A 71324-nucleotide genomic window follows, 5' to 3' on the forward strand; every position below is an offset into this window, starting at 1 on the left:
AACACATGAAGCTAAAGTGGCACCGCTTGAGGACATGTTGAAGGAGTAAACTTAAAGTGAATGTTTGTTGGAGGCTCTTAGCACTAATTCTGCTTCTGATTGGATGAGACACAGACAAATGTCACAAATGTACAATGTACAAAACACTACAGACCCTAACTATAAAAACAAAGCAGGTTTTCATCAAAAATACTACATTTTCATGTCATGTCTGCGTGAACCAGAAAACGATTAATCGATTATTAAAATAGTTGTCGACTATTTCAATAATCGATTAGTCGGCAATTAATCGATAGTAGTTTCAGACTGTCATGAAAAGATCAGGTCGCATGGGGTCAAAATAACTGGATTTGCCTTTATATATACTATTATAAGATTATAAATACTTCATGTAGTCTGTTTGACCTAACATGAACTATTCCGTTTGCTCTGAACACATCTCTTTGCAGCTCTCGGATCGCCACAGCCCACTCACAAACTTTATACCCGCCTCCAATGAAGCGCAGTGGGCCTCTTCCTCTTCCTGCAAAGCGTTTGAACTCCGTATGGAAGAGCCCCGGGGCACAGCAAACATAAAAGTCCTGGATTGCACACACTGGACAGGAGCATATCATCAGCACAAAAAAAAAAGATACATCCCAATAAAACACAGCCATGAAATGCAACGCACAACACCTGGATGTGAGCAGAAGTACAGGGAGCTGAGGAGGACGCAGAGTGATTTAGGACGAAGAGGAAGGTGATACCGGAGACTTCCTGCAGAGGCGCCCAGCGGAACGTGCCTAATAAAACATCAATCACTGAGAATAGAGAGACGTGCCCCGGACAGCTGTGGCTCGCCCACAACTCAAACAACATCCAACATGGCAACACAATCCTGTTCAGGGCAACAGAAACAAGACACTGCAGGTGAATAGAAGAGCTAGAAAACTTTTCTCTGGATTACTGCCACATTTTCTAAGAATAAAAAGCATTGCATTCTTTTTTTCTGAAACTGTGTCAGTGCTCCATGGATATCACTTTGTATTTCATGTGTAAAAGTACATTAACTCAGGAAAACTACAGCCACTCGAAATGATAAAAACGTCAGACTTGGCGCAAACTTAATATTGCCAGAGACGTGTTCCCACCATTTTACAGCCCGGGAGATAAGTTACACGTTTGAACATACAACACGGATACAGACATGCAGACATAAATCAGTCAGACGGATGGAAGAACAGAGGACCGAGCGGACATCCCTGTGGTGATCCCTAGAGGTGTAACGTTACCAGGAGCCACTCTGGGCTGAGGAGGTGCAGAGGTCAACCTGTCTCGCCTTACGTTTTCTCACGAGACCCACCGCACCTGTCACCTTCTGAAGGCAGCAGGACTCAAATAAACACGGATGAGAGAGGCAAGTGTTAATGTGCTGAGGACTTTGGAGACAGCACAGGGCTGTCCAAACAGTGACCCCGGGGGAAAAATGTGGCCTTGGGACCAATTTTTGTTCGGTCTTTGCTGAATTGATTCAAGTTTTCAGATCTATTTACAACAACAAAGAATAATATATATGTGTGGTGGAAGAACAAGCCAAGACTAATTGAAATGACTTGCTTTGGCTGTGCGCTTAATCAAAATCTAATCAAATTGTGATTTTGGTGTCAGCAGTCAGAGGAAGCGAAGCTGAGGAAGCCATGACCACCATTCTCTTCCTACAGCTCTGAATACCTCGTTTTTTGTTTTGTTTTTTGTTTTGTTTTAAGCCTTATGGCTGTATGTACATCGCTATCACCAGAAATATCATACCTATACTAAAATATTTGTCATCTAGAACCAGAAAACAGAACAATAATGTGCAGAACATCCTCAAATTTACAATATCAGGTTAATCTCCAATGAGATGAAAAAATAAATGGGGAAAATTAGGAGAAATTGTTGCAAAAAATGAGGCAAAAATAGGAAAAATTGGGGGAAATAGGAAAAATATTAGTAATAAAAAATGAGCAAAAGTTAGGGGTGAAAAAAATTGGGGGGCAAATAAGAAAAAATAGTATTAAAAAAATATGGAAAAAGGGGGAAAACGTGGCACAAATTGAGAAAAAAATCATTTATTTGAAACAACCGAGTCACTTCCTTTAATGTTGTCCCTGGACCAACAGCATCAAAACTTGGATCTAAAGATTTTTTATTTTTATTTTCAGTACCTGCACATTTTTAAGTCATTATGCATTTTTGTTTTAAGTCAAGATACGGCAATTTTTCTCTAGTTTCCTCCCTCAACATCTTAACGGCCTATTTTTTCAGTAAATCACGGCGGTAAATCACGGCGCTCCCATGCAGGGTTTCCGTTTGAAAAGCAAATGGCCGGTAAAAATAATTACATCGGCCAAAATGGCCGACAGTAGAAAATATGGAGAGAACATAGAAAAATATATTAAATACAACAAGTGACCTAAGTCAAACTATCACTGTTTTTGAGAAAGCTCTAAAAATTAAAAAAGGTTCGAAAGTCCTATCAAAAAACATTTACGCCCTGAGCCCATTTTACAAAGCACAGTTGAAGAGCCATCATCACGCTCGAAATAAAAGGCTTTTCTCTTCGTGCTTCGTCACACACAGACGCCTCGGCTTAGTTTCCGGTGTCTGCGCAGACGCCTCGGCTTAGTTTCCGGTGTCTGCGCAGATGCCTCGGCTTAGTCACCGGCGCTGGAGCCGCATCCTGCAGCCCAACCCGGTAATGGCCGGTAATTCTTGTTAATGGCCGACATACACGTATTCATTCATTCACGTATCCACGTGCCACACAAAAGGCAATTGGGACGACTCTGTGTAATCCAAATAAACATACATACATACATACAGTACATACATGCACAGATGTTTCCAAACTTCAGGTCCTGTTTCCACAAAATGAGGTTTTCCTTTCACTCTTGCAACAACTCTCCACTTCAGTAGCTTCTCCAGACTCCAAGCTTTGCTAAATAAAAAAGTGTAAATCTTGAAAACTATGATTTATAGATTGTGTGCATAGATTGTGAAGCCCGTAAGAACAAGAAATAAATAGTTTCCATCATATTATTTGGTACAGATATCTATCGTTTTTCTATACATACTCATCATGCTCATCATTAAAAACAGGAAACCCAATAACTAACCTTCAAAACACCAAATGTTGTTTATCTCATCAGCTAAACATCTCACCTCTCCCTGTCAGTCAAAGAACATGCTTTAGCCCGGTCCTTTGACCCTTAAGCACCACATTAATCATAACAGGATTATCACAAGTGTGAAATAACACGGAAAAACCTCCCTCTCACCAGCTCCCTTGTCCATCTGCCACAGTTACACAAGAACTGCTCCCTGAATCCAGTCCAAATCAGATGAAAATAACAAAAAACATCACAAAAATGTTCAAATTGTCTAAAAATACGCCCCCAGACACCATCAGTCTTTCCCTTTATGGTAAAACGATGCCCCGCTTATGCAACTTTTGGGGTCAGTGTCAAGGTCTATCAGCGGGTTTTGTCAGGGAGACATAACTCTATTGAGAGCAGGCCCTCATGTTCTTCATGTTCAGGCTGACAGCGTTTTCAGCCATGAATTATGTGTCAGCATTATGCAATTGAAAAGAGGGGCCAGTTTTGTTGTGTCATCTCTGTCTATTCACAGGCCTCGAGCTGACTAAAGTATTCTGAACAGAACAGAAAATATTTGACTTTCCGCGTTCATCTTAAAGGGGATGTATCTGGCAAAATCAAAACATCGGCTTTTTAAGGCAACATAATGCAGTTGGTTTGATTGAATGGACACATTCTGAGCAGTTTTGTGTTCTCAGAGGGGGTAAATTACAAAGCGTATGTGCTAAACGAGTGCACGTGCAAAAGTGGATCAGCAGCAGAGTCATTTGAGCATTATTTACCCCAGGGTTTCCGTTAGCCGGTCAAGCAAATGGCCGGTAAAAATAATTTCCATCGGCCAAATTGGCCGACAGTAAAAAATATGGAGAGAATATATAAAAATATATGTTAAATACAACATGTCACCTGGGTCAGTGACTAACATAACAAAGTGTTTTTGAGAAAGCCCCAATATTAAAGAAAGGTTCAATGTTTTTATCAAAAAAGTCGTCACGCTGGAAATGAAAGGATTTTCTCTTCGTGCTTTGTCACATTTTCCAAGAAAACAGTGAACTACAGGTACATTTACTTTTATAAAAGTGTGTTAGGAACTCAGCAATACTTTTGATTTGGATATTCTTTAAACAAGCGTGTGGTCAGTCAGACTGACGCGCTGTCCTGCACTGGCTCTTCCTGGGAGAGTAGCCGGGTTTAGAGGCGCTTCCCTCGGTCGGTCTGCGCAGACGCCTCGGCTTAGTTACCGGTGTTGGAGCCGCTCAGAGAGTGGCCGGGTTTAGAGGCGCTTCCCTCGGTCGGTCTGCGCAGACGCCTCGGCTTAGTTACCGGTGTTGGAGCCGCTCTAGAGCGCGGCAGAGCTGGGTCCATGTTCAGTCGATTTGCCCCTCCGTAATATTTCAGCAGTGACAGACCTAATCATTATTTTACACCTGATGTCACGTTAAAGCCCTCCCTGAGCAGCTGATGCGGTCAGACCTGGATAAGGAGGGTCATAGATATCGGCTGCTTTCTGTCTGAGTTAAAGTGCAGATGAGTAGGCTTCGTCCGCGTGACACCTGCCGCTCTCAATCGTCTCCACGCGCACAACTTTATATTTGGATTTCAGCTGCATTTTCTCACGTCATTTTTTCATTAGCAATAGCCGTCTTTTGGACCCACTAAAGCACTTGTGTAGCGCTCTGTCTAAATGTAGATTGTTATTTACAATAATCCACGTTCATTATGTATATATTTTTTAATGGCCGGTAATTCTTGTGAATGGCCGACATTTTACGACCCAGCCGGCCAAAGTGGCCGACAAAAAAAAAGTCTAGCGGAACCTCTGATTTACCCCACAGTGTTCTCTCATCACATCTGTGATACAGTAACATGCGCAATTTCAAATTGTACATTAGGAGCAATATGTCCACAAATTTGCAATTTTCCAGCTTGCAGTAGTGATTTAGTCAGCGTTGATAAATGACCCTTAAAGTGTGTTGATCACAGCACCGTTGTTTTGCTTACATGCCACTAGCTTATAGGCTCAGTTTACACAGCAACACAACGGCCACAAAACGGCCACAACTACTACTTTAGAGAGCACCAGAGTCATATTCATCCCATGAAGTATAAACAGGTAAGTTGTCCTCCTCTCACAGCGCCATTAGCTGAACAAAGGCGTGCCCTGCATTTACAGGTTTTGTTGACACATCCTCATTCTTGCGCTACACGGTGTAGGGATGAATCTGTTCATGTTCCGCAGAGCTCCTCGTCTTATTTACCTTGGAAAAAGGCACAATGTAGCGGAGGCAGACACAGCAGGTCCATGAGCAGCTGCGCATGACAGTACACTTTCGCTTTCGATTTCGTTCTTCGTGCTTTAGTAGAGCTGCAGACAGAGGACAGGCGTCAGATTCGAGTATAAGCTATTCAACTGTAGAACCAGGCTGCTCTCCACTACGCTGCCCTGTGCTGGGCCCCGGGCAGCACAGAGCGGGACAAGAACAGACTGAACAAGCTGGTCAGGAGGGCCAGCTCCGTCCTGGGCTGCCCCTTGGACTCTGTGGAGGAGGTGAGGGACAGGAGGGTGTTAGCCAAGCTCACCTCCATCATGGACAACACCTCCCACCCACTGCACGGGACTGTAGAGGAGCTGTGCAGCTCTCTCAGTGGCAGACTGAGACACCCTCAGTGCAGGACGGAGCGCTACTGCAAAGCCTTCATCCCCACTGCTGTCAGACTGTATAATAAGACTGTGAAGTAACGCCGACTGTAACAAGTGAATTTCTCCTTTGTGAGATCAATAAAGGTTTATCTTATCTTATCTTATCTTGAGGTTTGAACAACTGTAGAAGTCTGGCCTGTTGAAGGCAACATCTCGCCAAGACACAGAGCCTCTGATCTCAAGGCGAGGCACTGTCCTGTCCTCATTTCTCTCCTCTAAGTTTTTTTTTTTAGCAAAAGCATTTCACACAAACAACGTCACTATGTCTGTAAAACTGTTTTTACAATGAAATATTTGCCCAAGGCAAAAGATAGACCTGCCACAGATCTTGTGTTGTGAAAAGCGTCGACCAATAGTCGACTAAACGACCAAAGTTGGCAGCCCTAGTGCAGAGAAAAAAACCTGACCAGCCCTCCTTACTCCTCACTGTCTTATCCAACAAATGTTTTTATGCATCAATTATACAGGATATGATCACTTTAAAGGGACTATATGGAGTTTAAAAATGTAAAGAAAATATGTATTTTCCTCCCCCTACATCTTCCAGCCATGTCCTAATGTGTAGAATGAGCTCAGACCTGTTCACCACAACTGCTAAAATCCTGCACTGTCACTCCAAAAGCTGTTACTTCAGGTCCAAATTGTCATCATGCACAAGTTTAATTTGGAAGGTGCAGTTACACGTATGACCTGAGGTGGCAGTAGTGAGAATAAAATGGCGAACTTGCCTAAACTAAACAGGAACTGGCGCAGTTTGAGCACTGAAATAGAGCTACTACAGGTAACCAGCTATCTCACAAAAGGACAAACCATCATTACGCACATAGGCTGCGTCTGAAACCATCAAATTGTAGCCTCTAAGCACTAACACTAGCAACTAACTCCTTAACCTTTCATGGGGTCAACTGTTAGATCTCTATGCAGTTAGTGAACTAGAGCTTCAGCAGCATTTTGAACAATCCGTCCGACCTTAAACAGGGGAAAGGGAAGTGACATCATCAACAGCTGTTTTTCTTCTTCTTTAAAGTTATTGGTGGAGTGCAGGCCAAACAAAAGTGCATGTCGCCCCCTACTGTATAGTGTCCAACAACAACATAGTGTGGAGGAGAAAAAAAATCCAAATGATCCATACGTTTCCCTACAGAAGCATAGCCATGTGGCTTAAGTTTCTACTAAATGAAAACAAAAGCATTTAATCAGTTTACTGAGTTTACTCTTTAACACACTGATATGTGACTGAGCTGTGGTGACGACAACATGGATTTTGTCACTTTTATAAAGTTTGGCTTGTGCAGAATCTTATTTTTTTTATTATTATTATTAAATGTGCTCCTGTCAATCAACAGTGGTTGGCATATTGCTCCTAATCACCGGTTAGTTAGCACCAGAGGTCCCTATGCTAAAGTGGCCATGATAGTTAGCAGGCTCCTTTTCCTAACCCCTTCCTAACTGACAGACCAATAAGACGAATGCCCATCTCGGGTCGCCCGTTGCATTATGGGTAATGGAATTTATTTTGGCTACCAAACAGTATTGATAGTTAGCGTAAAGCAACGAAGAAAGCTCTGATATGGACCGTTTTAACCGCTGGAAAGTTGATGATATAAAGTGCTTTTGTCGTCACCGTGGAGCTTGTTACGATATTAGCATAAAGTCTATTTTTACAACCAGGGCTGCGTACGGAGATAGACAGAAAATGAAAGAACCGAACAGCCATTCATATGTAGAGCTGCTGTCAAAGTGACGACCAGTCCTTGTTCACGTAGTTGGAATAACTATGTGAGAAAAACATTTCTGACCCTCGAAAGCGACTGTTGGACAAAGTGCAGGGTCTGAAACTGTGGCCTCATGTTGCCGATATTTAGAACATTTAAATTGGAGTGAGAAATAAACACGTAGAGTTGTTGTTTTTTTTGTCAATAAGGAGGTGGACAGGAAACTAAATCTTTTTTTATTATTATTATGACCAGAGAGATCCACGTACACATATAGGCTAGGCCATATAAATTGACTTTATTTGTATTTTTTACGGGTGATCTGATGGTGAACAACATGGCTAATCGATCGCTAATTTGACAGACGGAAATGTACCCACTATATTTAACATCAACACCGTTTTGAAACTTTTCCCTGCAATTTCAAGACGAATTTAAATTATTTAAAAAGTGGCGGAGTCTGTGTCAGGCTGATCCCAGGTCCTGTCCGATATTGACAACATAAATATTTGCAAGAAATGTCACTTGAGACTTATAGTCTTTAAACAAATGCCCGTAAGCCTTATAATTCACGGTTATGGCTCAATACACTTCAATGTTCACGCTCCGCTACCTGATCTCGCTCACACATTTCAATGGCGAAGTGGTTTGGTAGCCGAAATTAGGGCCGTTTCTCAATCCCCAGTATGCGTACTCGGTACTCGTGAACTCCGGGGTACGGACTTGCGGGTGCAGACTCGGAGAACGGACTTGAGGAGTTCACGAGTGTGGACTCGGCTTTTTCAGCGTTTGGAACGAGTGAACTCGATGACATCACAGGAAGTAGCTCCTGAACACAGGGCTGTGAGCTTTTAGAACATTAAATCACCTCATATGAAATTAAAAGGGTGACACTGCAGTCGAAGAGGAAATATGTTTTTAAAGACATAAATTATACACTTTTGCAATTAAAAAAAAAAAATGTTTACATTTTAGACAATTTCACATTATTTTTTTTTACAATTATAGCCTATAAATAAGGCGCTATGTGGAAAGTAATTAAAAAATCTGATGTGCAAACTGAAACAATAATAAAAAACAAATAGGTCAAATTTGAACTTGTTTGGGGGGTTTGCAAATTATTCTGAAAAAACAAACAAACAATTTAGACTTTAAAATATGTAACTGTTTTTGAAGTTCCCATATAAAGATGTGTCTGCAGCACCCCCTATATAAAACAATGTACAAGTAAAATGCATTTGTCCTCAATGACCTGTTCATGAAGTTAAGATTTTAAATGAAACTGTTGCTGATGTTGTGAGAAAATGAAAGCATGTTCAAAGTTGTTTCCACACTTCTGCTCAGAAAACCATCTTAAACAGGAGACACGTCTCTGAGGATAAAAGACTCTTTAACCGGGAACATCTCCGCGTTTATTTACATGCGCGCGATCAGCTGTAGTTCAGCTGGAGGCTCGGTGCTGAGAAGGAGGGGGGGCTCGCGGTGAAGCGCGTGCTCAAAACGAAACGGATTGTGGGAAATATAGCTGGCGGAGAACGCACAAGTCTCCTCTGATGCATCCTCGGTAAAACGGGCGGAGCAAGTTCTCATCCGGGGATTTACAGCGAACTTGCTGAGAAGCGAACTTTGAATTGGAACAGGACTTGGGCCGCGCGTGATGACGTTTCACGAGTCCACAAGCACAGAAGTCCGCACAAGTACGCAGGCTGGTTCCGAAACGGGCAGATTGCTAAGAGCTCTTACGCCAAACCGGATGTGCGTCAGCGTCCGCCATGGCAAGTTGCTTCCGAATTGGTTAGTCAGTTAGGAAGTAGTTAGGAAAAGGAGCCTTGATGCTAACTATCATGGCCACTTTAGCATAGGGACCTCTGATGCTAACTAACCAGTGGCTGTTTCCCAATTGCCAGGATCCTCGGCGTCTCGACCACTTCGGACGTCATTCGCGTCATCACGGCGCCGCCAAGTGGTGTTCCAATTCACCTGGACCACTCGCCCCCTCGCAGCTCGACTCCTCCGTTTGGCTCATTTACGAAGGATACAGCAGTGGATCCTCCGCTGCCTCGGAGAGCTGAAATTACCCATGATGCACTGCAGCATAGTTTCTTTTTTCTTTTCTCGCAAAACTTTATTAGTTTGAACTCACTTTAAAAAAAGTTTTGTTCCACATAAACAGTTTCCTGGCCTCTGTTATTCATAAAACAGTTGTTTTAATGAGCATAGATTGACACGTGAGGAGGCCGTTCCATTTGAGCTCAAAGGCGGCGGGGAGAGGACACTCCGCTCCGTTTTGGAGGAGCCGCCACCGAGGACGTCAACGAAGTGGCCAAACGGAGGACGGATCCTTGCAATTGAGAAACAGCCACAGATTAGGAGCTATGTGCCATCCCACAAGCCACTGCGCCAAATCCCCCCACCCCCCTCGCCCCCACCCTGGAGTGATTCATGCGCAACCACTGTTGATTGACAGGAGCACATTTAATAATAAAAATAATAATAATTAAAAATTAAGATTCTGCACAAGCCAAACTTTATAGAAGTGATAAATCCATGTTGTCGTCCCCACAGCTCAGTCACATGTCAGTGTTAAAGAGGAAACTCAGGAAACGGATTAAATGCTTTTGTTTTCATTTAGTAGAAACTTAAGCCACATGGATCATTTGCATAATGTAGCTTTATGAAACAGCTGTTGAAATAAAATAACACTAAAGGGAAATGTTTGGATCATTTGGATTTATTTTTTTCCTTAAATGTCTTTGTTTGGACACTATGTTGTTGTTGGACACTAGGGGGCGACATGCACTTTTGTTTGGCTTGCACTCCACCAATAACTTTAAAGAAGAAGAAAAGCAGCTGTTGGTGATGTCACTTCCCCTTCCCCTGTTTAAGGATGGACGGATTGTTCAAATGCTGCTGAAGGTCTAGTTCCCTAACTGCATAGAGGTCTAACAGTTGACCCCATGAAAGGTTAAGGAGTTAGTTGCTAGTGTTAGTGCTTAGAGGCTACAATTTGATGGTTTCGGATTGAGCCTCAGATTGAGAAACGGCCTAGGAGCCTGATTGACCCACGCATGCGCAGTCGAGATGGGCATTCGGCTTATTCGGAAGCATCTTGCCATGGCGGACGCTGACGCACATCCGGTTTGGCGTAAGAGCTCTTACCAATCTGCTCGTTTCGGACGCAGCCATACTCTGAGGCGTGTGGTCTTCGGCCAGGGCATGGCGCAGGTGCAGACGCAGACGCAAGCTCCGTGTGGCTACAGCAGGGCGTCGCGTCGGTGAGAAGGCCCAGTCGCTCTTCATCAATCAGCAGAAAAAGTTTGCTAATGCTTGTTAGCTCGTAGATTAGCTAGTTATCCTCGTTCTCGATGACAACACTGGGAAACGCGAGGCTCGTGCAAAATGCGTTAGCTAATGCTGCATGAAAGTGCAGCGACAACAACACGAGCGCCATGATGAGAGTGACGACATCAGACACAGTGAGGTCACCGGGGCTTTTTTGCGGTGAGTTTATTTATTTTATCTTTTAACTTTTAACTTTTCAAATCAAAGTGTGCTTCTGTTGACGATTTAAATGCTTAAATAAGAAAATAAAATAAAACTGGTAAAAAACCTTGATGAAGGGATCCTAAAAAGGCAGCCTTAAACAGAGGCTATTTTTTGTTATTCTAAATATGAAATTACATACACATAGTAGGGCGACAGGGTATCAGAAAAAGAAATGTGACTGAGAACTGTCTGAAATACTACTGCCACAGATGCATTTCAACACAGGCTACAAATGCAGTACAATGCAGTAATCTCAGTCAGACTTAGATTTTGTAACAAGACAACAATATTTTGGAAATTCATCGCGGAGCCCTACACTTTACTTTGCATTGTAGAAATGAAAAAGATGAAATGATTAAAATTACTGTTCTGTTTCCAACCTTCTTTTTCCTTTTTTGGCCTTATTTTCTGCATAAACTCCCCTTCCTCTGGTGATTTGGTCACTTACAGCTACATTTATTAATTTATTAGTTTATTACACCATAAAATTCACACACACAAAAAAGTTTGACCCCATGATATAAAAGCCACACAATATACATGCAAAATCCATTGCCCATTTGGCATATTTCACCATAGAGCAGGGGTCCTCAAACTTTTTTCTCTGGGGACCACATTATCGTACCTGGCTGTGATGGGGGCCGGGCCGGGCTGGCTATAACGTAGGATTGTATGACCCAGACCAAAATGCAGCAGGCCTCATTGTGAAGTAGCGATTACTCGCCTGGCACAGTCGTCCCCACTACTATATCCACAAGATCAACACTTGATTCCAGGCACATATTTGTTTTACATAATGTGACCAAAGTAACTGCTTACACTTGTATTGTGCTTTACAAGCCTGTGTCACAAATTTCTCAAAGTACACCATTATTCATTCACTCCACACTCTGTGGTGGTGAGCTTCATTTACCACATGGCTATAATGTGTTGTTTTTGTCCTGATCTCTTCTGTCAGCTCCCTCTGCTGGACACGTATGGAACTTTTTTATTTATTTAAGTTACCCCCAAGTGGCTGGAAAGAGTATACTGGTTGTTTAGTTTTTAAGAAATCGCCGTAGTTTGAGGAACCCTGCCATAGAGTAACATGTCCGTATCTCAATACGCTCTGCTCTGACCAAGATCTTCTTCTTATTATGTCTTCAGTTATCTCCTGGACATCTGCAGTGCATTGTTCCTTTGCTGTGCGTGGCAGAATGGGCTGACATTTCGAAGGTAAGCGATTCCCGCTGTAACCTTTGGGGAAACCTTACACCCGCCCGGTCTTCTGCTGTAGTATTAATAGCCATCATTAGCGCACAAAACACAGTGTAAAGCCCCGGGAAGGAGGGGGAAAGTGGGCCACAGCAAACTGCCTTTTGGTTCATTATAGGGTTGGGGGAAAAATGCATTGTTGGCGAGTTTTGACCTTGCTGTTGTCCAGGTAAAATTGATTTAAGCTTAATTTTTCAAAGGAGGGTATAAAACATACTTAGAGTTGTGTTCAAATATGCCATTTTAGATCAACAAAGCATTTTCTAACCACATAGTGATCAAGATGTATTTTGAATCGTAGGCATTAGCCACTCTCCCACCAGATCATTTGACCCGATCTTGTGTTTCGCTGAGACGGCTGAACTCTTTCCTTAAAAGTACCACTACACTTCGTCTGCCAAATAATGAGTAACAATACCACGGACAAAAAGACTCTGCCACTCGATACCTCCCTTCCCACAGCCGCATGACTTCATTGTCAAGTGAAACCTTTCAAAAGTGTCACGACTTTTGGCCCCAGGGAAGAGCTGGCGAAGACACAAACAAAGCCAGAGGTGCACGCCAGACATGTCCCTGATCCCTAATAACTGTTTTCTGCACACGTGTAAGGGCTTGTTTACCAGCAGTCGTGTCTCATAGTCCGCATAGTTCGGAGTTCAAGATGTCAGCAGTCACAAATCACACGAGAAAATGATTTAGACATGTTGTTCTTTAAAATGACAATCAAAATTCAAAATTCATTGAAACAATGGAGGGTGTCATTTTTCTCACAACTGGATAAACTTTATTGGTTGACAAAGGAAATTGCTTAGTTGCAGTTGTTCAGCTGTACAATGAACGGTGCCAAAAAAGGAATTAAGTAGCTTTGAGAGGGCTTTCATTTGGTTTTCAGCTTTTAACCATGATGCAATGTTGTTTTCTCAACATACACTTAAAGCCAGGAGTTAGACTAATCCTGCATCTCCTTCTGCTTTTTCTCAAAGTAATATGAGTACTTTCATTTTAGCACTCACCGATGCCAAGTACCGATATTGGTGATGTTGTTCATAGCAGTAACATTTAGTTGAGTGCAGGGCTGGATACCACCCAGGGGGTCTGCAGAAGGAAATTAGCCTCAGGCTATAATCTGGCATTTGTTAAATGTTAACAGGTCTGAGGAGAGATCACAGCAAACACACAACTTTGGTTATTTTTTAGCAATTTTTCAAAGATATATATCAGTAATAAAATAAATGTGAGTATTTTACTCTATTTATTGGGTGAAATTGGCTTTAAACTCCAACTTATCTGATTGTCTCTTGTCCTGGTCTTGTGTCTTCCCTAACAGTGAGTCAAAGATACATCTCTACCTTTGTAGGCCTTATGCCTATTCTATCCTGAAAGTTCCTGAGTGTTTCAGGCGCTGTGACTTGTGGTGGCCTGTACATTAGATGGAAGAGGAGCTTGTGGGGAACCACTCTGTCAGTGGGAATAGCTCCTGTCACATCGGCTGCTAACAACAGAGAAACATCCAGAGTTCAGCCACAACAACTACTGCGAGCATCCATAAAACCTTTGCAGATTATTGCCACCATCGACTTTTCACAAGATGCTTTTCCCCATAGGCCTAACATACAGACAGAGATTCCCCTCATTATATATGCACACCACACTTCAGAGAAATAGAGAGATCTTTTGTCATGTGGTGCTCTAGGCCGCGAGGAGAGAGTGGGGCTCTCATGGGGCAGGCTGTAGAGGACTCCGGAAATGCCTCCAGGGGCGTGTCATACCCTCACATACTCGCATAAACCGTCCCTGACCATTTAGTAAGTAAGTAAGTGTTTTATTTGTCATTGTGCATCCATACAACTAAATTGTATTCAGGTGTTTGTCCTAAGCCGCTGCAACTGAGCTGCCACTGTGGGCCAACCTGACCAGCATGTTTCTGTAGCACCCGGAGGAAACCTGGCTGCCTTCTGTCTCCTCTGATCCTCTGAAACGGTGCAGTGCCTCCTGGGTTTGTCCCTGTTTCAGAGCGTGGTGTCCTGCACTGGTCAGGTCTTCCACCTCCTCCTTCCTTCTCCTCCTGCGCAGCTCCCTCCGCTCCACAACAGTCTTTCACAATCTTCTGGGAAGAGCTTACTTTTAAAAAGCTGCTCTTTTCAGGACTCTCTGCAGTAAAAAAAAATCCATCAAGCCTCACAAAGACACGGCAAAGACGTACAAAAGCATCTCAGTAAAAGAATGTGGAACACAGAAACCACAAATGCAGTTCACAGAAAAAGGAAATTAGTGACGAAAGGTAAATGTTTGCCTTAGATATGATACAGGATCAGTTTGGTAATCCATAGATGTGACCTTTGTCACCAGATACGAGCGTGGATGTGGAGAACAATTAAGAACAACCTACACTGGTAAATCTGTTTTCTTAGTTTTTTTTTACAGAGAGATCAATTCATTTAGTAATGCATTTAGCTGTTAGTGCTGTTAGTGTCTACACCGAGTTTAGAGCTCACTCAGAGCATTGGTTCTCAACTGGTAGCCTATTGCGCTGGGGCCATAGATGAACATACAAGAGATCTATTGTTAGCCATTCAGCCTCATTCATCATGGTAATGATGCCGTGTTGTTTGTGAAATTAACATGGCTGCTCAATCTCCTCCTACAGAGCTTGTTCCTACGAGCCTCCACAGTGCTCCAGAGCCTGTCAATAATATATTTAGGCTTCAACTTTTTATTTCTGCAAATAAACTGTTTGGAGCCAGGCTTTTAACCAGTGCTTGGGAGTTCCAGGTTCTCCATTGGAATCCTGTTTACAAAGTGTGTTTTGGAGTCGCCCCTGGCGACCAGGGGGTGGTATTACAGCGATGTCAGCTCCATGAGGACCAAAGAAAGGAGCTTTTTCCTCCCCCATTGGCTGGGGCCCACCATCAATCTATAAGCATGAGATTTGTTTTATAGATAATGTAAAATAGTGTATTTTCCTATAGATTATTGTGATGAAATACTCCAACAAAGATGAAATTGTGATCCAGAGACCCGTTTGAATACAGTCAGGGAGGTTTTTGTGCTTTTTCAGCAGGGAAATGTGGAACTTAGTGTGAAAGGTTTAGGAACTCCTAATCTTCCATATCTCGCATACCCCTTGAGTCGCTCATTCCATCTTTATGAAAAGTAGATTTTGTTCCTGCCTGTGGTCATAAATAATGATGATCATGCTCCTGTGATGTTCAAGAAGGAGTACAGGTCTTGTCTATCTTTTATGACAAAATGGGATTAGTTTCTGTTTTTGTTTTGCTGCTATTTCCGTCACTTTTGTTCTCTGCCCAGTATCGAGTGTCCATAGCCTCGCTGATGTCATCTGGCTGAGGTCCCTTACAGTTGGTCTACGGTTTCCTTATTTCATCACAGCAGCCAGGATTATCTCTCCCAACAGTAGTCTCGTTTTACAGCGTCTCACTTGGCAGCCATTTGTCATCCTGTCTGGACTCTGAATTCAGGATGACTTGATATGTTCGCTGTGCATTTTATACGACAGGCTCCTCCAACGCTTTCACCAAGGAGCTGCTTTCCCATGACTGATACGTCAACACAACAAGGGGGTTAGACAGAGTATCTTAAAGCCACTCTAGGGAACTTGGTATTGGTATTTTACATTCCAATACAAATGTTAAATGATACGGGAACAACATTTTGGAGGAGCCAAGTCTTACTCTATATCTTTAATTTTACCTTGTGAGTAATTTTATCACACTGTACTTTTCACATACTTTACTTACTTGAATACTATTATTGTAAAGAGAGGCTCTTTTGCAAGTAATGATCATAAACACTTCTGTACACTTCTATCTTTCACAATAACGTTATATTGATCTCAAACATCCATCCATCCATCCATCCATCCATCCATCCATGACTAGAGTTGCTTCTCGGATTCAACATGTTCAGAAGAAATAGGAAAAAAAGCAGCTAAAATGTGACTCATCAAACCTTCCCTGTACTGTAGAGTAAGTCCCCGATCCACTTCCCGATCAGCAGTAGCAGAGCAGAAGGGGAGAAGGCGGGGCCTGGGGGGTTTGATGGTGAAGCCTGATCTGTTTTCCACATCATTTGAGTCAGGGGGAGAAGTCTGGGCCACGGAACCCCAGAAGACCCACTCACCTCAGGCAAACTCTGCTGTCTCCACTTCATATCCCTGCATGCTTTTAAAATAGTGAAGGCAAAATATTCACTGATGACTTTTTAGGGAATATGCTCGTGCCATCAGGGAGGACTTAAAACCTGATCACTCAGGATCTTCAGCTGATCTCATTCTTTGGCCACACTGCAGCCGCCCCAGAGCAGAACAGTTAGTTACATTCAGGTAAAGGACAGTGTGTATATCAAACACAATCTAATGCATGGGATTCTCAGACAAATGTTCATCCCCTGGACCTGTTTGAGATGTGCACAGTGAAGTTTCTGAATCGTAATGCTATTCTTGCATTCAGCGAAAAATCTAAAAATTATGGTCTGAAGATTTTTCAACTGCATCCACAATGGCTACACATGTTTAAGCTAAAAACAGGGACCTTTTGCATTTGTGGCATTAAAAATGTTGTCTTAGTTTGCTCTATCACTTATTTAAATCACTATTTATCATATCAAATAAATAGGCTAAGATGACATAAGATAAGCCTTTATTGATGAAGACATTCAGTCCGGTCCTTGTTGGAGCTTCAGTTCTTGTTGTCCAGTCCCTGTAGGCGGGGTTCCTCTGTGGAAGGGCAAGCATTCACAGTAACTTATATAATCACTAAAGACATCATTATTGCAAAGAAAAAATGAGTCAGAACTCTCCAACAGCTGTAATCGGCGCTAAAGAACATCCTTTTGTTTATGCACGTTAAGTAGCCATGTGCTCGGGTGAATCAGGCCTTCAAAGTAATACACAAATAGAATAGCATGCGTCTGTCACAGTGAGGGTTATAATACTGCGTCTGCTTTTCTCATTTTACTTAAGTTAGTCCAAACCCTTTCTAAGCCATTTGTCTTATTTACAGTGCCTCTCGAAAGTATTCATACACCTTGGACTTTTGCACATTTTGTCATGTTTACAATCCTAAACATAAAGATTTTATTTTGATTTTTTTACTGAACGTTCACACACAAGTAACAGACAACTGTGAAGTGAAAGCAAAATGATACATGATTCTGTTATTTTTCAAAAAATAGAAAAGTGAAAAGTGGTGTGTGCATAAGTATTCATACAGCATTTTCTGAGTGCATTAAATTGCCTTTATAACATTCCTAATGACGGCAGAATGTTCACACCTTGGCTTAACCATTAAATAGAGGCCACCTGTGTGTAATCTACTCTCAGTTTAATTTCAGCTGTTCTTTTAGGCCCTCAGAGCTGTGGTCAGAGTGTATCGGTCACTAAAAAACATCATGAAGGCCAAGGAGCACCAGAGAGATCAGGGATAAAGCTGTGGAGAAGTTTAAAGCAGCATTAAGTTATACAAAGATTTCCAAGGATTTAAACATCTCCCGGAGCACTGTTCAATCCATCATTCAGAAATGGAAAGAGTAAAGCACCACTGCCAACTTACCAAGACACGGTCGTTCACCTAAACTAAGCGACCGAACAAGGAGGACACTGGTAAGAAATGCAACCAAGTGCCCCAAGATAACTCTGGAGGAGCTGTGAAATCCTGCCGCTGAGCTGGGGGAATCTGTACATGGGACAACTATAAGTCGTATCTACACAAATCTGGCCTTCATGGACGAGTGGAAGAAGAAAGTCATTATTGAAAGGAGGCCATAAGAAATCCCGTTTGAAGTTTGCTAGAAGTCATATGGAGGACACAGCTCCATGTGGAAGAAGGAGCTTTGGTCAGATGAGACAAAAATTGAACTTTTTGGCCCAGATGCAAAACGTTATGTATGGAGCAAATCTAACACTGCTCATCGTCCTGAGTGCACCATCCCCAGTGTCAAATATGGGGGGGGGAGCATCATGCTGTGGGGCTGCTTTTCCTCAGCGGGGACATAGATGGAGCCAAATATGGGGAAATTTTGGAGGAAAACCTGCTGCAGTCAGCAAGAGAACTGAGGCTGGGGCGGAGATTCACCTTCCAGCAGGACAATGACCCTAAACACAAAGATAAATCTACAATGGAATGGTTCAATAAAAACATATTAATGTGTTAGAATGGCCCAGTCAAAGTCCTGACCTAAATCCTATTGAAAATATGTGGAAAGGTCTGAAAACTGCTGTTCACAAACGCTCTCCTTCTAATGTGACAGAGCTTGAGTTGTTCTGTAAAGAGGAATGGGCTAAAATGTCAGTCTCTACATGTCCAAATCTTGTAGAGTCAAACCCCAAAAGACTTTCTGCTGTTATTGCAGTGAAAGGGGGTTCCACAAAGTATTCATTCATGCTGTATGAATACTTATGCACGCCCCACTTTTCACTTTTCTATTTTTTGAAAAATAAAGGAATCATGTATCATTTTGCTTTCACTTCACAGTTGTCTGTTACTTGTGTGTGAACGTTCAGTAAAAAAATAAAAATAAAATCTTTATGTTTAGGGTTGTAAATATGACAAAATGGGCAAAAGTTCAAGGTGTATGAATACTTTCGAGAGGCACTGTAAATCACTGCAAAACTCATAGCCTCCTCAGCCTCTCCATCCCCTCTTCAGCCAGACATGTGGAGAGTCTCGTCGAGCTCTAGTGAACCAGTTGCACATTTGCAAACACTCAGAACTTTCTGGAACATTCAGGTCCAGAAATCCTTCCTCGGCTCAGAGCAGGCGTTTGGAAGTAGGCTGCTCTCTCTAAACTTAGACATGCAATTAGTCCACACGGTAATGAGCTGAGGGGGGGCACAGAGGATCCCAGTCCCCGCGGGGCCCCTGACACCCTTCTCCAGCCTCCAACACTAAATGAGGTCTGGTGAAGATGAGAGGAAAACCTACCAGAGGTTATGCAAGCCTTTCTTTGCCTTCACTTTGACCAGAGATGTCTGAAAATAACGACCTTTAAAGGAGACATATCTGCAAATGTAACTCATTTGAGCTTTCAGCCAGGTTTGTCCAAAACAGACTGAGACTATTTCACTTCATTAATCTGATTAATCCTCTTTTTGTTGAACGGTTCTTCTTGGTTTCATCTTCATCTACTGATGAAGCTCTGATCTGTACTTCCTGGTTTTAAAGCATAACAGAAAAAGCTTAAAACTGTATTCTACATTTTTAAAGCCCATAGTCAACAGTGGATTGTTTTGAGCAGTTCTGTGCACAAACTCTGTTCACTGCAGCACCAACCACACTGTTTGATCAAGGTGAAAGTTTGTTTTAACACAGCTGCCTGTGGGGGGAGCTCCAGGCAAACTCCTCATACCTTTGTGTTTTAGAGCGCTGTACCAAATATGGCCGATCAGGCTCCCAATAAAAAAGTTTTAAGGCCTGTTTTTAAGCCCTTCCTGATAGCCCACAGGCTATCAGGAAGGATAGCCTGTGGATAAAACTGTTCTTTAGTCAACTGGACCTGGTCTCCTCCCTGAAGGCATTACCTTGAAGAGACTGTAATGGGTGCATACTGCGTAGGGTTCCCTTTGTGGGTGAGACAGGTGGAGCACATGTCCTTAATGGAGGAGAGCGGGGCGCTGCAGATCTTCTCCGCTGCTCTCACTCTGTTTAGTATAGTTGTTGTGTTTTTGTAACTGAAAATCAGTTTCTGATCTCCCCTCACTGCTGCCTGAGAGAACATGGATCAGAAGCCGCTCTCCTCTCCCACTTAACTTGTTATTAAATTGAGTTATGAAAAGAGCATACCAACCATTTTCTGATCGTTGTTCAGTAAAACATCCGAATAAACGAGAAACATTGCACGTACATGCAGCTCACGTAATAAGGCTCCATAAACAGACAGAAGCTCTGTGACAACCCGAAAATATGAATATCGCCGTGAATATTTGACCAATCAAAAAGTGTGGCGATGCCGATCGTCCTCTTCCAAGCCTAAAGTGCCACATCTGAGCCAAGTCTTTGTGAAAGATGGCACAATGTGAAGATCTCCACATGAAGTTGGCGGGGACAGCTTGGCCATCCTGAAATATTGGTTGATTTTGTAGCGAGCCATCAGTTTTTATTAGTTATCAGTCTGGTGAATCAATACAGTTGGAAAGTTTTTTAACTTTCCCTTGTCCGGAGCCAAAGGATTTCAGAAATGACACGAGTTTACACTAAATAGGATCTTTGAGAAGGACCATCCCAGGTCTCATACCACTACAATGATTCAACCCTTTCACGTGAAGCCAATGAAAGCACATCTTCATATCTTTGGCCGGCCTTTCCACTTAGCATCGCTCACAGATGGGGCTCCTCCAAGGCAAATACTTTAACAATACTCTCTCTCTCTCTCCACATTGTTGTAGAGGGGGAAAATGCCTGGCAGTCCATGAAAGCAGGACACGAACAGAAACAGAGAGAGAGGGTCCGCTTGGAACATTAGCTATTCCTGCGATTATGGATTCCCTGGAGCGGCCGGTCAGGAATCCCACCCATTTACCAGAAAAGTCCAGCAAATCGAGGAAACTGATCCATATCTGAACTCCCAGGGTGGAGCGCTCTCGGTGTTTTGTGGGTTTTTTAAAATCCTGAAAGTGAATTAAGGAAGTGAGATATGGCAAGCTTGAAATAAACTTGAAACTTAATTTTACTCTTGCAACTGTTGTTTTTAACCTCATTAAAACAGCGAGTGGATTTTTAAACTGTGTAGTGAAGCACTTTGTGGCTTTTGTCCACTATGGAGCAAGGAGTTTAACTTCTGGATCTCAGACGGCTTAAAAGAGCAATAAAGCTGGATATTGTCAGCAAATAGGTGGAAAGAAACATCACTGAACCTTTGGGTGATCTTTCCCAAAGGGATCAAATACAGCACAAATAAGACGGGACCCAAAATGGAACCTTGACAAATCCACAGACTCAGACCTTATTTGCTTTAACACTAAAGTTATGCCCTGATAAATATGTGGAGAACCGCTTTCAACTTTGGTTTGTGAAAGAGCACTTGGAAGCTCCACAGCACCACTGGGCAAATATTCAGTGGACTGTTGGACCCAAAGTTGAATAGTTTGGGAGGAACACACAACGTCATGTGTGGAGGAAAAATGGAACAGCACATCAACGTCTTACCACTCTGCTCACTGTGAAGTCTGGTGCAGGGGAAATTATGGTTTGAAACTATAAACATCACAGGAAGTGACATAGATAGAGGCAAACAATTTTAAACTGTTGCCGTGCCAACCATGTTATGTCAATGGGAAATGAATCAAGCTGATATGAAGCTTTACCTCTATCTATGTCACTTTCTGAGTAGCTTAAAAAATAAAATAAAATCTTATCCATCTACATACAGTAAGTCATATTTTCAAAAGCATTAAAGCCTGTCCTATGCACTTTAACGTGTTAACTTTGACCGCCCGACCAAAATTCCTGCTTCATGGCATGTTCACAGTCAAGTCCTCACCGGTGCAGCCTCTTGGTATGAAAAAATGTGATGGTGAGAGGAACAGGCTTAGCGTGTTCTGCCGTAACACTCGTGTCATTATAGTGAATGTTACATAAGTCTCTGTGTGCTTTCAGGATGTGGCCTCTGCTGCCTGTTGTCAGCGTGTCCCACATGAAGCCCCCGTGACCCCGGTCTATTCTCCTGAACCCCTCATCTGGACTACAACCATGACCTCTCCTGGACTACAACAATGGCTCCTCCCCCTTATCTCCCGGCTCACTCACGCTCAGCTGCCCTCTCTCAATACGAACCAGGGCCAGCTCATCCCCACTGCTGGACCCCCACTCTGCGCACATACCTCCACATGTGTTCAAATGTGCACGCTTGTTAGTTTAAGTTACAGATACGACACAAAGACCAGGCAAATTTGAGAAAAACTCACGATAAGGTGAATTCGAAGGAAACATCTAAAAACATTTTTATCTTCGCCTTTCACAAACCTTTAGGTTGCTTTGTTCATTTTAATTATTGATGTTTTTATTTGGATTCATTTGCATTGTTTTAAAAGTTTTCATTTAATAGTTAATAGTTAATAGGCATATTTTTCACATTGGGTGCGCAGTGGTTAATACTCGTGCCTCGAAGCAAGAAGGTCCCAGGTTCAATTCTACCTTGCCGGGATCTCTCTGTGGAGTTTGCATGTTCTCCCCGTGTCTGTGTAGGTTTCCTCCGGGTACTCTGGGTTCCCCTACCACTAAACATATGCACAATTATGCTCCCCTCTCTCCAGGGCCTTGGAAATGAGACTCCTAATCTCAGTGGGACTTTCCTGGTGAAATAAAGGTCAAATAAAAAAAACACTAAAACCCATAATTGTCGCACTTTCTCCCAATGCCATTTCAATTCATCTATTAGGACTGAGCTTGATTTTGGGAATAATCATCAATCTTTATTAATCGGTTGGAAAGTTCTGAACACAAATGACAGTTCCAGCTCGTCCAAGTCCCTCCTCCAGAGCCAAAAGTTTTTGACCACAAGAGTGTCTCAAACCTTTGGCTACATGCACCAACTGGATGGACATGTTGAACACAATCTACAAACATTTAGGTAAATATAGTACAGAATTAGGAATAAACGACAATCATTTCTTCCAAAGTGTTGAAATATCTTCATGGGTATGTCCAGGGTTTTACTGTAAGTTGCATTCTTAAGGGCCCTGTACCTGATTTATTTTACATCTTTTTCGCTGTAGTCGTTCCTAACTTTCCTAACATAATTGTGGCTCCCCAATTCTTCACAGACACATTTATAGGCACAATTCACAACTTGCATGGTCACGTTTCAGGGTCACTCAGAAATGCTCGAAAACTCGCCTACAAGTTCATGGAATTGATACAAATGCTCTATAGTTAGATACACATGTTTGAGCTTTCAGTATAATAAAGGAGGACAAAATAAATTTCATTCCAAAGAAATCTGATATAGTTCCTTTTAAGTGTTCTCAATGCACAAGCAGATCTGCAGTTATTATGACGTCACAGAGCTGAGGGTTTGATGATGTACAAGCAAAAAATTACAATACTACCCTCTAGTGGACGGGCATAGAAATACACAAGAAAAAACATGATTTCAGCAAAAATACTTCATGTCTTGTGTTGGATTGGTGAAAACTGGGACACCCGGGATGGAGCCTTTGTAAAATTGAGACGAATCCAACGCACAAATCCGTGGTTTCATCACCAGGGAGCCGATGGCACATGGCAAAGGTCCGAGCTGGGACTGTCCCGGGGAAATTGTGAGGTCTGGCCACCTTGTTTTAAGTTGGAACATTTTTATCCAATACCAGTACTTTAACAATACCTGGTTTTCGGGGACTGTATTCTGGGACTGTCCAAAATTAATTAATTATTGGGAAGACATACAAAGTGAAATCAATAATTGTCTAGGTCAGGGGTAGGCAAGTTTGTGTCATGGAGAGCCAATTTTCTTCATTGACAAAACACCAAGGACCGAAACTCACAATTGTAGCCCAAAGTACAGCACCTTTTCTCTACAAATGTAAGTTTTGCACATAATATATGACCTAGTGCAGTGTTTTGCTGGGAAATGTGAAAATATTGACAGTATTTTTCCATATTTTAGAGTCCTTTTCACATATTTGGTCACTTTTTAATGACATAAATGTGTCTTCAAAATTCTCTTGGGGGCCAAAGGTTGTTTGCTGAAGGGCCGGATTTGACCCCCGGGCCTGACGTTGCCTACCCCTGGTCTAGGTGTTTAAATATTATTGGAACCGAATGTCATAATATTGGGAATATTCCCTAGAAACCTCAGGTCAAATTGTAACATTTCCCAATGAAAAATAATACTCTTATCTTGGCCCCCCACCAGTACCAAAAGGAAAGACAACCGGTCTTCAATTGCAAAGTATATTTCAAATTGATTCTAATTGTTTTGTACCTATTGTTTAAGTTGTTTGTTATGTGGAATAAATAAATACAAAATACAATTTAAAAAGAAAAAAAGAATAATAAATAAGGGAAAATTGTGAATTGTGAAAATGCTAGTGATTAATTAGGAATATTAGGAATTAAAAAGAAAAGAAAACAAATTGGGGCAAACATTGGGCAAAATAGTCATTTATTTGAGCTGAAACAACCAGGTCACTTCCTTTAATGCTGTTCCTGGACCAACAGCATCATCTAAAGATAGACGTTTTTGGTAACACTTTACATTACGGGCCGGTAAGTCCGTGGTACTTACAGTGGTAACTACAGTGGTAATTCTAGGTACTTATTGTTGTACTTACAGTTGTAAGTAGCATTTACAGTGGTAATTCTAGGTTCTTACTGTGGTACTAAAAGTGGTAATTACTAGTAATTAGGGTTAGGGGTTAGGATTAGGGTCAGGGAGACACAGAGTTACCACTGTGTTTCTCATTACTAAGAGATACCTTGGTAATGCTCTTAGTAATGAAGGTTGTACTTCTATTTACTTTGGTACTTTAATTGATAGTTTATAGTAGCTACAGTGATGCATCTATGGTACTTATTGGTAATTCAAAGATACTACAGCAGCAATTCATAGGTGGTAAATGTGGTACTAGTAGTAGTAGCACCATAAGAACCATTGTAAGTATCACTGTAAGTACCACCATAAGCACCATTGTAGGTACCACCGTAAGTACCACTGTAAGTCCCACCGTAAGTACCACTGCAAGTACCTAGAATTAAGTATCACCATAAGTACCACCATAAGTAACACTGTAAGTACCACCATAAGTACCTAGAATAACCACTGTATCACTGCAAGTACCCCCGCAAGTACCACGATAAGTATCTAGAATTACCTCTGTAAGTATCAAGGACTTACCGGCCCGTAATGTAAAGTGTTACCACGTTTTTTTTTGGTTCCTGCTTTTGATACTTAAAAAAAAACTCCATCCACACAGACTCCACATGGTCCAGGAAACACAAGTTCTTGCAGGTAAAACATTCTCCTTTTCCCCTGCTGTTTCCTCTTCAGTGGTGACGTCAGAGTGACCGGCGTGACCTCCGCCCGCCGTGTTGGGGAAGACCTGTGTGGACCAGAGCTAGACCTCAGTCCGCTCCCTTATCTGCGGAGAACATGTGCAGATCCCCTCCACGCGACCAGGACACCACAGGCACACAGGTACGGACGCACTTTTATTACATGACACTTAAAGACTCACCAACACCGGCTTTACCGCCTGTACTGTGATGGAGACGGTCAAAGTAATGAAGTGTTTGAAAGATTTGAGGTTTTGTAAATGTCAATGGACTGGCTTCTTAAGGGGAAAACTTTAACATTTTCAAACTGTAACGTGCAGATTAATATTCATTTTTGTAATAATTTCATTATTGCACTGAATCGTGGAAGATTTTTTATCACATATTGCCGATGACATCTGTTGTTAAAGTTGTACCCATGGATACTTGATTTTTCAGTCTTGCACTAAACAGTATCTTATGTTTTTTAACATCTAATTTCTAACCTGTTTTATTGAGCTTTGAACTCCTAAGAACGAGATGAAAATACAGTTCACTTTATAATAACTACACCATATTTAGCCTTAATTCATCATGAACAATTCATTAGTTAAGTGTGATTAACACTTAATAACTACTTAACAATATATTAAGTGCAGTATGTGAAGAACTGTTCGTTCTCAGTGAGGCATTAACTGTAGTAGTTTATTAAGTGTCAAACTTAAAGGGACACTACGTAACATTTTGACTGTTGCCATCAGTACAAAACATGCTCCTAATGATCAGCTCAACACAGAAAGTGCTATCACTGCAGTGGGTTATCAAAATATGGATTTGGATGAGGACTTGAAATTCTACTGACTTAAGTCACATCTCCATGGAGACGAGCTGGAGACGTTATAGTCATGTATTAGTTTGTTTGTGCATTTATGAGATCTTTTTCAATGATAAATCTATATCATATATTATGTCATGACATAAATGCTTGTATTTCAATTTTATTTATTGGGTAAATAAAATGGTTAATACATCATTTATTAAGGCTAAATAAGGTGTAGTTTTTATGAAGATATTTCCCAAATGAGCTTTAAAAACTTAACAAGATATCCAGAATCCTTTCAGAAAAATAAAAACATATTTGTGCCTGATATGTCGACATAACAAACCCATGTATTTAAACCATTATTCAGATATACAGTATCTCCAGCAAAAGCTTCAAATTGAAAACACAAATTCAATCATTTTCTTCCCTGTTCACCTGCTCTGTCTCACTCTAATGTAAACCCATATGAAGAGGAGCCAGGTTTTAGCACGGCTCTGTACTTTACTGCCATACAGTACAGTGATCCAGTATTGCTGGTTTCAGGTCACGTCGCAGCGTTCTAAAGGCCTATAATATTATTATTTGAGGACATTTTTGGTGTTGTACAGGGAGATAAAAAAGCAATACGTGGGCTCATGTCTGTGTCCGTGTGGCGTGTGCTGATAACAGCAGCGGGAGGCGAGGTCCCCGTCTTATCTCCAGGAGGGTTAAATGCCCTCACATGCTTTTAAAGTTACACTTTTGAAGGATCTGCACTTCTCTTTATGAGCATTTATGACTTTAACTCCACTACATTTGAAAAGATAATGCTTTCTACTATCCCACATTTCTATGAAGGCGCCAAAGTGAAGAGAATAAAACTGATTGTTGTTGTTAAGCATTATGATGGACAGCATGTGACACCGACTCACAACAGGGAAGAAATGTCCCTACAGTGTTGCCGTACAGGGAGTGAATTCCAGAGTTCCACACTCATTAAAATGAATTTGTACTTCCTACTTTGATACCTTAAGTGTATTCTACTGCAAATATGACTTTAACTTCAGTAAAACATGTGACTGGGGAACTTTAGCCTGTATTTGGAGTAGTATTTGACCTGTAGTATCTGAACTTTTGTACAAGGACTGGGATAAAGCAGCCTCCTTTGATCATCACTGATTTTACAGTATAACTGCTACTTGTGCGTTTGAAGCATTTAGCTTTGTCGCTAATGCTCATCACAAGTTTACAGAAGTGAATGTGTAAGATTATAGATTTGATTTTTACATGATTTATAAGTGAGTGCTTTATTCAACCTGATCATCGACCTGAGCAGCATGTTCTTGGAGGACGATGAAACGGCACCCTGAGGAAACCTGTCGGCCTTCTGTCTCCTCTGATCCTCTGAAACGGGGCTGCGCCTCCTCGGTTTGTCCCTGTTTCAGAGCGTGGTGTCCTGCACTGGTCAGCTCCCCCACCTCCTTCCTCTTCCTCCTGCGCAGCTCCCTCCGCTCCACAACAGTCTTTCACCATCTTCTGGAAAGAGCTTAGCTGTTCATCTGTTTGATTCTCCAGTGAACGTCCATTAGCCAGGACAGAAGGCATGTGTGGCTTAGCTGTGAGTCTCGCCTGGATACCTCCTCATTTGTCCCTACCTTGTTTCCTGTAGCTCCTCTTGGGATGCCTCCTCTGTGCTGCAGGTGTGGGGGCTCTTGGTGCCTCTCCAGTGTTTCAGAAGAAGAACTGTGTAGCTCTCAGATGGGTTTAGCTGATAAGCTAACTGTTTGTTAACTTTTAAAAGCTGCTTCTTCAGGACCATTATGGACTCTTTGCAGTAAACAAAATCCACCGGACCCCACAAAACATGGCAAAGACGCACAAAAGCATCCAGCAAAACAATGTGGAACACAGAAACCAATGCAGCTGTACCAAGAGAGAGGGAGGTTGCTGCTTAACCCCAAGTTTTATGACAAAAAAGCGTTTTTCAATTCTCAAAGTGAATTTTTGGCCTGATCACAAAAACAATTGTTACAAAAAAAAACATATGTTTGTAACAGTAAAATTTGTATGTTGCATTTCACACACCAAAGCAAAAAGCGGCTCAAGTTAAATGTGTTATATCTTTATCCTCCACTAGAGGGCGTTGACATGTTGCGTTTGCTCAGCTCAGTGTCTGAAGTGTTGGGACCTGAGAGATTCCTTATTGAACTGAACACTCTCCTCCACTTTCCCCTTTAGAGCGTGGATCTCTTCAGTAAACCTGAGTTCCTGAGTTCCACAGTACAGTTGAAGTCAGGTTAATCTCTCCCTTTTGTTTGCTCTGATGCAAATAGCACAGGCCTAATCTCTAACTGCGGCGGGGCCTTCAGACGCAGACAGTGTCTTTAGAATGACCGCAGTGTTAACTGGATTAGTGACCGGCTCGTGTCATCCAGAGGGCAGCCGGAGCACAAACGCAAACTATTCTCTCTTGTCTCTGGTCAGTTTGTTCAGTTGCTGACCTTCGTATCTTCAGAAAAGGTAGAGTAACATGTAGTCAAATAGAAACAAGTGTTGTGTTTGAGATGAACTATAGTGACGTAAATATCGCTGCTCCCTTCAGACAAAAACAAGATGTAGACGACTTCTCTTTCTGTCTTTCCTTTGCATAATTATATGAGTTTCGGTATTAGAATAGTTTGGCAAATAGTCCAAATACGTTTTAATTCGACTAAATTCCAAAACAGTAACATTATTGTTGTTATAAAATGCAAATGAAAACTTAAGGTAATAATTGATCCCATTTTTCTTTATGAATTATGCTTGTCCTGTGGGATTATGGGATGCTTGTAATTGTTGGCTTATTTCTATATATTCATTCATTGCCCTAGTAGTATTGTAGTATAGTTTAGCCCTGACCAACTTCTTGATGAAATGCTGCCCTCTACTGTTTGATGCTAACACTAAACTAAAACTTAAAACAAAAGCTTCTGAAGATGTGGTTGTTAGATACATCATCTTTTTGTGATTGCATGAAATGTTAGTATCCTCTATTTTTCTATTAATGAATTATAGAATAATGTCAAATGTAGGTTATAGAAAATGATTGAAATTGGGGCATTTCTCTAGTATTTTTTTTCCTGGTTAGGGCTGGGCATCGTTACATCCGATACCGATACCTGAACAATACTTTTTCCGATACCTATACTAAAATATTTGTCAATAATGTGTGGGAGATCTGCAAATTTGTGGGTTCATCTCCAGTGTCAAGAAGTGTGAAATATGGAGAATAATTTGGGGGACAATAGGGAGAAAATTGAAAGAAAAAAAAAAAAAGGAAAAAATGAGGGCATAAATGAGGATATTAACCACCTAATGTACGTGATGACCTGGTTATTTTTGGTCCATATAGTGCTGCGTTACAAGAGCTGTTGCATGTGTGCGCTCAGTATCTGTTTGTGTGCTACAGAAAAGCATTATCATAATAGCTCGGAGCAGAGACTCCAAACTGACATTCCCGGACTTCTTTATATCTTCGGGTCACTGATGACTTAAAATATTTGGGGCACTATGTGACTGCAGGTTCTGTCTTTATGGACAGGCCAACATGCTGATCCGTAGGTTTGGAACGTGCTCAACACCTGTTAAAATAAGGCATATTGCACGAACTCAAAGCCAACACTACAGCACTCCTCTACAATGATGTTTTACAGGAAAGCATGGAGGCCGAGAACAAGCCCGAAGGCGGCGAGGGTTCGTCCGACGGCGCCTCAGGTGGTTTGGAGGTGACGGCCGAGCGCCTGGAGCAGCTGATGAAGAGCATGGAGGTGCTCCTGTCCGACGTGGAGCAGCTCCGGTCACACTGCAGCCACCAGGCCTCCGAGCTCATGGAGGCCGCCGAGGAGCTCCGCCGGCAGCAGGGGGAGCTCAAGGACAGCTACGCCGAGCTGGCCCGCGAGATGGAAACGGTCATGGAGACGGTGGACGACCTTTTCAGCACCAAGACCGCCTTCGAGAATAAGGAGAAGCAGACCCAGAAACTGTCCCGGCAGCTCTGAGAGGGAAGACCTTCAGACTGACTTTGATCTAAACAGTATGAGTGTATATATTTCAATGGAGTTTGTGCAAAGCTTATATTTGTGTATAAGTATTTAAAGATGCCCTCAGCTACTCTAGGGTCCACTGCTCTACTACTGACAAAACTCCAAAAGTCACCGCTGAGGGCAGCTTTAAAGCATGTTTTATGAAACTATTTATCCTCGGTGTTTGGTTCAGTTTAGATCATTTTAGACTCCATCTGATGCATTTTAAAAATAGTACATCTTGTCTGTGTATAGTGGGTATGCACATTATGTCATTCCACAGTAAGAGGAAAAACCTCTTGTGAATGACACTGTTGAGTCAATTGTGCCTCTTTCTTGAGAAGAATAAGGGCTGCGTTGAAAGCTTAAATAATGCAAGTGCATACTTAAAGGAATTAAATAGTTTGATATGTTTCTTTTAAATGTCTAATAATAATAATAGAAAACTATAAATGAATCAAAACTAGCCATATCAACAATTACAGTTAATGAATTGAATCTATTTTTAATTTGTATTCTGTGTTTTCATCCAAAAGTGTTTCAAGCAATAGATTTTTTTTCCTGTTAACACTGTTTCTTCTTCGTCACTGCAGAACACAGATACAGAATAAGCCTGAGATAATTATATAATATCATTATGTATAAAGTGATGGAGTGAGTGGGCAACCTTGTAAACACCCAAAGTCTTAAGTTAAAAGTGTCCCGGCTGCTCTGAGAACAGCATAGAGGGGGACTATATTATGGGATGGTGTGGCGAGACATGGCCTGCTGTGTGTGGATAAGGTTAAAAATATATATGTGTGTGACTGATAATTATATCGCCATGAATGTATAAATGATGAAGCCATGTGTACGGATGTCGCTTTATTTTTTTCCTCAAAGTTTTCTTTTTCCCAAAGTACTAAGAAAGTTTTACCTGTAAAAGCACTTTATGGAACTCTTGCTCCTAGATATTATATTTTAGGTAATGTAAAGAGTTTAAATCTGTCAGGAGCAGCATGTATTTTTCGCATTGCATTATTAAATGTTTTCTTGAAGCAAGCGTCAGAGTCAGACGACATTGAAATCATTTTTTCCATACCTCTGAAAGTTATGATCTGACTTGTTGAATGGAATTGCTTTTTTTTCTCTTTTTAATTCCTTGTTTTATAGTCTTCCCGAGTGCTGCGTGTCAACCCCACATTTCCCCTCTGGTTATCATCACCTTTGCGCCTGCCCACCTACACACTCTCTGAACCGTGTATTTAGCCTGGCTTTTTGGCATTTGTCCAGCTCACTATCTTGCGCAGGAATGTCCCCTCCTGCAGCGCATCCCAGTGTCCTCTGTGGTGTCCTGGGACCAAAATACGTCTAAATAGAAGCCTGTCCGCCCCCTGTGTTCACTGTCCTGTGTTTAGTGGTTAGAGGAGGTGCGACACTGGTCCATCAGCAGAGACGCATCTACAGCTTATTTAGTTGGAGCAACACGAACTTCAGAAAATGCCAGGATGGACTCATTTTATGTAAAGATGTTATTAAAGGGACTATGCGGAGTTTAAAAATGTTAAATGATGATTTTCTTCCCCCTACATGTTCCAGCAATGTCCTAATGTATAGAATGAGCTCAGACCTGTTCACCACAACTGCCTCTAAAATCCTGCACTGTCACTCAAAAAGGTGTTACTTCAGGTCCGAAGTCCCGTCATGCACAAGCTTAATATAGAAGGTGCAATAACATGTATGACCTAGGGTGGCAGTAGTGAGTATAAAATGGCCAACTTGCATCTAGTCCCTTTAATGAACGGGACAGCTCATATTAATAGCAACAAATGGCCAGTTCGATAAAGACAATGTGTGATGGTAAATTCATAATGATAAATATAATAAATTCTTGAGAGGATTGTCTTCCAACCTCCGCAGTGTACATGTGGATTAACTTTCTTCAGAGTTAGACTTTAGGTCAGACACCACGAGTGACAGTAACATGGCAAAAAATAATACAGTGAAATACAGTGAGCTCTTTATTTCCAGTAAGGCTGAGGCATCATTGCCCTTTGGTCACAGGGCGACAGTTAAAGAAGGAAGTCATGGAGCTTCAACAGAACCTCAGGCAGGCATATATATATATATAGGAGAAATTATTACTTATATTATACTATTTAGAAGAAGAAGAAGAAGAAGATCTTTATTTATATAGCGCCTTTCACAGACATATTTATACATATATATTTAGCGTCTTATTACTGTCTCTCACGGTGTCTAACCGACAGTGTTACTCTGCAGCCAATCAGATCACAGGGACTCCAAGTGGGGTGGGCTCAAATGTGACCAAACGCCAAGATTTAAGCTCTGAGACTAAAATAATGAAACCCAGGGCTTAACAGGTTATTTGCTTTGAAATATCATTCTTACTACTTGCTGTCCAGTGTGCACTCTGCACAAGTCCTATAGTTTATCAAGTGTTGAAGTGTTTTTATCAAAATAACTTTATGACGAATAGATATAGATTTGATGTTAATTTACATGAGTCCTCCCCCAATTCTGATTGGTACAGTTTGCATGAAGGGCTATTTGAAACAAGAAGACAAGCCGGGATCAAAAACTGGTCAGCTAATAAATCACTCTGAGCATTATTAGCGTTATTTGAGCGTTATTTGACTTTTTGATTCCCCCTGTATTATGGCCCAGTGGTTGAGTTGTGGCACATATGCGAGTTTATGTACTCCTACTCTCTTTCACTTTTTCTGGTGGTGGTTTATTAAAAAATCCACTTAAACATCAGAAGATTAGCCTGGTGGATATTTGATATTGACTTGAACGCGCATGTGTATTCTGGCTTGTGCAATGGAAAAAAAAATGTTTTCTTCAGAAACCCAATTCCTTCTTTTTACTGCTGCAAAACAAAACACATAGGCATCAATTAAGACATAAAACTACAATTACTTACACTTACACCCAGGGGCGCCAACCTCAAATCTCTCCATTGGCTCCAAGGAAACCATAACGTACACATGAGGGACTGCACATGTCGGCTCCGGGGCAGGGAGGGGTTGGGAGGGGAGGGGAACCGAGCGCACAGAAATACCATGTTTTTAAAAAAGACCCACTTCACTATATCATCACTTCGGAGCGGAGAACAGGAGGAGCTGCTGGACTCTGCAAGGTGAGGAGACCCATCATTGGATTTATTCTGACAATTAAGACTAGTTATTATAAGTACATTTTAATAGTAAAGTAAAGTTAAAGAGGCTGTTTTTCCACTTTAGTTTGTTGATATTACTCTACTTTGAAGGAAAAGTACTTATGCATTTACCATCACCTTAATCAAGTGCATTTTCTCCAGTTCAGCTTCACCCAAATCTAAAAGTTTCTTGACTGGAGCTGACAGCCTATAGGCCAGTCTAACACCTCAATTTGAAAGTTAAGACCTACAAAACTGATTCAAACTTTTTGTTTATCACCACATTTATGACGCATTTTTGACACATTTTTGTCCTTAGTTTTGTTGCTTCTCAGTCGCTTTTTTCTTCTATTATTGTTGCTTTTTTTAACCTCTTAACCCCCGCCTTAACTGAGTGCATTTTGGTTTTACCCAAATCTAAAAGCTTCTCAACTGGAACTTACAGCCCATGGGCCAGAATAACGCCTCATTTGAAAGCTAAGACCGACAAAAGTGATAGTAACTTTTTTGTTGTTTCGTCATTGTGTTTTTGTCACATTTTGTGTCCCTTTTTTGTTGCTAGAGAGCATAGTTGTTATCCAGGCGGTTAAAGGCCGGTAGCTGGTTATGGTAAACTTGTCTCCAAACTAGTTGCTTGCCTCGCGCACCTTCCTGTAGCATCATTAACATTCTCAGATCTCTTCCCTTCCAGTTACTGGTCAGTGGAAACTGGACAACATGGGCTTCTTCCAGCTTCTTGGTCTTCTTCAGCTCGTGCTCATACCAGCTCTCGCCGTAAGTCTCCATTTAATCAGGGAACAAAATCTGCTCAAAACCTCAGACATAATATTGTTTTTGTGACGCAGTGTTATGTAGAGTGGGGTTTGTGGCTGGGTGTCAGTTTCTATTTCTATATGAGGACTTGCTGTTGTGTGGCTGTGGTTGTGCGAGGCTGTGAGACCATGCGGAACGCTGTGTCCTTGTGGTTCAGGGCAGATCTGTGTCAATGTAAGTGTGTGTGTCTGTAGGGGAGTAATGTATGTACTTTCAGATCGGAGGGTTTTGAAAGTTGTCAACTGGACTGGGCTGTCTTGTGTTCAAGTCACTTTTACTACCAAAGTCCCTCTCAGTTCTTCTTTACCCTAAACTACTTTGACCCATTGACCTTACAATTGTTCTGAGCATTGGTGACAGCCAGGGTAATTGGATTGCTATACTAGTATGCCCTAGCAGTGCTGTATGGCCGCTGCTTGTACTTCTGTTAGCCAACAGACACCCGGACCGGTTTGAATTGAGCGTTCTATCCCCATTGAAATGAATGGTGACGCCGAGCGCTATATTAAAGTATGGCGAGGTATGTCATGCCTGTTTCATGGTTTCTGTGGCATGAACATATAACAAGGTGATGTTTTAGTGGCCATTCGATGTGTATTCAACTGCACAAAAAGCAGAAATGTAGCATCTAGCTCAGGGGACACTTTTAGACGCTAATTGTTATCTTTAGGGAAACCGAAAAAGGTCTGTACATTTATAAGTGATTCCAAACTAGGCTTTGACCCCACCTAAATGTGGTAGATGGGTTGACAACAGCTGAAAACATCTGGATCGTTCACAATTTGGGATTTTTGATGGCTAAATGCTAACGGCTATAGGAAAAATACATTAAACAGACTGAGGATGCTGAAAGGTTTCTACAAGCCCAATCGCAAACTATACGTGTACGTTAGGATCAAACACCGCCTCCCCCTTTTATTTTTGTGCTCGAAAAAACAAGGCTGCGGGAACTCAGGGTGCCGAGGGCGCTACAGCATCCCCTGGTGGATACTTTATGCATTACAGGCAATATTAAATCCTAAATATGCACAGAAAAAACGTTCCCAAACCAAAATATGTTCTCTGCTCGAAATAACATCACAGTAAATTTTAGTCAGCTTTTTAATTTCCATGCTGTGTTGGATTGCTCTGGCAAATAAATTGATATGTTGCAGCTGTTTCGTTGGGATAACCACAAAACTGGACAAACTGAGGGTTACGGCATGTGTGCGCATGCTCATTGTACTGCTTGATGTGAAGCGAAAGAACTGTTCAAAGGTCCTATAGAAAATACCTGGCCTGAGAGCGCACACTAACCTTTAAATGTGTGTGTTTTGCAATAGCTGACCCAGCCTGTCCACGACTACTGGGGAGAGTTCGGACCATACGGGCCCTGCAGTCGGACCTGTGGCACCGGAGTGTCTATGAGGACCAGGAAATGCATCACTTCCAGGTAACGCAGAATTTATGAATATGGAGACTGCCAATTCCAATCTGGGAAAAAGAGGGTGTTCCTTTGGGAAGAGAGGGATGGCAGTGACACTCAGCACTGTTTAAAGGTGGATTATGGAACTACATGTAAAAAAAACAACAACTTGATATTAGTGTGTATTTTGTACCATGCTAACCACCAGGGCTGGGACAATACACTTTTGTCGCAACCCAATACGTATCACGATACTGAGGCCGGATACGTATTGTGATACAATATATTCCAATGCGCAAAGAATTAGATTCATAATTTCTAATAATGTGTTATGTGTCAGGTATGTGTTAGTCAATCAAACATTTTAAAAAACACAAATGGCAGAAGCATTTCAAAAGTCTGGCACTTTTAGCAATCAACACCAGAACTGGATTCAACAAAACTATAAATAAATATAACACATTAATCTCACCATTGACGAATTGTGATATATTGCAAGACGATATTTTGTCTCAGCCTTACTAACCACCCATACAGCTGCTGGGTCACTAACAGTCATTTAGACTCAATTTAGACCCAGTTTAGTTCTGATTTGATCTTGATCGAGGCCTGGTGGCACTTGGAAGGTCAAATGTTTTATGGTGTGTTTCAGAACTGACGGAGGACACAACTGTTTGGGGTCATCCAAATCTTACCGCGTCTGCAACACCCAAGTAACAATATTTTTTACGCTAATTAGCGTATTTCTTTTAGGATTAGCACATATTATTTACTATCCATAAAATTTCTACAGGAATGTCCAGTTGGCTCCAGGGACTTCCGTGAGGAGCAGTGCTCTAACTTTGACAGAAGTGACTTCCAGGGCAAATATCACTCATGGGTGCCCTATTACGGATGTAAGAGCCGTCGTCACAGTAAACTGAACCATGTCTGAGTGATTGTGACTGTATTGTCCTGTCGTGCAGCTGCGAACCCCTGTGAGCTGAACTGTGTACCGAGAGGAGAGAACTTCTCCTACAGACACAGGCCTGCGGTGGTGGACGGGACCAAGTGCTACGTGGGACGAAATGACATTTGTATTGATGGAGTCTGCAGGGTGAGGAAAAGGAAGGTTCACAAGATAGAGCTGAAGGTTAAGATGTATTTTGTAGGAAGCTCTAAATGTTACAACAGCCGACTTTTCCAAATAAAAGGTTGCATAATGGACCTTTAAGAGAGCTCTGTCTCACAATAGAATTTGTTTTAATTGAGTGTAATATTTAAACTTGCAGTAAAAAGTACCATCTCCGGCGATGTGTCCCAAATCACTAAGAAGCCTGGGGCCACAAAAAATTGGTCTGAGGGCCGTATTTGGCCCCTGGGCCGCACTTACTCCCCTCTGTCTCTCCACGTGCAGACACAGACCCAGGGGGAGATCATGGGCCTGGATGAAGACCCCAACTCGGTTCACGCCTCCGTTCCGGTGGTGGTGGGCCCTCACCCCAGAGAGACCTACACCTACATCTACAAGTTGGGCGTGTACGGGGCCTGCTCGGCCACCTGCGACGGGGGCATGCAGTACCGCTCGGTGGACTGCTGGATCCAGGACCCACAGCGCCCCCGCTTGGTGGAGGAGACGTTCTGCATCACCCAGAGGTTACAGAGACCGGCCAGTCAGCAGGCCTGCAACATGCATCCGTGCACCGCCGAGTACAGCGTGTCCAGCTTCAGTGTGGTAAGGTGCCAACACTGAACCTCTGCACCCTGGCTGCACTGCCGCTCATCTTGGCAAGGAGATTTTTTAAATAAAGTAGAATCTTTCCAGACGACTTAAGATTACATTAAGAAGTGATTTTTATCATGAATTATGCATAATGTAATGGAACTACTGGATCGAATTGGAAAGCATTCAATTTTAATTGGGAGCCTCGAATGTTGTGTAAATTTATAGTTTCTGTTCTTGTTGAGAGATTTTGTCATAGTTTTAGACTTGGTGAATGATGTTTTTATTTCAATTTTGTTTCCGTCAGCAGAAATATTACTTGTAGGCACTATTATATTGAAATTATCATCTTTGAAACGTCCCTATAGCTTGCTTTGCTCTCTACTCCCCCTCCTGGCCGTCTCTTGTTACTCATCTTATGTTGACTGTTATTCCATGTTACAATAGTAGTAGTAGTAGTAGTAGTTTATTCGGTCAGTTCATTCCTTTAAACGTTATACAAACATTTCCAATTCTTTGTGTACAACATGACCGAAAGGGTTTAGGCTGAAGTGAAAACTTATTAAGCCTAACCCAGTTTACAGATTTCCACGAGAGAAAAAACAAAACACAAACATTAATAATGAACAATATCAAGTGTCAAACAGAAGAGAAATAAGCATGTATCTGGAGTTAGTAACATACATTTCAATATTCCAACAAATATGTACATTTGTTTTATGTTAATTTAGTTGAAACTAAATCATGTCATCATTATTATTTTTTATTTATTTTATTTTATTTTTTTCTTACTTTATTCATCCTAAGCATATATACTCTTGAATTTTAGTAGCTTTAAACGACTTTTTGAAAGCTTTGACTGTTTGGGACTGTTTTAACTGATCTTCCAGGTCGTTCCACAGATTAACACCTATTACAGAAATGCATCCACTCTTTTTATTCTTTTTAGCTTTTGCTTTTTTGAAAATAGCAGTTCCTCGGAGGTTATACTGACTTTTCCTGTGTTCAAAAAGCTCCTGAATGGGAGGAGGGAGAAGATTGTTAAATGCTTTGTACACTATTACTAATGTATTTAGATCAACAAGATCATGGATTTTCAGCAGGCTTAGCTCTACAAAGATAGGGTTCATTGGTGCATAGAAATCTGCTTTAGTGATTATTCTTATTGCCTTTTTTTGGACACAATGATATAAAAACATTATTTTGTGGTAGGAACTGGACATGTTGAGTAAATGCCCTGACAAAATGTGGTTAAATTGTATGTGTAAATCTGATATATGTTCACATTCTTGCACTAGCTATCTGTTTTCTGGAAAAAAAATAAGTTCCCTATACCAGTCTAAGTTCTAGCTAAACTAAAGCCTGTCTTGTACAGTGCTCAGTGACGTGTGGGGAAGGGCAGCAGAGCCGGGAGGTGCACTGTGTGGGGCGCTCAGGGGAGCGGCTGGCGGACCATGCCTGCAGTGGCCTCCCCCGACCAGAGTCAGTGCGCGCCTGCCGCCGACCAGCCTGCCACACCCACATCACCTGGCATATCACCGACTACGGACTGGTGAGTTCAACAAAAAACACACAGGTTTTCAGTGAATGTGAGTGAATAAAACACCATTCAGCAGTGCGTATTGTAGTGGGCCTAGCATGCATCCCTGAGGGAGACCATAATTACATGAAATCATCATCATATCATGAATTAATGGGGTTGTGATTTGTTTTCTGATCCCTAAAGTGCACCCGCAGTTGTGGGGGAGGAGTGAGGGAGAGGAGGGTGGGCTGCTTCGACGCTGACCTGAACCCATTCCCCGAGGCCCGCTGTGGACCTGAACACAGACCTCAGACTGTGGAGTCCTGCAACACCCAGCTCTGTCCTGACGCCCAGAGTAAGAACTATACAACTGATGTAATCACTAATGGGTGCAATATGCATTTACTTTGTGAGTTACATGTCCAAATCTGAAGTTCAAGATCTACTATTTCAGGGGTAAATGCTCTTTTTGAGGCATTTCTATACAGTATACAGTGGACCATAATCCAAGCACTTCTTAAAGGATTAATAACACCACTAATACTATTAAAGCAACAACTACTGCCTCAATGTATTGATTAGCTAGTTAAAGATATGACTGACACCCACCTCCAGCAGAACAAGTGGTTCATTTAACAAGTTGATGTCAGACTCTTAAAGAAGGGGTATTATGCTTTTTTCAATCACATAGCACCAGTCTATAGCACATTACAATGATGACGAAACCTTCTGTTGGTCTGTAAATGCAGTATATTAGAAAACTGCCTTGTATAAAATTGCTCTCTCAAAATGGCTGTAGCGAATGTCTTGAAATAGGCTTCTGTCTCTTTAAGAACCTCTGACCCTTTCCGACACGCCCCCTCCACACGCTGTCTGTGGCATCAGTGGGGAGGGTGTTCTGCTGAGGAGCAGTGGTTGGTTACTTGGCTGGTGACGAAAGCTCAGAGGCGTCTCCAGGAGGTGGGGGCGTTCCTAGGAGGACTCAGGCAAACCTATGCCTAAAATGGCTGCCATCAGAGTTTTTACAGATTACTCAAAAATATGTGAATGTGCCAAGGCCACACTTCAGGCATGTTTATAATGAGGGAATGACATAATAACATGATGTAAAGCTTGAAAAAGTAAATTTTGCATAATACCCCCCTTTAAGCAAACAAGGTAGACCAATGGCAAGTGTAACTTCTCCCACAAAATAAACAATATGAATAGACAGGACATGAAACATTTTTAAATGTTTTATTGGAATTGTTATTGTTAGAAATTGCAATTATTGTTTTTATAGTAATTTTGAGGGTCACGACCTGAATGGAATCTCTTGACAAGAGGGGCATAATAATCTAGTTTGTGAGCAGGAATAAACAGATGAACCAAGGAAGCTCACTGAATGTAATGTGAGTACAGATGACAACTTATTACCCTTTCTACAATGAAAACTCCAGCTTACACAAATAATACTAACTAATTAACAGCACACTACTTGCTACTACTTCTGCTGTGAGCAGGCTTACAGTAGTCTAACCTGCTGGTTTAGTCAGTATAGCTCAGATCTTAGTAATGGTTTTAGTTGGTAAAAAGCTGCCGATGTTCTTGCGTTGATGTGGCTGTTTGTGTCCAGGTCTGAGTCCATGTCATGATTACTCCTCTATTTTTAACCAGATTTTTCGGTTTTAGAGAAAATGACCTTCATCACCACTAACATTAACAACACTACATAAAGTATTACGCTAGCATGCATCAGTTAAAGCACTATTGGTCTAAGAAAACACTTAAAATGATATGATAAACTACAATACAAGTCCAATACTGTATTGTCATGTTCTGAAGCGTCAACATGAACAGCTATATCCTACCGGAAAACTTCTCTGATGCGTTGTTTGTTGTGAAAAAATACTTACAGCTTTATTAGACACATCATTTTCAATAAAAAAAAAAGTCCAGAGAATCCAAACGTTAAAAGTTCATAAAAATGCCAAACAAACCTTGCAAGTCAAAAGACATTATGCTAACTTCTTGTAGCATGCCGAAAGGAAGTTCTAAGGTCTATTTAACCCTCCTACAGATGATAGCGCCCACGCCCCTTCTGGTGGTAAAATGCAGCAGGCAAATGAAGTCCCATAAATTTAGACCCCATCAAATACTATTATTACTACTAAGTTATTCAATGTATCCTCTCTTTGTCTAGGGGTCCCAAGTGTCCAAGATCCCAGAAGTCATGAAACCTCCATGAGAGGGTTCGTCCCACATGTCCCAGAAGACCCCACAGGCAAGTATCACTAATCATTTTTACCTTTTACCCGTCTACAAACACTGTCCCCAATGTATGGGCACTGGACCGCATTGGTGTAATTCAAATATGGCTGACATGTTAAAGGAATTTTTAGAAAAGAATCCAATAGGTTTTCCAAATGATTGCAACACTTCTCTGTCTGCATATTTCGAGCACCGTCAAAACATATAAATCACCTTTAAATTCCCCCCAAAAGGAAACTATCAAAGTGCCCTTACTCACAGCTAAATAAAGGGTTTTTATACTTAGCTGCACAAACAAGCTGGACATGCACTGTACATGTTTGGCCTATTTCCAGTCTGACCGTGGTGACCATGTCTGCGTCTGTGTTTGCATGCATGCCCAGGCTCCAGGCCACATGTAAACACAGCGGATCCTTACCCTTCTGCGGTGGGCCCGCGCTGCGCCCACACCTACTACGGCTGCTGCCCTGACGGCCACACCCCAGCAGCAGGGCCCCGATACGGGGGCTGCTTCCACAGCGATTGCGTCACATCCAGGTAAAGATGGAAAGGAGAAGAAAACACATCAGATCGTGCACATTTTGCACAATTGAAATGAATCCAATGTAACTTTGTGCCCAGTCATGTAGGCTATTAAACATCTTTATATTTTGCAGATTTGGGTGCTGTCTGGACGGAGTGACTCCGGCCCAGGGATTTGCAAGAGCAGGCTGCCCAGAGTACCAGACAACAGCGGTAGGAAGGAAGCCATAAGGTCGCCATAGAACTGAGAGCATAGCTGTAAAACATGGGGGGATAGTACAACCTCGCCAATATTCAAATCTAACAAATGTAACTACTTGAAAGTGATTGACTCTCGACCTCCCCACCCCCAATATTTCACCAAACTTTATGCCCTTCGCTGAGAGCATTTTCAAAGATAGAATAGGGCTAAATCTAATGTGCAATTTCACTAACTTTGAAATCAAAATTGTTTTAAGCTAGCCTCCGGGTGCTCCAATTTCCCTGTTCACCAAAAAACATGTAGGGTAAGGTGAGTTCCCTCTGAATGTTAATGGGACATTTAGTTGAAAATAATAATAGGGTTAGGGTGAAAAAATAATAATGATGAAACAATGGTTACCAGATGTATTGATTTACAAGAGCAGGCAAACAGAGCAAGCATTACGCACAATAATGTTAACGTCGCTCATAACAAGTTCCATTCCCACGTACTGCTTTTTATTCCCAGGTTGCATCCTCCCCGGTCCGCCCAGCAGCGCCCTCTGCTGACGTGTGCACCCTGCCCCGGGACGAAGGCCCCTGTGACACCTGGAAAGTGCGCTTCTACTACGACTCAGCCACGGGCAAATGCACCGAGTTCTGGTACGGAAACTGCCAGGGCAACGGCAACAACTTCCTGACCATGGAAGCATGCCAGAGACAGTGCATGCCCATGAGGAGGGAGGCCCCGGCCGCAAGAAGAGGCTCGCCCAGGGTCACGGCAGCACGGGCAAGGGCATAAGACAAATTTAGAAATGTTACTAACTCCAGTTTGTATCCATTTGAGAATAAAGATGTGTATTCAAAATGTAAATCTTTAAGCTAACAGTATTGTTTTGTGAATGTTTACAAATTGTCACTATTGGGTCAGTGTCAAAAGCAGATTATGAGTAAATAGTAGTAATTGTACACAAATGATCAGATACAGGATGAATGAATAAATACATGTTAAAAATATTGTCTGTATTTTGCTTGCGCTTTTGTTAACATGAATCTTTTTTTAAGCCGTACTGAAAAAGAATGCTGTTGCTACATCACAAGTGCAACTAAACACACCAGTGAGACACCAACCAAGGGCTAGGAAGAGGTCCTTTGGCTATTTTTGGCTATTTAACTAAACTTAAAAACAACCAAAACAATTTAAATTCTTAATCTCAACCTGAACCAAGCACATTTTCTCCAGTTTGGCATTATCCAAATAGAAAAGTGACAAAAACACAACAAAAGTTAAAAAAAAGAGCGACTATGCAACCAAAAAGGGGACAAAAGAACAACAAAGACATAACAACAATGTAACAAGAAAGTGACAAACAACAAAAAGCCAAAAAAAAAGTGACAAAAATGTGGCGAAAAACACAACAAAAAAAGCGACAAAACCGTGCCAACAACGCGCCAAAAAAAAGTTTCAATTAGTTTATTTTTTTTTAAATGAAGCGTTACACTGTAGCTCTCCAGTCGAGAAGCTTTTAGATTTAGGCACAGCTGGTGAAAATGCACTTGGTGGTAAGAGGTGAATCTTTATTTCATACATTGGCTTAAAAATTAAAATCGACTTTATTTTGAAAAGCCACAAGACATTTATCTTGAAGGCGGGATTACTGGCCGACCGGAAAACATATGTTTCACTTCCCCTGTGTGATTTGGATCCAGCTGCAGCCACCGTCGCTCCACCACAAGCACCAGAGAGCAGCCAAAAAAGCACTAGAAAACATCACATCTCACCACATTCGCCCGGTCTGTCCACCCACAGCATCTGCAGCACACGCAAACATGGTGAGCCATTTTGATTTCCTCTGATTGGAAGTGTGAAAGCCGCTGTTTTGGCCGCATTAGCACCTTGTAATTCATTAGAGCTAACATGCGCTAAAGCTAACCTCGGGCAAATGTGGGTCAGGAAAATAGTGTACATGTTTGTTGTTGTGTAAAAATGTATGTAAAATGTGTGATGCGTCTAATTACTCACGTTTATGAGTTCGTGGACCGTTCAGTGGAGCAGTTGTTGATGTCAGACTTTCTGATCTCACACTCACTGCTCTCTCTGTTGGTAGTTTTGAGTTTCTTTTCTCTCTTGTTGGACCAAACATGAATTTATACAAAAATGAATTAGACTTGTGACTATGTGCTTAAGGGAAGAAAGGGGAGTAATGGAATACTGAAAATATCTGGTAAATATAGGCATAATACTACGGTACGGTTCTCACGATACTTGGGGGCCGATACGCGCCGTATTACGATACAGTAAGTATTGTGAAACTTTTGAAAAAGAACAGGTTTAACATAATGTGCTGTGTAACTTCCTGTAGAAATATTATATTTAAATAGTAGCGAAATATATCTATATGAGCTATCTATCTTTGTTACAGTTTGTCTATGTTTTTGTATCTGTTCCTATCAAATACAGCAAATAAATAAATAAGGGTAGGAGTTTAAAAGCTTCTGTTTCATCTTACACTTTTTTCCATGATGACATTTAAGGACTTGGTAATTCTGCTTTTGTTTTGATCATTGCTAATTTGTGCCAAATGTTTGACTAGGTAAACTTAATAGAAAAATAAATACATTAAATATGGAGTTGCACAAGATCTAAATCAATGTCTATGGACTTTCCACCTGGAGGTGGAAAAGCACCTATAAATGTGACCATTTACCATGTGCATTCACATCTTTCAGTCACACACCATCCTGCTTGTCCAGCCGACCAAGAGACCAGAGGGACGCACGTACGCCGATTATGAGTCCGTCAATGAATGCATGGAAGGTAAAAACAACCAGTCACGTCAGGTTACAGTTTTAATAAAGTGGAGTTACGGGAATAATGCAGCATAGTTACTAATGACCTCTTCTAGGTGTTTGCAAAATGTACGAGGAGCATCTCAAGAGGATGAACCCCAACAGTCCCTCCATCACTTACGACATCAGTCAACTCTTTGACTTCATTGACGACTTGGCAGATTTGAGTTGCCTTGTGTAAGTATTGCCTATTAGTGATGTTGCAAAATGTATCAGAAGTAGCACAATATAACAGAGGACTTTAGCAAGAAAATATGGAATTTCAAAAACTCACAAATACATTTGAGAGAGTCTACTCTCCAACGTCCGTCTCAAATGCCCTGGTGTTTTGGACCAATCCCGTGGCGGTATTGCTGTGAATAGGCAGGTTTTACAGTGCCAACAACAAAAACCTCTTTTATTGATACTAAATAACATCACAGCGACAACGGATAAACTCAAGGTGCTACTACAGACTTACATTGTAAAAATTTTGCAAATTCTGTATTGATGCTGTGTTTGATGTATTCACCAATAATTACTTTGTCCACAACATGCATTTCATAACCTATTATCCCATTCTCATTGGATGAATTCAAACATTTGTACGCTGTGGCTTTCTCCAGGTACAGAGCTGACACACAGACCTACCAGCCGTACAACAAAGACTGGATCAAAGAGAAGATCTACGTCTTACTGCGTCGCCAAGCGCAGCAGGCGGCCAAGTGAGAGGGAGAGAGCGGTTGTCTCCTTACACACTTCTGCAAGACATTTATGCTGCGTTCCAATCTAACGGCAATTTATCTGGCCACTTGTGTAAAGCGACAACTGTTTCTCAAAATGGGGGAGGTTTACTAATATATTTTTATTGTGAAGTTGGATAAATCTAGTCATGTTCCTTTTTTTTTTTTCCTTCTTTTTTTGGCAGCATCAACAACCCACATTTGTTACATATTGATTTATTTCAGCTTGCAGTAATGGCCATTATTATTCCGTGGAAAATTCAACTGAAGCCTTATTTTTGAAATTCCATTTTTTTGTGTGTGTTTTTTTTTTTTTTTTTATCATATAATGTGAAACCAACTTTATTTGTACTGGACAGGATTATTTCATTTTAATGCCAGCAACACATTTTTAACATGAAGGGACACTGGTAAGAGATTATTTTTTTCGATTCCTTTCTTGTCTTTTTGTTGTTAATAACAGTCGCCAGTGATCATGTTATAAACTCTTTTGCAAGTCCTTTTTTGTAGCATGTAATTTCCCTCTTCATGTCCTTTCAAATAAAACTTTGTTTTCAGAGAAGTCTTCGAAGTTATTATAATATGGATATTTTTCAAGTTTTCAGTAGTTGCTCTAGACCAGGGGTCCCCAAATAAATCGGCTCGAGGTCCGCAAACTTTACTTACAACTATAACATATGTCCAGGGTCCGGACATGTGCAGTAAATTGCTCTTAAAAATGTGAAACATGAACACAGTTTGTCTAATGACGTAAGACGAACTGTGATCAGTGAATCAATAATTTTGCCATTTTATGTCAATGTTATTAATATTGTTTAAATAATTGTTAATTCAGCCTGAGATAGTAAGTGTATAGAGTGGATGGAAAGGCTTTGGGGTCCAGACTCAAGCCTCTGGAGGTCTGGATCTGGACCCAGGTCTGCCAGTTGGGGACACCTGCTCTAGACCTTCCAGCTATATAGGGTGCATTCAGGGTGGTTCCAATGAAACTTTATGGGAGGGAAATGTCCGTAAAGAAAATTGACAAATTTTGAACCGTGTTTTATTTGGAATTCTTTCCACACTCATCTTTTGGCTGAAAGACCTTTCTACTACATATGTTTAAAATGATGGGTTAATATTCACTGACAGTAAAGTGTAAAAAAAAAATATTTTTAAATGCCTTTGGCAGGTAGTTTCCACCATAGCATACAACCTCAATTTTCAGAATACTTTCATGTCACGAGAAAACAAACTATTGATAAGTAAATAACAAAAGGTTCACCCTCCCAAAAATGTACTATTTTACAATATTATTTGAAGTAATAGCCATGATTATGGGAAAATATTGTCTGAAATCTAAAACTTAAAATTAGGGGGAAGAAATGTCACATATAGCCTACTCTGACTAGTCTTAAACGTAGGTCTAGTGCGTGTATTTGATTTATATGTAGATATATTTATTCATTAGTAATCTCGATAAACATGGGGATACTGTTTCTTTAAAGGTGACGGTCCGCCTTGTGGTTGTTGTGCGGAAACCCCGTACTGGCTCTGAGGGGACCCAAGATGGCGTAGTACTCACGGGGACACAGTTAGCTCTTATCTAACAAGACTGTGTTGATGAATGGCAGGTAGCGTTATTATGTAAAGCGTAGCGTTCAAGTGAACCCGACACCCGAGTTTGACGGTTTGCATTGTTTCGGAAATGCATGAATACCATTAGGGAGAGAGCAGTCTCTCCGCGGCCCCGAGCCAGAACATGGCGGAACACTGGGGGAGAAATAGCAGCTAACGCTAACTAGCAGCCGCATTAATTAGCCACAAGAAGGCATTCTGGTTCAGGGTAAACGCGCTGCTGCCTGTCCGCTATTGTCAAATAATGTTATCGGTCCACGGTTGTGGTCATACTGTTGTGAATGTTGTCTTTAGTGCTGGAAATGTGGGGTGAAAGCAGTTAGCGCACTTGCTACACAGGCGCATCGCTATCGTTGCCTTGAGCGTACACAGTGTACTGATCGGTAAACTGCAGTGTTTTGGTTTGCTGCAGCCGTATACAGTCGTCTACGCGTACACCGTGTTTAACCGTCACCTAAAACAGTGTTATGTCTGTCAGCTTTAGTCTGCTGAGACGCAGGTTAATGTACATACCCTCTCCATTGTAAATTAGTCGTATTGTTGCTTGGCACAATGAGGTTGAAACCAAACTTGTGCAACATGTCCAATATCCCGTAAGGTTACTCACGGGACAGTGTTATCTGAGTTCTCCTCTAATCACAAAGTGGACTGCAAGCAGAGTGAAACCAAAGGCTGAGTGGACACAAGTTTTGGCGCTGTTGGCCAAAACGCACGTACGGCACAAGTTGCGGGGGTGCAGGAGAGGCCACGGGCCGCTGCCACAGTTTGCCAGGATGACGGACACTCGGCGGAGGGTCAAGGTGTACACCCTGAACGAGGACCGACAGTGGGACGACCGCGGCACCGGCCATGTCTCATCGGGCTACGTGGAGCGGCTGAGGGGCACGTCTCTGCTGGTGCGAGCCGAGAGTGATGGTCAGTACACATCAGGAGGCTATTGGGCTGATGGATTGTTGCTACTGTTTGTAATATCTATAATTCACTGATGAGGGTATAGTGTGAACAGCTTTTCTAATTGAAAAATGAAAAAATTTCGTTACATAAAGGGACTTTGTTTATTTGTTAAGGCTTTATTTATCTCAATGAAGAAATTAACTTGTTTCAGGCACTTATAGACCCATGCAATCAAAGAAGTAAAATAAAGATTTCTTAACCTGTTATTTGCAGTTTAGGGTTAGTTAGTTTCTCCAATTATGCAAATATAAATCCTGAATTGTACTAACGGGAGAGCTCACAGCCTTCAATGCCATTGTGATACCTTTTGAAAGCCAAGACCTTCTCGTTTTTAATAACGTGTAAGATCTGTGAGTGAAACGCAACATACATCACATTTGCTGTTCCTAACTGTTCCTGGCTAACTGGCCCTGACCCTAAACCTAACCCTATCCCTCTCCCTCTGATCGGGGGACGGCAGGTGGTAGGTTAATGAATAAATAACTTAATAACTTAAAAAAAAAAAAAAAAAAAAAGTCAAAGCCAAAAATATAATCGAATTAGAACAGTGTAAAGTTATAGAGGTGGTGACTGAGATAAAGTGCATGTATTTGCAAATACAATGGTCATTGGACATTAAATTCAAACTTATTGAGCAGATAAGATACAGATAAAATGATGTACTAATAGGACCTGGTCTGCAAGCCCTGCTGTTAATCCCTTAAAACACTAAATTGAAATTGTAATGTCTACTGAGGTTGAAAAAGCAAAAGATGTATCATTTTCCAAACCACTTTGGAGCAGCTTAGAGAACACTGTATATTTGACACACATGTAATATTGATATTATAAAACAAATGTCACAAGACTCCAATAACATGGCATAAGAGTGAGTCGGGACAAAGGCCTTAATGGCTGTGTTGTGCTTATTGTCCACCTCAGTCACAAGAAACTTGTTTTGATACAAACCAGCGTACCCAATGGAACTGCTAAATTGCTATTTCCGACTAATGGCACTAACTTAGTCATCCAAATGTTGTAGGCTCAAATCCAGCGCGTAGAAGAGTGCATACTGTTATTGTGTACTCGAGCAAGACCCTGCCTATGTGGTTTGTGAGTGAGTGAATGGTGCAGTTATGTTCATTATGTAGCCCTGCAGTAACATGGTTCCAGTGAGTGTGTAGATAATTACTGTTACTGTACTTAACATTGTCTCTCATCCATCAGGGTCTCTGCTTCTGGAGTCCAAGATCAACCCGAACACAGCCTACCAGAAACAGCAGGTGAGTGACGGTGGACACACTGACCCACAGTGGACTGGTTGCTCAGATAAATAAATACTAACGTCCTGTTGTGTGTCGTTCAGGACACTTTGATAGTGTGGTCAGAGGCAGAAAACTATGACTTGGCACTGAGCTTCCAGGAGAAAGCTGGCTGTGATGAGATCTGGGAGAAGATCTGTCAGGTAAATGTTTGTATGTTTTTATAAAGGGGACAAATGTGCAGTTATTAGGACAAATATGAAAGTTGTGATTTGTAGGCCATCTTCCATGCACATGCCTTCACAGCTCTGCCCATACATTTTCAATTGGATTGACATCAGGACTTTTCATGTATGCATTTGCTTTTTGAAGTTTCTTTTGCAGTAAGGGCTTCTTCCTGGCAGAGTGCCCTCTCAGCCATGTACAGCGCTTGTTTCAGCATCTTCGCCAGGTCTTTTGCATTTGTTCTTGGGTTGATATTCACATTTCAGACACAGCACGTTCATCTCTGGGACACAGAACCCGCCTTCTTTCTGATCTGTATGATGGCTGGACATTTCCATTTTTTTAATATTGCATATAATTGTTTGAACCAATGAACAAGGCACCTTCAGGTGTCTTGAAATTGCACCCACGGATGAACCAGACTTGTCCTCCCAAGGACATGACATCGTCATCTGGGCTTTCCCAAATATATAGTAATCTTAGGCTGTTTTCACACATGTTGGAGCGCCTTGTAGTTTCGCCTCAAGACTGCCTTAGCTCCAACTGCATTTACTCCAAAGTTAGTAAAGTCCGTGTTCACACAAAATATCACAACATCAGCCACGTAACAATGATCAGCTGTTCAACGAACTTATTCCCATGACAACGAGCATCAACCTGTCAATGTGCCGACACCGGCACGCACGCAGCAGGAATAGAAAGATGGAAAAGAGGCGTACCTGATAATTTAAAGTTGATCCATTTTGCCTCAGAGCAGTAATCCAAACTTCCTCAGGCAGCGCGTTGTCATTGTTTTTTCGTGCAAAAAAGAGGCATCAAAGCGAGAATAGTTCACCAGAGGTCGGCCACATTCACACCACACCCGCTCCGACGCAGAGAGCGGCTCAGGCTGCTCCGAGACCACCTGTTTCAGCCGCAGTCGGAGCAGCTGTTTAGTCTTAAAGCCTGTGTGAAAACGCCCTTTAGTGTAACTTCCGACTTTGTAGAAAGTAACAAAAAAAAAAGCAAAACAATCTCATTCTTCTGGCATTTAGCAAATAGAAATCATTTAGAATTTAAGTTAATTCTGGTTTCATGTCAGACACCGAGAAAAAAAATGCAAATGTGTCTTTATATCGTTTATGTAAATATCTGGTTCCCACTGTACAAATCCTAATAGCATTTAAGAGAAGACTATTACTTCACAGTTGTTCTTACTTACATAACTTTAGCCGTGTGATTTCCAGTTTAGCCTTGATGATGAATGAGTTTTCTCTCTAATCTCTTCATATCTCCCTGGCCGCTGTTCCAGGTGCAGGGCAAGGACCCGTCAGTGGAGATCACTCAGGACGTGGTGGATGAGTCTGAGGAGGAGCGCTTTGATGACATGTCCTCACCGGGTCTGGAGCTGCCGCCCTGTGAGCTGAGCCGGCTGGAGGATCTGGCGGAGCTGGTGGCCTCGTCGCTGCCCTCGCCGTTGCGGCGAGAGAAACTGGCTCTGGCCGTGGAGAACGACAACTACATCCGCAAAATCCTGGAGCTGTTCCGCGTGTGCGAGGACCTGGAGAACAGAGAGGGACTCCACCACTTGTACGAAATTATTAAGGGCATCTTCCTCCTGAACCGCACGGCCCTGTTCGAGGTCATGTTCTCTGAGGAGTGCATCATGGACGTCATCGGCTGCCTGGAGTTCGACCCGGCACTCCCACAGCCGCGGCGGCACCGGGAGTTCCTCACCAAAACGGCACGCTTCAAAGAGGTCATCCCCATCTCGGACCCCGAGCTCCGGCAGAAGATTCACCAGACATACCGCGTGCAGTATATCCAGGACATGGTGCTGCCCACGCCCTCCGTGTTTGAGGAGAACATGCTGTCCACGCTGCACTCCTTCATCTTCTTCAACAAGGTGGAGATTGTGGGCATGCTTCAGGTGAGACGTGCAACCACCGTGTCCTTAAAATGGCTTTATAACACAGCAGACTGAAGTCTTCATGTTGTGATGCAAGTGCCAAAATCGGTTTGAATGTTCTGTGCTTTCTTTGTGAAGAAAAGACCGTTATACGGCAAAAGCAATTCAATATGACCAACATTTTACTCTTAGGGTCATTTTTTTGTTGATGTTCTCTAAAGTCCCCGTCTGTGAGGTGTACTCCTGTGTTGTTTGCTTTAATCACTGTTCCACGAGTCGTAAGTGTCCCAGCTCCTATCAGACTGGTTTGTTTGGGAGTCCTTTATGGCCATGTGACCTTTGTTTTTGTACTGTGTCAACTCAGCAGTGTTTGTGTACGGCCGTCCCCATAGCGACGCTCCAGTGTTGTGTAAATCACTCGGCTCCACTGCTGCCGCTCTGCCGTGTCAGCCGCCCCTTTTAACCCATTCAAACTGCAATCTGCACTCCACATCTTTGCTCATTTTGATACGTTCAGGGGACATTTGTAGATGTCTTATGGAAGTTTTTGTTTTAATTTTAGTCATAGGAATGTTTCCGCTGACTTATATTAGACTAAAGCAAAACAAAAGTAGTTAATGAGCCTAAAAGTATGATTAAAATCCAGAAACAGAGAAACAGTCCCTGTTTGTTACTCACTCCGATTTGGATATGTCCAAAAGAGATGCGGCCAAAACTTTATCCAGGGCACTTCAACTTTGCTGTCTGTCCAGTGTTTGGACGTGTGTTATGCTTTTTATTGTTGTTGACCACGAGAGAGACCAAGGATCATCGCATAACATCAAGAAAAAGTGTATAAAAGGGTATTGCTCTGCCCTACTCTGTACAGTTTTGATTCATTTATTAGTTAGTTTGATTTGGTTTGATGTTTGGACGTTACACTGTTGCAATCTGTGAGAGATGATTGTTTTTGACTCGCAACCGTCCATTTTACGTGTTGTCTCTTGTCTCTAATGTCAGGACGATGAGAAGTTTCTGACAGACCTTTTTGCACAGCTGACTGATGAAGCCACAGAAGACGACAAAAGACACGAACTGGTACATTCCGTTGGTTTATATTTCCATCCGGAAGCCTCCATATCTGCAGTTTCTTCTTCTTGGTGCTGGAAAACATTTGTACGGATTTGTTTTGTAGGTGAACTTCCTGAAAGAGTTCTGTGCTTTCTCCCAAACGTTACAACCTCAAAACAGAGACGCCTTCTTCAAGACATTATCCAACATGGGCATTCTACCCGCACTAGAAGTAATACTGGTGAGTGGACTACTATTACTACTGCTACTACTTTAACGGGCCCTTCCTTTCATTTGCTCTGGAAAAATCATGACTAAAACTGAACACGGCAAAATATACACTAAATTACAATTTAGTTCCACATAAATCTTGTTTTGGTCCCGATTTAGAACCTTTTTTAGTCTTTTTACCCATGATTTGAACCCTGCGGCTCATACAACAATGTGGCTAAATTCTAGATTTTTATGGTTCTTACTAAACATCCATCGTGATAGATGGCTAGAGAACGAAAAAACGTGCCGCTTTGGATTTCAGCCGTGGAGAGGCAGAGCTGAGCGGCTTCACAGGTGCAGAGTTCATCATAACAAGTGCACGTGTACTTTCCCTGTCCGCCCCCGTCTACTTTACGGCAAAATTAATACTATTTGTAGGGAATCGATGACGTGCAGGTCATATAAATGTGACCTGGCTGTTCAGACTGATGTCGCAATGCAAAGATCACACACAGGTCACATAGGGGCAAAAAAAAATTGGAATTGGGTCATTTCAGCCTGCAGTCTGAACACATGCATAGCCTGCCAGAGACACAACGTGTTAGTATGTAAATATACCATTAATTCTAAGCACGCGCAGTCCAAGCGCCCCAAACCCCCACCCCCAATATCCATCACGATGATTCACAGTAAACATCGTCAACAGCCAATTAAGGGGACATCGCCCAACCCTAAAAGGTACGCCACTGTTCTCTTGGAAAATTTGACTGCACATAAAGAGAAAAGTCCTGTATTCCCAGCTCTTCGAATGCACTTGGAACAGTATGAACAGCTGCGGCTTACAGACCAGTCGGTCCTATGTACACACATTTTGTTGGTGAGGCTTATATTCGAGTGCACTCAATAGTCTGAAATTACAGTAATTTAACGTTGTGTGTTTGATTGATATATTGCAATATTGTTATCGCAAGCAAACAAAGACATGGAGTCAAGACGTTATCTTTACTACAATATATTTGCCTATAAAGCAGAGCAATAACAAACATAATCTGCAAGAACAGAGTGATAAGCCTTTTTATTTTCAACATTCTTCATTATTATCACAGTTGTTGGTTTGAATATTGAAAACTTTTTACTATGTCATAACGTTGTTAGCTCATCAAAAACAGACCTGAGCTGTGTTTCAACCCACTCGTGCATCTCTGTGTAATCTTTGAGTCTTCACCAGAGGTGATTCTTAGCACCATAGCTCCCAAACAACTCTTCCCAAGGTCCTACGTATCCATGAAACGCTTTCGCCATAGCTTCATAAATAAAGAAATTTGAATAATAAATGCCTGGATTTGTTTGTGGCATTAAATATTTAGTATTTAAAAGCATTCAATTTGACATTCTGTTGTGTACACCTGAATGTGGTTTCTGGTCCATTTCCACTGCTGAATTTAGCTGCACTGCATCAGTTGACACAGAGGTTACAGTATTAGTAGTAGTGTGTTGGGCAGTCACCTTGATGGTGGTAGACAGAGTTGTAATCAGTGTGTGTTTCCAGGGAATGGATGATGTCCAGGTGCGCGGGGCAGCTACAGACATCTTCTCGTACCTGGTGGAGTACAACCCGTCCATGGTGCGGGAGTTCGTGATGCAGGAGTCTCAGCAGAACGATGACGTGAGAGGCTCTTTAGTAAATGGCACTTGTGTTTTGTAGACCTGTACTGAACTGAACGTCTCCTCAGGACATCCTGCTCATCAACCTCATCATCGAGCACATGATCTGCGACACGGACCCAGAGCTAGGGGGCGCTGTGCAGCTCATGGGGCTGCTGCGGACGCTGGTGGATCCAGAGAACATGCTGGCGACGGCCAATGTGAGCCTGCCTTCTACTGCTATACACATGCGCTGCTGTGATGCACTGCCTTACAGTGATCCACAAACATTAGAACTGCCATGAATGTGACTGAAATAATAGTGCACTCAAAATCAAACAGTGTGAATTGTGTAAATATTTCTTGGCCACGTTCAATGCGATCCAAATCCTTTCATAACGATTTAACTGTTTTCCTAAATTTGTGTTTTATCCAGAAAACGGAGAAGACGGAGTTCCTGAGTTTCTTCTATAAGCACTGTATGCATGTTCTGTCGGCGCCACTTTTAGCCAACACCACAGAGGACAAGCCCAGCAAAGGTACTGACATCTTTTATGTTTTATCCAAGGGCATGTGATTTAAAGGTAATCCTGTTAACTTGGGTCATTCTTCTTTTACTGCTGAAGCACTTGGATGTATATTTCTGTGATTTTGCTGAGAAATGGATAAAACCCAGAAGTTTCCAATTATTATCAAACCCGTTCTTTAGACTAGACATGCACCGATCCAGATGTTTTGCTTTGATATCAATAACGATACAGGGGGTTTGAGTATCTGCCGATATCTGATATTAACCACTACCAAGAGACTTTCTGAAAAGTGTCTTTCTCTGAGTGAAAAAGTGAATGGTTCTCTTTTCTCAATTTTAAGATCAATAAAGTCTTTTCTTGTCATGATGTTACAGATCAATTATATCTATTAATAAACTAATGGAAAAACATTAAACAAGGATCACTTGTTAAATGATCAATCACACACACTTGGCAAACACACACTATTAGGCGTCTGTCTTTTATAGTGTCTGACCCAGCCTTGATTAGTTGCAGTTAGCATTAGCATGCTCCCGCTAGCTTTCGAATGCTATTACTAGCCGTGGCATTTTACGCGAAGATCAAAAATACATTTGTGGAGGTTAAAACTAACTCAGTGATTGAATTCTAAATGACATACAGCAGGTCCATATTCACTTAGATTTAGACGATGAAAGTTGGGTTTTCAAATCGGCGAGAGCCTAAACAAGTATCGATCGGTTCAGTGTCAGTTATTTGTAGCCATACCCGATATCATATTTTCCCCAGTATTGGCTCAGATATCCGATACCAGTATTCGATCGATGCATCCCTTCTTTAAACTGCTTGTATTACAGTGCCATTGGTTTATTAGCATGCTTTTAGCTAAATATGAAAGCTTGTGTTATCACAGACAGTTCCAACCAAACAAGGAATCGCAGACCAACACTGTCCTTCTTGATAAAGTGTCCTTTCTATACACCCAAAATATTAAAGTTCCGAAACACGACATATACGTAACATATATATTGAACACATGAATGCAGGATGTTTCCACTGTCAATAGTCTTGACGGCCTCTCCTGTGCCCTCTCCTCAGACGACTTCCAGACTTCCCAGCTGCTGGCTTTGATCCTGGAGCTGCTGACCTTCTGTGTGGAGCACCACACGTACCACATCAAGAACTACATCATCAACAAGGACATCCTGAGGAGAGTCCTGGTGCTCACAGCCTCCCAGCACGCCTTCCTCGCTCTTTGTAAGAAGAGAACAAATGCATCTGTCATTTGATCATCATCATTTTAACTAGATTTAGGAGTTTGTTTGTTGAAGCGCTGGCTTCTTCAGAGCATCGGCGGCGCCACGTGTAGGTTATGTCCGTGGCCCACCCAACGGTCCGCATTATTCAGTGTCCTCTGCCTCTACCAGGACAGACAGCTGCGCAGCCTGCACCTTTGTCTGCAGAATCGCTCACATTTGAATGTCTCTGTGCAGAGTGTTGCATCGTGCTCTCTGTCCTGTTTGTGACCGGTGCAGAGCAGAATGGAGTTGGTGATCATTGATCAATAGTGTTGGGAACTTATTTTAACCCAAAGACGGCGGAGACTCGTCTTTTTCACAAAGATGCAGACGGAGACTTTTTTTCTTTTCTTTTTCCTCTCTTCTCTCTCCGCTGTGACCGGCTCCAGAGAACTCTACAGCCTGCTAACTTTCTGTTTGGCAAGGCATGTTTATTTATACCACGCATTTTGTACACAAGGCAACTCAATGCACCTGATTTGATCTGAACTTATATTTGTTCATGATGGTTGTAGATTATGCCTGATGAATGAACAGAGGCTTCATGCACGATGCCTGTGCGTGAAGTCCTGTTCCTCATTGTTCTCATTAAATACGGCCGTAATTTTGTCAACTGCATTAATAAAACAGCGGCACAACTGTTTTTCAGCGCCATTCAATCACAGTGGCCTCTGTCGGCGCGTTTGATGGCCGAAGCACAAGCGTAAGAGTGAGTGCCCCCACCTAGAGGTTAGATTGGGCACAAAAAGTCAAGCCTGACCCGAGCCCGCAGGCATAAAGACCGACCCGACCCAGCCCCAGCAATTAACTTGAATTGTTTGTTCGATCCTGAAACAAACCCAAAGTAAATATTAATTTATTTAAGGCTCAGATAGGTACATCTGCACAGTGTATTCATCAACAGCACGGTGTTTGAGAGGTACACGGTGCCGTGCACGCAGCAGTAGCGCACATACCTGGGTAGGCCAGAGATGTGCGCGGAGCAGGTTATGTGCCAGCGCCGCAGCTCAATGTCTCTGTCTCCTCTTTGCCGTCGTCTCGTTTCCATCTCTCTCTCCTCCTCCATGCATTTACAAAAGCTACTTTTTACAAAGTAACAGGAACCAAACTGCTTATTTAAAGAGTGAAGGGTGATGTTCTCTGCGTGGCGTCGGTATCAAAGCCTGACCATGCTGCTTAAACGTGACAACACAGCAGCACGTGCGCCCGCCCCCTGCACCACCTCCCTCCCGGACTCCTCTATTTTATATTGCGTATAACCACAAACCCGACCCAAACCCGACTGTAATGTGTAAAATATCGGCCGGGCTCGGGCTTAAAATCTCATCTCTACCCCCCATTTTGGATCTAATTTAATGTTCGATACCACTTTGTAAATGATTTGTTGTCTTTATCCAATGCCGGTGGCTAATGTAAACTGTGGTAAATGTGTGAACAGGTGCCCTGCGCTTCATGCGGCGGATCATCGGTCTGAAGGACGAGTTTTACAATCGCTACATTATGAGGAACTTCCTGTTTGAGCCGGTCATCAAGGCCTTCCTCAACAACGGCTCCCGCTATAACCTCATCAACTCGGCCATCATCGAGATGTTTGAGTACGTGCGTGTGGTAAGTACCAGCTGACTGTCTTCCGTTTGGATTAATGCTGCCTATGTTACCACCATCCCTTTCTCTGTGACTTATGCCTCCTCTGTGCTCTGTGCAAGGAGGATATCAAGTCACTCACGGCACACATTGTGGAAAACTACTGGAAGGCACTTGAAGACGTCTCCTACGTCCAGACGTTTAAGGGACTGAAGCTTCGATACGAGCAGCAGCGAGAGCGGCAGGACAACCCCAAACTGGACAGGTCTGACTCATCCGTACAGTTTTAAGTTTGAAAACACCGAGGCTGATTATGCATGATGTCCACTTTAAAGGAGACACAACCCACAAAATCAACTTTTAAACTAATTCTAATGTTGTTCTCTTGTCAAACACCTGAAGGAGTCGCTTAATTTACAGTTATCGAGCAGTAATTCTATTCACTTTGCTTGTTTATTTTGCTTCTGAAGCTGCCCTCCACTCTGTACAACCTTAATTACATTGTGTCATAGATGAAACACACAGCTGTCACTGACATTTTTAAACTACATAATCCACAGTGTATTCCATCATTACAGCGGCACGACTTTCAGACAGTGTTTTAATTGATGACGCTATTGCCGTCATACCCAAAAGAATGCTTTTAAGCCTCCTTCCGTGCCCTGCAGCATGCGCTCGATCCTGAGGAATCACCGGTTCCGGCGGGACGCACGGACGCTGGAGGACGAAGAGGAGATGTGGTTCAACACAGACGAGGACGACCTGGAGGACGGAGAGGCCGTGGTCCCTCCTTCAGACAAGATGAAGCCGGAGCAGGACCTCATGGAGCCCATCAGCAAGTTCATGGAGAGGAAGAAGGGTAGGCCGCAGTTATCTTCAAATATTCACATCACAAAAAACAGCTTCACAAATGATTTAAACAAACATGTTAAATACATCTAGTGCTTCATATATTATCATTTATTTGCAATGGTCCCAGTTAACAAATTGCAAAAGTAGCAATTAGTTTTATGTTATAATGTCCTCTGAAAACAACACACTTGTAATCCTGTTTTTTTTGCCCTGCAGTAAAAGACTCTGAGGATAAGGAAGTGTTGGGGAAATCGGCCTTGTCGGGTCGACAGAATCCCAGCTTCAAACTGTCCTTCTCTGGCTCCACTAAGTCCAGCCTGTCCAGTCCTCCATCTGCCTCACTAAACCCAGGCTCTCCGGGCTCACCAGGGTCTCCGGGCTCAGGGGCGCGCAGCTCTCCCTCCACGGCCGTCACTACAAAGGTAACAACATTTCATAAACTAAAACACAAACACTTGGCAGATTTTATTTTATCAGGCTACTTTAGGTATTTTTGTCATAGTTTCTGACCCAGCCTTGATTAGTTGCCGGCTAGCTTTAGCATGCCTTTTTCTAGCCACATCATTTGGCCTGGCGAACAAAAATATGTTTGCGGAGGTTTAAACGATTGGATTCTCCAGGTTCTTAGCTTCAAAATCACATACACCATATTCACTTAGGTTTAGTTGGTGAAAGTTGTGTTTTTAAAGCGGTGAGAGCCAAAACTGGTATCAGTTCAGTATTGGATTTTTGTAGCCGATACTCGATATCGTATTTTTTCCAGTATCGGCTCCAATATCCGATACCAGTATCGGACCAGAGCATCCTTAGATGGCACCAAAGGCATCGATTGAAAAGAAAGGAAGAGCACTGAATAAATATGGATTGGTCCCATGTCTCATTTGCAAGAGAGGCTAGTTTTAAAGTTTCTGTACAATACAAGTGTTTCACAAGAAACTATATGACTGGCATGAAGGATTACATTACATTTATGTCCAAATACTTTATTAGTTTAGTTTAGTTGCTTCAGCCTAACTAATTTTGAGCATCTATATACTGCTCAAACAAGCTTGTATGTGCAAACCCCATAATCAATAACATTTACATTTCAAAATGGTTGAACACAATACAAAAAAATTATGTGCACATTCTGTTCAGAGTAAAAATGTCAAACTGGCATCTACATCAAGGAAAATGTACGACTTAAACACACGTATGGATTCCCCACTGGGTGTAATACATAATACCGTTACAAAACACTGCATTTTCTTACATACATGTATTAACACAGTCTTCAGCGTTTGAGCCCTGGGCTGACTGTCTGTTTCTCCTCAGGGCGGGTTGGTGGGTCTGGTGGACTACCCCGACGACGACGACGATGAGGAGGATGAGGAGGATGAAGACGAGGACAGTAAAGGCCAAGGGGACGCTCTCCCTCCGTCCAAAAAGTCCAAACTGAGCTCGTCCTAAAAGCCACTGAGCACTGACTGACGCACTCCCCAACACTTGTACACATGAATGAATGAAGCCAGGCCCCGCCCGTCTCCCTTCCTCCACCAGGACTGACGAGCAGCAGCGGCGGGGCGGGGCGGCTCTTCAGAGGCGAGAGTACTGTCAAAGCCTCCTCTGTCCGAATCCTTCAAGTGCCAATCAGGACGCGCGTTACAGGAGAGTCAAACTGAACCACCGCTTGTACAGACTATAGGGCCGAGTCTGCTTCCACAAGAAAGAAAAACTGCCTCAACTCCTCGCTTCCCACGGAGGAGAGAGGGCCATGGCGCGGAGCTCGACAGTGCACTCACCTCAGGCTCAAATCCTCACTCACTTTTCCCCATAGACTTTTCAGGGATTGGCAAAAAAAGGTTGTCAGTGTAAAGCAATTGAATTGAAGAACATTTGAAATTATGCCAAAGTGCAGCGCGTATAGTTGAATAATTTGCTTTATAAATATTTAATGTTGGATGTTTTTGGAAAGATTTATGTGGAAAATGAATGGGAATTTCACTTAAAAGCCCTGTACATGATTTGTTTGTTTTTGTTTACAAACAAGAGGGAAAGAGATAGATTCTTAACCCTCCCATGGCATTTCTTGCATCACAAATCTTTACAGGGATGAGTTTATGAGCACGTCTGACAACTTTCAGGGAGCCAAGAGGAGCTTTATTGTCATGCTAATGCTAACAGCAGCTAGCCTGCTGGTTCACAGTCAGTAAATATGGAACTAGAATTAGAATGCACAGCGCACAGGGGTGTTTTGATTGTATTTCACAAATTTCTAAAAGTAAACTACAGGGCCAATAACTGCCAGAACCCGAGGTGTTTGTCTACTTTCGAGCTCTGCGGCCCATGGGCCTCTCGACACCGTGGCTGGGGCTAAAAGCGCAGGAATGGAGATGTTGGTGCTTTGAGGAGCCACGTTTTGAGAACGCAGACGCACCCACGGAGAGCTTGCGGGCTGGACCATTGCCCCACTGCCCCGGCCCCCCACTCAGGGAAGGACTACACACAGCGACCCCTACTGGTCAGCCAATTCAGACCCACACCCACCCCTCTCTCTTCTTTCTCCACTCTTTTGGCCTGTTGCTTTCTGTCCCGGTTTTAGTTTCTTTTATAGGACCAGGCGGGACGATGTCTCCGTTTGATGATGTCATCAGTGTCGTCGTTTCTCAGCGGACAATTCTTTCTCTGAAGAGAAAACCAAGCCAGCAGTTTCTTTGTGTTCCTTTTTTAAATTTTGTTTGTCTGCCTCTTCTTCCTCCTGTTTTTGTAAATGACTCGAGAGACCTGCCTTTAAATGTTCAGGAGGTTTTCAGCCGCACTTGAACAGGTTTTTAAAGACCTCAGTAGGTTGAACTAGTTTTACCCTTTTTGCCCTTTGAAACTGCAGATTTTTGGAAGAATTTGTAATCCCGTCTTGATTAAAGATTGAGTGGAATTCTCAATGTGATGAATTTTGTCATATCTTTTTTTTTGTTTCATTTTACATGAGTGTATTTAGTTGTTCAGAATATTTGGGACCATTAAAATTATGCTGTAAGATATTCTACTCCCTCTGTCTACAGTTTTCACTTCTCATGTAACCCACAGCGGCACGGAGCCTCCAGCAGGGGGCAGCATTGCTCCATGAACAACATGTTCTGGGTACATTAACTACTTACTTGACCCTTTCAAAAACAAATGTTCTCTTTTTCTGTATGTTTGCCTTGTAATTCTTAGGAACCCACCAAGACATGTTTATTCCAGTTTAGGGAAGTCAGATACATGAGATCTTGTGCAGTTTGTTTTTATTATCTGATCTGCACACGTTTAGAAAAAACATTAATTGGGATTATAAGTGGTTTAGGGTTAGTTCAAAAATCTAGTAGCAAGAATATTTGAGTAAATGTAGGCTTTTATATTGGAAAGTCGCACTGAGATTTTACAATCTTTTTAAAACCTGTAGAAAAGCTTGTATTATTTTATGATTTTTAGGTGAAACGTTTTAATAAGTATCTGTACTCATTAACCCCCCAGTTTTCTCTCCTTTCTAAAAGGCCAAAAACTGTCAATTTTGTCACCATCTCTTGCCTGTGGTGGTCTAGATTTTTGATTCCTGCTTCAAAACAAGCGGACCAAAGACGCACCCCTGTGGTGTCCCTCCCACATCACTGCAAATGTTTACCAACTCAAGCAGAGACAGAAGAATGACTTTGGTGCCATCACACTTCCCCTGTTCTCTCTCTCGCAGTGACATGAAAGGCATCTCCAGACAGCAGCGGCTTTTCAAAGTGCCAGACCCTCTTAGCTGCACAGCGGGGCAGGGGCAGTGCCACCAGAGAGGGAGGGTCCCACCGTCCCTGAGCCAGGATTCAGAATGCAGGCACAGAAATGTCCCACTGGCAACAGAGAGACACATATTGAAAGGTCACTAACAATTCTTTTAATGCTGAAGCCTATCACTCGCATGCAGAGATGGAAATAACAACTTTAAAAATTACACCCTTAGGAAATTCATTTGATTTTCCATTAACCAGTGCAGGGTTTCCGTGGGGCATTAAAAAGCTTTATAAGTAATTGAAATATGCCAAAAATCAAAGCCTTAAATGTTATTAAATCTTTTTGTTTTGTTTTGAGGAATGGTACCATTGCTCAACCTTTTGAGTTTTACGTTATAAAAATTAAAAAGTTAAAAACACAGTCTGAAACATATTCAGCTGCAATTTTGGCTGAAATTGTACATGATATTTAGCAGAAAGTTGCCCGTTGTATCTTTTTGATATCAAATTTTTCCCCTGTTTTTCTGAATGCTTGTTAATCTTACTTAATTGTTTGCTTCTTTTGTCTGTGGCATTAAAATATAGTATTTAGGCAATAACATTGCTTTTATAAAGTATTTAATTTGCTGCTACCTGTAGAAACCCTGTGGCTGGCACACACTGAACTCCCCCTGAGCGTTCATGTTTTGTGAAGTATGACTGAACATTTGATGATGGTCTGTTTAAAAAGGGAGAGAAGGTTTGTGGAGCTGACCAATCAGAGGCAGGGCTGGGCGGTCAAAATGAATTCCCTCACATTTCATTGGTAAAGCCGGATATGGCGGCGGTCACGTGTCTTGTCCAAAACATGGCAGAAACATGCCATGAACACGAGTGGATTATAAAGAAATACTTTGTTTTTTAAAATGTCATTTCGTTGGGATATAAAGCTGGCGACACGGGTTGAAGAGGGCAGTGGTGTGTGGAGTTTAAACAACTAAAAGTACATCATGGAGCTACAGGTGAATGCAATGGTTTTTGATATGTACCTTTGCCCTGTCAGTGGGTTCACCTCTGGTTGTGAAGGAAACTGTCATGATTGTTCGAACGTTGCAATAATGTACTTTTCTGAAGCGCTCTGGAAATGAGAATTGTCTAAATCTCACGCTGGTCTGTTTGCATTTGCATTGCACTAATACGTTCAGAGGTTGTTTATTTGGCCCTGAGTGGACACTGCTTGGCAAATAATAATACAACTCTTCTTAAATTGGACTAAAGACTTTGGACTTGAACTCACACGGGTTTTAGGTGAAGGGGACTCGACTTGGACTTTTGTTTTATAGACACTTTCAGAACTTGGACTTGACTCAAACTAGTCCTAAGTAGGGGTGGATACTGTTAAATACTGAAAATAAAAGTATTGAAATCTTATATCTTTAGATCCAAGTTTGGATGTTGTTGGTCCAGTGACAGCATTAAAGGCTGGTTCAACTCAAATAAATGATCCATCCATCTTCTTCCACTTGTCCGTATGGAATAAATGAACAAATATTTTAGTAAAAGTATCAAAAAAAGCACTGTTTAGGTATCGAAAACCAAGTATTAAGTACCTGCATCGAAAGCCATGTAATGGTAGGCCTAGTACTAAGTGACTCGACTTGGACTGGTAAAACCATTACAGCCTTAACCTTTATTTAACCAGGAAAGCTCCTCTGAGACTCTGGAATCTCAATCCCAATAAGTCCTGGTGTTTTAGTATCATTTAGAGTCGTCTCCTGCTGTTCACAGACCACCAAAACAGGCCTCCACTAGTCCTTTAATGCTCCATGCCAGCCTCGCTCCAGACACCACCCCTGTCCTGTGTGTCTGCCAGCCTGAAGAGTCCCCATCAGGGCCGCGGCTGTCTCCCCTCAACACCCCCCTCCTCCCCCTCCATACTCCCCATCGGGCCCCATGAAAAGCCCCTTTGACAGCTCCCGGGCTCCCGAGGCACCAGTCTGCGGCTCATCACGTCTGGCCGGTCAGCGCGTCCCCGTCCGGACAGCACAACCCTCACTGTGGGGCTTTCACAAGGCGGCAGTGTACGGATGAGAAGTAATTGCACGTATATTTTCATCTGAGTGCCAGCTCTGAGCCGCGTTGCGCTCTGTGGAAAAGGCGGTCGGAAAGAAGCGTTACCTTATGTGACTTTTAAACTCGGATTTTCCACAGGCGGCTACTGGCTGTGGTTCTTCTGCCCTTTAGCTGCAAACAAGCTTCAAATACCAGTATTGATCTATTTAGCGCAGCTCTTAGGAAAATGGGATACTTTGCTTTTGACAGATTTAAAATAGTTTTGCCAAACGTGGGAGGAAAAAATACACAAGATTCATTCGACAGTGAAGAAGGTTAAGTTCTATAGAGAAAGCTCCACATGGACAAGTACTTTACATTTTGAAAAGGATATTGCACTTCCTAAATAGCTGTGGATTACTAATTACAACCAATCAAATATTGATTTGATGTGCTGCTGTACTGTCTGTACATGCCAAAATACAGATCTTGAGGATGAGGCATCGAAGTATTTTGTGTGTGTTAACAGTATCATAGCCATCGGTATAGTAGTATAGTATAGTACACTGCGTTCCAAATTATTATGCAAATTGGATTTTTGTGTTAAAAAGGTAAAAAATAATAATAATACTCATGGATGGTATCGTGTCTCGGGGCTCTATGAATCACTGACATTAATCTCAGAGACCTGGGATGATTAGTTTTCAGGTTAAGCCCAGTTAAGGGAAAAATTACTGAAAAAGGGTGTTCCACTTTATTAAGCAGATCATCATTTTCAAGCAATATGGTAAAGAAAAAGGATCTCTCTGCTGATGAAAAGCGTGAAATAGTTGAATGCCTTGGTCTAGGTATGAAAACCTTCGATATTTCATGAAAGATTAAGCTTAATCATCATACTGATAAGAGATTTGTGGATGATTCAGAGCACTCCGGTTTGTGCAGGTAATGGCACAATAAGGACGGTTTCTGCCAGACAGACACATCAGATTAAGAGAACAGATGCTACAAAGCAGCATACAGGTATTTGAAGCTGCTGGTGCCCCTGGAGTCTCCCGAACATCAAGGTGTAGGACCCTCCAGAGGCTGCAGTTGTGCATAAACCTTCTATCCGGGCCTCCCCTAAACGGTTAATTGAATGCTGATGAACAGAAACGGCTGCAACGGGCTCAGAAATACATGACGACTCATTTTCAAACAGTCTTGTTCAGTGATGAGGCCGTGTAACCCTGGATGGTCAAATCAATGGAGTAGTGGATGGTTGGTGAATGGCCACAATGTCCCAACAAGGCTGTGACGTCAGTAAGGAGGGGGCGGAGTCATGTTTTGGGCCACAATCATGAGGAGAGAGCTGCTCGGCCCCTTTTGGCCCTTTTAGGCTCCCTGAAGGTGTGAAAATGACCTTTGAATAATATGTGGAGTTTCTGACTGACCACTGTCTTCTATGCTACAAAAAGAAGAGCCGTGCTTTCCCGAACAAAATCCTCTTCATGCATGACAACGCACCATGTCATACTGTAAAGAATACCTCTGCATCACAGGCTGCTATGGGCATAAAAGGAGAGAAACTCATGATGTGGACCCCCTCCTCCCCTGACCTCAACCCTATTGAGAACCTTTGGAGCCTCAACAAAAAAAACTTCAATGAGGGTGGGAGGCAGTTTTCATCCAAACAGCAGCTCTGGGAGGCTATTCTAACATCCTGCAAAGAAATCCAAGCAGAAACTCACTAGTTTAATGGATTTAAGAATTTTGAAGCTGCTATCACACAAGGGCTCCTATGGTAAAATATAACTTGACCTGTTAATATTTTTTTTAATTGAAATAGCTTTTGATTTCAGTAAATATGACCTCCTAATGCTACAAATTCAACAAATACCCATTTTCAGTTAATTACAAGCTTTAAAATGTATTGAAACGATGAGCTGCATAATAATTTGGAACAGTAGATTTTTTGAAAAAAAAAAAAAAAAAATCCACCACATTTAAATGATCCTCTGCCAGTTACAGACTTGAAAATTATGCTGACTCTCATTTGAGTGGACAATTTAGAAAATCTTAGAAAAATGACATTTGCATAATAATTTGGAACGCAGTGTAGTAGTAAGAATGGCTTACTTTATTAGCACCAGTTTCCACACACCCTGTAATTTTGCAGTATTTACCAGTAGAGGGCAGTGTAGACCATTGTTTAAAACTTCTCTAACACAAACTATGAAGGTGGGCAACTTTGTCTTGTAGTTTTGGAGCCCCTAAAGAAGACCCAAGTAGCTTATGCAGTTTAGCAGGGTTTTAGTAATCAAAGCACTTTTCCACCTCTACTCAAAGTACCTGAAATACCCTTTGTTTGGCTGAGTCAGAATTAAGAATTCACATACATCATTTGTACCTCCAGAATTCAGTTACTGGGCTTCAACTTCTGGAAGCTGCACTTGCCCTTGCCAGCCAGCCCTACTCTCTGTCCAAAAGCTGCAGCAAATCCCAAGTTTGCAAAAGTTTCCTATGGATAAAACTGCAGATGCTTATGCGTAACACGTCATTCAATCTCCCGTCTTTACAAAAAATCTTTTGCAAGGGACGCCAGTATAAGCATGAGGGCATCTCCCATATCTCCACCAATCCATGAAATTGCATAGAGAGCATACATTATAGCGTGTGATTGACACCCCATTTCGGCTGTCCCACTTCCAAAACACAACTCCATCCCAAAGTCTTTAATCCAGTCCTCTATGATAATGTGTATTTCATAAGCCGGGATATGCGAAGGGAAGTACGTTACGGCACATGTGCGGTTTTGTGTGTATGGGGGGAGGGGGGAGAGGGGGGGGTAATCCATCTGAGGTTGTCCAAACACAGTCACAAAGCGCACCTTCATGACTGGGGTTCGGAGCGTGGAGCCAGGCGTCACCGCGGGACAATCGCGCCCGCGTCTCTCCCCCTGAAAACAAAGTGCTCACTGTTGGGCTTTTTTTTTTTTCCTCCACCCCTGTGCTTTAAGAAGAAGAAAAAAAAAAAAAAAGAAACGCAGCTGATCGGTGCAAGATGAATCACCGCGGTGCACTCCGGAGCGGGACGTCCCATAGGTGGATGTAAAAGAGGGGTCTCGGGTCTCGGTAAGGACAGAACCCAGAGGTCAGGGGAGCGAGCAGGCATCGTCCACAAGTCGCATCTGGTTTGCATCAACAGGAGAGAGGCAGCAGTTTTGATGTTCAGAATTCAGGGGTATTATGCTTTTTACAGGTATTTGGTAATCATTTCAAACAAATCAATGCCAGTATGGTATCAAACATTTTAGGTACTACCACTATCGAAAGAGGGAATTTTTATAATTTTTTTCTCCATTTTATAATTTTTTTGCTTAATGTTTACCCAATTTTCATATTTTTTGGGCACATTTTTTCTTGTTTTCATATTTTTTCTTCTCATTTTTGCGATTTTTTTTCTACTACTATTTTCCTCATTTTCACCCATTTTTTACCCAATGTATTCCAAAATATTTTACCCATTCATTTTTGCCACAATTTCTCCCAATTTTCCCCCATTTATTCCCCAATTCATTCCCAATTTCTTGACATTGGAGATGAACCTGGTATTGTAAATCTGTGAATCTTCCACACGATATTGTTCCGGTTTTCTGGTCTTCTAGATGACAAGTATTTTTGTATAGGTATCAGTATCGTGTTGTGAATCTTGATCTCTCATGAAGCTTCTGTCTGATGAGCAGGGGAGATACCAGTGATTTGAGTTTTTCATTAAATCACTTCATTATGCAAAATTGACTTTTTTAGAGCATTTTACAGATTACAATCATTATCGGTTATCGAAAACTCCAGTACCTGGGGTTACATTTTGACCAACTTCTTTGAGTAATCTTTGAATCTTCCCCAGTGGCTATTCTCAGCAGCACCTGAAAACCTCCTGAGGTCCTGCACGTCCATGAAACGCTTTGCTCATCTCACCATCTCTTGCGAAGCTTTTCCTTTCATTGCAAAGTGAAAAGACTCGCCAGAACTACAGCCTTCTTTTGCTTTTTCCTCTTTATTGAAACAGCTGCGCAGCAAAGGGGAGCAAGAGGAGGGGGGAGTGGTAGGTGTTGGTGGCTTATTTTACCTTGCTCAGAGGATCAGGAAGCCAAACTACTGGTTATTTAGTTTGAGCTGTTTTGGATCAATAAGATAGTTTGATAATGAGCAGATACAAAATATGTTTGATAAATATTTTGTCATTCAAAGGTATGCAACTGTTTATGTGAGAAAAAGAAGTTGATATTAGTGTGTATGTGACCTTTCAGTGACCCAGCGGCCGTATGGTTGGTTAACACGGGGCCTTTACTTTCTATCCCGGTGGCCTCTATGACGCTCCAGGACCGATTTTATTTCTGTTTTTTTATGGTTTCTGGTAGGTTTTCTGGATGGAATGTATACGTAACCATGGAGCCAGATCCTGCATTGAAAACCTACCAAAAATCCTACAAAACAATTGGTCCTGTAACGTCCTAGAGGAAAGTAAAGGCATCATGTTAACCATCCATACAGCCGCTGGGTCACTGAAATGTTGAATAATCACTAGTATTGAAAGTTGCATAATGCACCTTTAAGAGCCAATATATGAGTTTTGAAACTCTTGCATCAAAACTCATATACTACAAATATTTTCGGTATTGATCATCACTACTGTCAGACATCAGCTTAAACAAACAGGGATCAAGACTGCAACCAAACTGGACACATCTGCAAGACTTTTAGTAAAGAGTGTCAGTAACATTTTCGTGAGTAAAAACTCATCCAAAATGTGTGCCGTGTCCTTTCTGCGCCCAGACTTTTCTGACCACTTGCACCCAGTCCCAAAGCCTAGTGTCTAAACCCACAGATTCCAATATGTTTAAAATAACAGGGTTTTCATGAAGCACTCGAGCTCAGAATTGGCTCAGACTGAGGAGAAATTATCACTTTAGGCCCAACAAACCCCACATCATCAAGCCAGAACGCCCACAACTACCGATGCAATGAGGTTAAAATGGCAACCTCTGTGGCCCCAGAGTGATCCAATATGACGGTGGATTCACTGGCTAATACTGTTGCTAGCTTTGAAGCGTCTTCATGTTGCGCCGACACAGTAACGTGACCCCCCTAAAATGCATATCATCGACTGTCACGTGGGCCTTGAAATATAGGCGCCATCTGCTCCCTCATTACACAATACTAATGTCAACATGTTACGCCGCTGTGAGATGGGACTTTTTTTCTCCTAAACGGGTTCTTAAACTGTTCATGCCACGGACCACCTCGGAGAATATCTTCGCAGTGCATCACAGAATCTACAGAAAAACATGTGACTGATTGATCTGTGTGGCCAAATGTACCTCCAAAAGTTGGTATAGGTATAGCGCCTGGGAAAAGGGATCAAAGTAGTGAACGCTCTGACAAACCAGAGACCCGAGCACTGGACTAATATGTAGTATTTCCTGGACTGGAGCAGAGACATTTTAAATAGGGTGCCGAAATGTGTTAATAAGCCTCTCCAAGTCTATACTTTGGATTTTGGCGGGGATTTTTAGATTAAAAATGCTTTAATGTGGCGGTTAAAGTCTATGTTGAGAGTCCTTGATTGCTCCTAGATTTCTCACCTGATCTCTAGGTGTTAAAAATGGGTGACTGAAAACACTTTCTGTGGCCTCTTTCATGAACGTCTTCTTAAAAAACGTCTTAAAATCTGGTCTTAAGAAGGCACTGTCAGAAAACTGCCAGATTCATGACACATTCTCAAGTCGGGAAAATCATTGGCACCCGTGTTTTGACGTTGGTGAGCGCCGACTAATCGGTATGTCACCGTATGTTCACCATATAAGGTCAAAAAGTGCCGTGTGCAACAGGAACTTTTTGAATGGCTAAACACAAATTCATAATATATAATTCATAACTAACAACCAAGAAAGAAAATAGGACTTTAAAGGAACAGGCCCCGTTTTCATACTGAGATATGTTCTTACCTGACGACCTTAGACGAGTTGATGTGTACCTGTCTGGTCTTTGTGCGCGCGCTCAGTCACGCAAAACGACCAAAGATCTTGTTAGCATTTGGCCTCTCCCAATGTATTCCTATAACTCCAAACGGGGTGAAGTTGGAAGCGACCGCGCTCTTCCACAGGCACAAAGACCAGACAGGTACGGATCAACTCGTCTAAGCTCAGGTAAGAACATATCTCAGTATGGAAAAACAGTGGCCTGTTCCTTTAACACAGCATAGGTGCCCCGAGCTCAAGCTCCCACCCAAATGTTTGGGTGCTCTCATTACAAAATGATTCATTAGATATCACCTATACATCACAGAAGTGAATGTAACGGAGCAACAGAAAAGGACACGACTCATGATTTCCAGGTTCTATCTGTGGAATCATTTTGTAACTAGGTCCAAAGTTTGAGTGGGTACTCGAGCCCCACAGCACTCACAGGATCAGAGTCCTGATTTAAGTTTTTTGAATACCAAAAACCTTCCTCAGAAGGCGTGAAAAACAAATGAGTGAGTAAGACTGTGTCGTGAATGAGGCCCGAGGATTGGCTGGGATGGAGACTGTGAAAAACAAACCAATGATTTGTTAGAAATCCATGAAGACACAGGTCTGGGACTGTCCCAGGTAAACTGGGACGTCTGGTCACCCTGGTTTAGCCGGGAACTTTTGCATCCACACACTGATGTGTTGGAAGCAGTGACAGGCTGTAAATTGTTCCTTAAAAGATGTACTCTGTGACTGCTCCACTTGCTTCTGTTCTCTTCTCACAATGTAACTCCTGGAAAGCGCCACAGTTCTAGGAATGCCCCCGCGCACTTGAGCGAGAGTGTGAAAATCCCGTTATCTGCCGCTACAAAAAAGATTTACGACGCGCCTCGAGAGAACACTTCCGACCCGCTAACCCCCACGTCGTACACACTGATAGGCAGAGGTGCTAGCTTTATCTGCGTGACTTTTTGAATTAGTACGCTCTCATATCCAGGCTTCCTGTGCCCCTCCGTACCCACTTAACATTTAGCCCATACCAGATCAGCCAGAGATTCCAGTACTTCCCTGGGAATGGAGTGTTATTTGCCTTTGATTTAAGAGCGCCGAGAGGGAGGGAGGGGTGTGGGATACTTGGAGGAAACAAAGACATCCGCGGCGGTTTATGGAGAGAGTGGTAAA

At 42.1% G+C, this 71324-nt stretch overlaps 4 protein-coding genes across 5 annotated transcripts; all 4 read left to right on the forward strand.

The window, feature by feature from the left end:
* Positions 1-25426: 25426 nt before the first annotated feature.
* LOC306975344 (uncharacterized protein) lies at positions 25427-30221 on the forward strand. The gene is made up of 2 exons (XM_079572864.1): positions 25427-25484; positions 29816-30221. The coding sequence occupies exons 1-2, from the start codon at positions 25440-25442 to the stop codon at positions 30158-30160; spliced, it is 390 nt and encodes a 129-aa protein (XP_079428990.1). The 5' UTR covers positions 25427-25439; the 3' UTR covers positions 30161-30221.
* Positions 30222-33298: 3077 nt separating this feature from the next.
* paplnb (papilin b, proteoglycan-like sulfated glycoprotein) lies at positions 33299-42700 on the forward strand. The gene is made up of 13 exons (XM_079572746.1): positions 33299-33326; positions 34036-34118; positions 35480-35589; positions 36215-36275; positions 36356-36458; positions 36528-36658; positions 36959-37276; positions 38640-38816; positions 38991-39141; positions 40969-41049; positions 41420-41573; positions 41693-41771; positions 42268-42700. Exons 2-13 carry the CDS (start codon positions 34062-34064, stop codon positions 42538-42540), a joined length of 1695 nt encoding a protein of 564 aa, XP_079428872.1. The 5' UTR covers positions 33299-33326; positions 34036-34061; the 3' UTR covers positions 42541-42700.
* A 1732-nt stretch (positions 42701-44432) lies between these two features.
* erh (ERH mRNA splicing and mitosis factor) lies at positions 44433-45835 on the forward strand. The gene is made up of 3 exons (XM_079572312.1): positions 44433-44556; positions 44645-44765; positions 45194-45835. Exons 1-3 carry the CDS (start codon positions 44448-44450, stop codon positions 45294-45296), a joined length of 333 nt encoding a protein of 110 aa, XP_079428438.1. The 5' UTR covers positions 44433-44447; the 3' UTR covers positions 45297-45835.
* Positions 45836-46815: 980 nt separating this feature from the next.
* smek1 (SMEK homolog 1, suppressor of mek1 (Dictyostelium)) lies at positions 46816-60210 on the forward strand. 2 transcript variants are annotated; one of them, XM_079572368.1, is made up of 15 exons: positions 46816-47842; positions 49088-49143; positions 49227-49325; positions 50639-51256; positions 52235-52312; positions 52410-52526; positions 54048-54164; positions 54232-54363; positions 54579-54681; positions 55750-55908; positions 57388-57557; positions 57656-57798; positions 58202-58392; positions 58602-58807; positions 59700-60210. In XM_079572368.1, exons 1-15 carry the CDS (start codon positions 47701-47703, stop codon positions 59832-59834), a joined length of 2466 nt encoding a protein of 821 aa, XP_079428494.1. In that variant the 5' UTR covers positions 46816-47700; the 3' UTR covers positions 59835-60210. The 2 variants fall into 2 exon arrangements, with proteins under 2 accessions (XP_079428494.1, XP_079428495.1); XM_079572369.1 differs by having other exon boundaries at positions 57659-57798.
* Positions 60211-71324: the final 11114 nt, after the last annotated feature.

The sequence above is a fragment of the Gobius niger genome, assembly GCF_951799975.1.
Source record: "Gobius niger genome assembly, chromosome: 15".
NCBI classification, from domain to species: Eukaryota; Metazoa; Chordata; class Actinopteri; order Gobiiformes; family Gobiidae; genus Gobius; species Gobius niger.

Bases quoted from the DNA above. Each gene is read 5' to 3' on its own strand.
- LOC306975344 (XM_079572864.1), top strand. From the start codon at position 25,440: ATGTGCAGATCCCCTCCACGCGACCAGGACACCACAGGCACACAG. The intron at 25,485-29,815 runs GTACGGACGCAC...GATGTTTTACAG, and splicing joins AGGACACCACAGGCACACAG to GAAAGCATGGAGGCCGAGAA.
- paplnb (XM_079572746.1), top strand. From the start codon at position 34,062: ATGGGCTTCTTCCAGCTTCTTGGTCTTCTTCAGCTCGTGCTCATACCA. The intron at 36,276-36,355 runs GTAACAATATTT...AAATTTCTACAG, and splicing joins ACCGCGTCTGCAACACCCAA to GAATGTCCAGTTGGCTCCAG. The intron at 39,142-40,968 runs GTAAGAACTATA...CTCTTTGTCTAG, and splicing joins GCTCTGTCCTGACGCCCAGA to GGGTCCCAAGTGTCCAAGAT.
- erh (XM_079572312.1), top strand. From the start codon at position 44,448: ATGTGCATTCACATCTTTCAGTCACACACCATCCTGCTTGTCCAGCCG. The intron at 44,557-44,644 runs GTAAAAACAACC...GACCTCTTCTAG, and splicing joins CGTCAATGAATGCATGGAAG to GTGTTTGCAAAATGTACGAG. The intron at 44,766-45,193 runs GTAAGTATTGCC...GGCTTTCTCCAG, and splicing joins GCAGATTTGAGTTGCCTTGT to GTACAGAGCTGACACACAGA.
- smek1 (XM_079572368.1), top strand. From the start codon at position 47,701: ATGACGGACACTCGGCGGAGGGTCAAGGTGTACACCCTGAACGAGGAC. The intron at 54,682-55,749 runs GTACTGACATCT...CCCTCTCCTCAG, and splicing joins AGAGGACAAGCCCAGCAAAG to ACGACTTCCAGACTTCCCAG. The intron at 57,558-57,655 runs GTAAGTACCAGC...GCTCTGTGCAAG, and splicing joins TGTTTGAGTACGTGCGTGTG to GAGGATATCAAGTCACTCAC.